The 70,598-nt window shown below is 39.7% G+C and overlaps 5 protein-coding genes across 10 annotated transcripts in view; 4 read left to right on the top strand and 1 right to left on the bottom strand.

The window, feature by feature from the left end:
• vegfba (vascular endothelial growth factor Ba) overlaps positions 1-5,447 on the top strand; it is a 20,286-nt gene extending 14,839 nt beyond the window's left edge. Inside the window, exon 8 of the mRNA XM_085297316.1 lies at positions 250-5,447. Within this exon, the coding sequence (XP_085153442.1) occupies positions 250-271 (22 nt within the window). The 3' untranslated portion in view covers positions 272-5,447. The remainder of the gene's footprint in view (positions 1-249) is intronic.
• Positions 5,448-12,987: 7,540 nt separating this feature from the next.
• On the top strand, positions 12,988-19,945 carry stx5a (syntaxin 5A). Of its 4 annotated transcripts, none has more exons than XM_085297274.1 (12): positions 12,988-13,146; positions 13,574-13,785; positions 14,849-14,919; positions 15,167-15,222; positions 15,322-15,392; positions 15,492-15,608; positions 16,197-16,253; positions 16,350-16,431; positions 17,564-17,650; positions 17,784-17,887; positions 18,017-18,138; positions 18,690-19,945. In XM_085297274.1, exons 2-12 carry the CDS (start codon positions 13,723-13,725, stop codon positions 18,847-18,849), a joined length of 990 nt encoding a protein of 329 aa, XP_085153400.1. In that variant the 5' UTR covers positions 12,988-13,146; positions 13,574-13,722; the 3' UTR covers positions 18,850-19,945. The 4 variants fall into 4 exon arrangements, with proteins under 4 accessions (XP_085153400.1, XP_085153392.1, XP_085153416.1 ...); XM_085297266.1 differs by having other exon boundaries at positions 14,846-14,919; XM_085297290.1 differs by lacking the exon at positions 17,564-17,650.
• Positions 19,382-23,568, bottom strand: LOC146582454 (protein RD3). Its single transcript, XM_085297303.1, has 3 exons — positions 23,328-23,568; positions 22,740-23,047; positions 19,382-21,939 (listed from the first exon to the last, which is right to left on the bottom strand). The coding sequence occupies exons 1-3, from the start codon at positions 23,331-23,333 to the stop codon at positions 21,564-21,566; spliced, it is 690 nt and encodes a 229-aa protein (XP_085153429.1). The 5' UTR covers positions 23,334-23,568; the 3' UTR covers positions 19,382-21,563.
• A 2,543-nt stretch (positions 23,569-26,111) lies between these two features.
• On the top strand, positions 26,112-53,553 carry LOC146582453 (uncharacterized). Of its 3 annotated transcripts, none has more exons than XM_085297248.1 (18): positions 26,112-26,405; positions 30,273-30,450; positions 31,234-31,430; positions 32,976-33,079; positions 33,394-33,458; positions 35,773-36,028; positions 39,452-39,642; positions 40,754-40,879; positions 40,985-41,113; positions 42,781-42,903; positions 43,782-43,917; positions 44,360-45,774; positions 46,824-47,684; positions 48,201-48,538; positions 48,676-48,775; positions 49,240-49,747; positions 50,024-50,152; positions 50,876-53,553. In XM_085297248.1, the coding sequence occupies exons 2-17, from the start codon at positions 30,289-30,291 to the stop codon at positions 50,137-50,139; spliced, it is 4,827 nt and encodes a 1,608-aa protein (XP_085153374.1). In that variant the 5' UTR covers positions 26,112-26,405; positions 30,273-30,288; the 3' UTR covers positions 50,140-50,152; positions 50,876-53,553. The 3 variants fall into 3 exon arrangements, with proteins under 3 accessions (XP_085153374.1, XP_085153365.1, XP_085153382.1); XM_085297239.1 differs by having other exon boundaries at positions 35,770-36,028; XM_085297256.1 differs by lacking the exons at positions 26,112-26,405; positions 30,273-30,450; positions 31,234-31,430; positions 35,773-36,028 and having other exon boundaries at positions 33,037-33,079.
• A 2,737-nt stretch (positions 53,554-56,290) lies between these two features.
• Positions 56,291-69,820, top strand: kcnk4a (potassium channel, subfamily K, member 4a). Its single transcript, XM_085297228.1, has 7 exons — positions 56,291-57,360; positions 58,584-58,861; positions 64,541-64,658; positions 65,088-65,248; positions 66,111-66,297; positions 67,090-67,226; positions 67,320-69,820. Exons 2-7 carry the CDS (start codon positions 58,673-58,675, stop codon positions 68,391-68,393), a joined length of 1,866 nt encoding a protein of 621 aa, XP_085153354.1. The 5' UTR covers positions 56,291-57,360; positions 58,584-58,672; the 3' UTR covers positions 68,394-69,820.
• Positions 69,821-70,598: the final 778 nt, after the last annotated feature.

Here is a 70,598-nt window from a genome sequence, read left to right as displayed (position 1 = left end):
GTATCAAAGCTTATCTCAGAGCAGCTGAAATTTGAGTGCATACAGATGTTTAAATGACTTTGAAAAAGACTCTTAATCCCAGATAGCTCCTTATGTGGGTATATTTGACAGAGAAGTTGTTTTAAACAAACAAAATATTTAAAAAAAATGTACATGCTGCCTTTATAACCACACTCAAATGTCAGACTGAATCCTGTCAGGGACGTTTTTGCGCTGAAACCTTCCTCTTTTAATTGTTTACTGCTCTAGGTGTGAAGCCATGAGGACTTGATGTGTCCGCCCACATTCTTTTTTCGCCTCCATCTCTCTACCAAATCCCTGTCGTTTCATCGCCCACCCTCAGCATCAGTGCCATAGACCATACAGACACTTGGAAAGGCGGCGTCTCAAACTGAGGGGAAGCACACAGAAGAACCTGTAGCAGAGCTCCAGTAAAGCAACAAGTTCATCATCACTGCATACATCTGCTGTGTGCAAACATCTTTCCGCCTCCGTTCTTCTGTGGGAAAGATTCTATCAGTCTGCATGTACATGGCGTGTGCTGACACGTAGCGTCGCAAAACACATCCAATCAGTGGAGGATGAAAGTGGCAACTTTGAGAGGCATGGGAATAGACAGAGAAAATCTTTCTCGGTGTACACAAGCCTGCAGGGGAACGCGCTGCGCTGTTATTTCGGAGGCTGGACTCCGGGAAGTTCCTTTCACCTGCGATTAAACTTGTAAACACAAGAGAATAGTGGAAACGAGAGCTATTATACTCCATGAGAACAACGCGGATGCAGAGGAGTCTTACACAGGTGTCCTCGCAAGGAAGCTGCACATGACAGATTCCAGGGTTAAGTCGAGGCCAGTATTTTGCAGAGGATTAAGGAAACAACAGCAACAGATTACTGATGGACACATACTCACATACAACAGACATACAAGAGTGACATAGGACATGCACATGAACTGGCACCCCAGTGTGCGTGGACCTATAGTTTAGCTGAATGCCCGGATGAAGTATATCTGTGTGGTCTCCCCAGTGAAAGACCCAGATGGGTTAACCGTGCAGCCGCTCTCCCTTTTATTCAAAGCTGGCTCTCCAAGCCGCTTTCCAGCATTTGTTTAATTTCGGCCTTTTGTCTCCGTCTTTCCTCGGTTCCTCGATTGAAAGGAGCCGCATCGCCTCGCTTTGCCTCTCTTTGAGGCAGTGAGGAGAATGACAATAATGAGGCCTGGCGGCTGTCCACTGCTTCGCACACACACACAGATTCACACTTATAATACCAGGAACACAGATGACACACACACACACACACACACTCACATACAGACACAGCTTCAGCACACACATGCAATGTGAATTGAATGCAGGTAGTCATAAGCTTTTGTTTGTGCAACACCAAGTGTGCAAATATATGTGAGTTGTTTATTTGCAATTTACTGCAAAATCTTCACTGAGTATTGTATTACTTGCCTCTGTTTTATATGTTATTATAATTCTGTTGAGTTGATTTGAAAGATATTCTATATTGCAGAAGTTTTCTTTGTTTTTTGTTTTTTTGTTGGGTTTTTTTCCGTGTTCATCTTTAATCTGCGTCTGTCACACTGGGTGGCCAGCTAATACCCAAATGTATTGAATTGAAACAGAGAAAACTCACACGGGCCACAAATGTGTGAGTCTCACACACACAAAACTCACACAGAAGAGATGGGTGCAGAGACGATACATCATAATGTGTAATTCAGACAGTCAGTGGGGCAATGTTGTCGGCAACACAGAGAAACCAAGCAAATATCCGTCCCCAGTGCAGTGAAAGAAAAACACGGCTGTTGTTGTTGCGTGTTAGAGCCAGGATGGAAAGAGTGTTATTCAGCTGGAACATAACTTGTTTATATTCTGACTGAATCTCTCGGTCTAACTCCATGTTGGTTCATTGCTGCTGGGTGGGAACAGGGATTTGAACCATGCCTGCTTCAGAAAGGACGAGGTCTTGAGCAGCTTGTCAGTCATTGTGAAGAGCTAAAGCCCTGAGCTCTGATGGCCTAAAGTGGCAGGTCATTGAGTTTAAAACCCTGTTTGACACCCATTCACAGCCTGTGTGCTGTGTTAAATTCTACTGAGAGCTAGTGAGCTCTCAGCGCCATGGGAAACGGTAGCTTTGAACTCCTCGATTCATGTCTTTACTCTGTCCCATGATTCATACAATCCTGCCAGTTGAGGAATAGTCACCCTGAAACAGCGTGCAGTCCAGAGTGTGAATTATTTATGTGTCAGCCTTGATGCAACTTGCATCAGTGGCTGCTGTGATAAGCTTTGTATTTATACTCTCCTTGGATGAGATTACTTTTTTTTGCGCTCGAGTTCATTGTTCAGTGTTTATTACTGTCAATCAATGCTTAAATCACTACCTCTATATCATAACATATTAATGACCAAGTATTAGAGCATTATTGTTACTTTCTCTGTGATATTTCAGACCTCGTCTTAAGATGATGATAGTTTTAGCAATAAACATTGTCTCAGCTGAGACTTGGAGCTGCAGCAGATCTGCAGTGGTCATCACTGGTTTAGAGGGACCTATAGGAGTTTTTATGAAAGGAGAGTTGGACTGGTCCTTTGAGTGCAGACCAGACACTGTGTGATGATGTGCAAACAGGACATGGTTTCCCAAAGCTTTTGTTACCTCAAACTGCTACTGAAATTATAGGAATATTTTGACATTTTGGGAAATACACGAGTTGGATGAGACGATTGTTCCTGCTCTCTGTGCAATCAAAATAAATACAGAGGGGAATAGCCTGTGTCCAGAGGTAAATCGACCTCACTATGGTCTTTGTACAGTTTTACTACACAACATGCTTGAAAGGGTCCGCACTACTAGATTATTTTTTACTTCTGGACCTGTTCAAACCATCTGTTTATGTCACTTTTTAATCTTTAATCAAAACTACTTTGTTTTTGCTATTGGATGGAGATGGTGAAATATCTTATTATCTCCACGTAGACAAAAAAGCACAATTTTTTATTTAAAAAAAAAAAGGTCATTCCCAACAAGACACTTCCACAGGGGCTTGGAGTATGTGGATTGATAAACTTAAGTAATCTGGAAATAAATGAGCAAATGTAACAGTAATTTTAATTTAATTTAACAAAACCACGAGTGAACCATGACTGAAGTTACCAGTTAACCTAAAAGTAATGGATGAGCAGTAGAAAGAGAATTCATAACATATTAAAAGAGATAAGTTACTTGTTAAAACATGAAAACATGGTTGGAAAAAGTGACGTAAAATTGTAAGGTGATAGTGTGGAGAAATGTGAAGTATTAAATTGGACATTAGCTAAATAAAAATATGGTTACCCATTAAAACGTGAGCTACTGGTATAGATTAACATAACACAAATATCTAATCAGCCAATCACATGGTAGCAGGTCGAAGCTTTTAGGCATGCATTTGAAGTTAACACTGGAAATCATTCTTCTTTTTAATAATGGTGTGAAAAAAAGAAAATATCCAGTGAGCTGCAGTTCTCTGTGTGAAAATGCCTTGTTGATGACGGTGTCAGAGGAGAATGACCAAACCAGTTCTAGCAGAAGGTAACAGCAACTTAATTAACCACTAATTATGACCAAGGGTATGCAGAAGAGCATCTCGGTAGCAGAAGACCACAGGATGCCATTTCTGTCAACTAAAACAGGAAGCTAAGGCTTTATTTTGAACAGGTGTAGTGAAATCAAGCAATTGAAGACTGGAAAAATGTTGCCTGGACTGATGAGTCTTGATTTCTCCTGCCACGTTCTAATGGGAGGGTCAGAATTTGGTGTAAACAACATGAAACCATAGAGCCTGCCTACCTTGTATCATGACTCAGGCTGATGGTAGTGATTTAATTGTGTGGGCATTATTTTCTTGGCAAACTCTGGTTCCATTAGTCCCAACTGAGTATTATTTAAGCCTTATTATTCAGCCTGCCCGAGTATTATTGCTGTCCATGTCCATCCCTTTGTGACCACAGTGTACCCATCTACTAATACCTGCTTCCAGCAGGAAAACATGCCATTTAACAAAGTTCAGATCGCCTCAATCTGGTATCCTGAAGCAGGCAATGAGTTCACTGGACTCAGATGGCATCCGGTCATCAGATCTCAATCCAATAGAGCACCTTTGGGATGGGCATCCAATTCTATCATGTCAATATGGAGCAAAATCTCTGAGAAATGTTTCCAGCATATTTTTTGATTCTGTGCTATGAAGACAATTCTGAAGACAAAAGGGAGTCAAATTCAGTACTAGTGAGATGAATGCCAGTGAATGTTGCTAGTAGCTAAAAGTAGTGGTTGAAATAAACTAATACTGCATATACTAGCAAGTAACCACAAAAGATAAATCATGAGGTGAATGTAATTCCTCAGACGTAGTCCATATCCAGTTTATTACAGAAGTGCTTAATACAGGAGATACAGTAAAGGTTCGGAAGCAGTGTTTCAAAGTATTCTTCTAAACTCATCCGTGGCTATTTCTGTCCATCCATTTTTTATTTGCAAGCACTGATACTTCTTCTCCGGTCTTCATTTATTAATAATAGGGAACAAAATGTGCCTGGTGACTGAGGAGACAAATGTTTTGGGAAACCTAAGAGTCCAGGAACCTCAGTACAGATTACATATACTGTAGATTAGTCCAGTGGTGAAAACAATGAGCAAATGGACTCCAATCATGCAGACATGTGTGACTATTTAACATCATTCCACCCACGGGAGTTGTGGTGCTGAGATATCTTTTTGGGTGCCACTCGGGCTCCAAATGTTATTTCTTGTGACCAAATTTTCCTTTGTCAAAATATTAATTCTGAACAATAAAAGCAACAACAACTCCCGCATGTACTTGCTGCTGTTATTTCAGCATTACAACTCTTTAACCTGTAACACCTGGAAATATTAATATCGTGTTCAGATGTCCTGTGTGAGCATTAAACATCAGTGTGCTTTGTATCTGCACAGTCTACATCGTACTGTTAGCCCTGTTCTAGCCTCCGGTGTCTTAGTGGCCTATAGATACCCCCTACTAACTATATAACTTTTATAATCTCTAATATCCTGCCATAACTATGTGTATGACGTAGTGCATACTCTAGAAATGTATTTGTTACTTCATTTGTATTGCTGTACCTTGCAACGAATCTCTTCTCTGCAAATACATTGTAATACTGTAGCCTACGTATAGAAAATGAAACTACACTCTTTTTTTTGCTGCTACACCATTTGTGCCCTTTTAATATGTCTTTGTAGAAAACAATGCAGTTTTATGTTTCATGTATTAGCATATAAATGCCAATTAATCGATTTTAATGTCCACATTAAAGTGTATACTACATCATCAAATATATTCAACATGATACCAGGATACAGCCGTGATGTTACAGATGTGATTAAAGGAAATGTCTTATTTTTCATAAAAACCTCCGCTTTCCTTGTCTAACCGATGTCCCCGCGCTTTGACCTCATCCCCCGCTGCCTCTCCTCTCCTCCAACCGCCCCATGTTTTTCTTTTGTTTTAATCCCTCAGTTGACGGTAATGAAAGATAAACAGGCATTTTTCATTACAGTGCCACCCAGGGAGTTGGTTGCAAAGACAAAACTGCGTATGTGATGTGACGCGGTGTTGTGAGACATAATATTGTTCTCTCACCTCCTCTCATCTGTGCTGCTGAGTCAGAAGCTGGGGAAGTACAAAGGTGTGCACAGTCCCACACTGTCTGAGTGGAAAATTACACAGGAGGTACTTGCACCTACTTGAGCAGTTTGATTTTATGATGTTTTACTGATTTGTCAGTGAGTCTGTTTAGTTGTGGCCCCAGCAAAGATACTCCAGGAGTTTTTGCTTGCAAGTGTGTAAGAGGCTCTGAGGGGAGATTTTGTGTGTGCATTCTGTGCACATGCCTGTCTGCAGCCCTGCTGGTGGTTACTGTGCCTTTCGCCCCCTGACATTTGTGATAAAGATGATGAAATATGCTGGGAATGTTATGTTCAGTGCCTCATTAGAATATTTCATCATACAGAGCAGACTTCAGACCTGAGGCTGGGGATAATGTTAATATAGCTTGTCCGTATCTCATTCTGTACATTTATAGTCACGTCTAAGAGACTTAGTTTTGTTGATTGATGCAGTGCGTGTGTTAAACTTTCACATCTCTTTGTGAACTGCAGATGGATCTCACAGGATCTGCTTTGAGGAAGAGGGAAGGAAAGGAGAGGAAAGACTGGAGAAGAGATGATCTACGTACTGCTGCCAACCTATCTGTCGAAGGGCATAATGCCAAGACTAAATATAGCAGCAAGATTAGTGAGACGGAGAGGGAAAGAGAAAAAGGATAGAGTGAGTCATGAATTTCGATGCACAAAATCCTCAAAAGCGTTTTTTAAAAAGCCACTTGCTCATCAAAACCTGCAAAAACGTTATGAAATGTGCAGTGAGTGCATGTACAATTTATATATTAACTTGACTTCTTGCGTGTTTTCAGCCAGTAGCTACGTGTCTCTCGCTCCATCACTCTGCAGCCGTCACTTTGTCCCTGCCAGTCTTTTCTCCTGTATCAGGCCTTCCTGTATTTTTCCACCTTGCTTTTCTCTGCATTTGGCGTCATTGTTTTTCTAATAACACCAGCCATGGTTTCCTCCCTGCTTTTGTAGCAGCAGCTGTGTTCAAGCAGGTACTGGACGCTATCTGGCCTGTGAGTATTGTGTGTGTTGTTAGATGGTATCAGTTCTCCTGTGTATGTGAGAGAAACATAGATCAAAAAAAAAGAGTGAGATTTAGCTCAGTATGTGCAGGGTAAAGAAGATTCCTGTGTGCTTCTGTCGCTCTGATGATCTGACAGGAAAGTGAGTGATTTTTTTAAAGTCTCTTGTGAACACAAATAACTTTTTTCATTTTACAGAATAAACAAACTCTGTTATCTTCAACAGAAACATGGATCCACAGACCTTGTCTTTCTCACTCCAGTGAAGGACATCATGCTTGATAAAAGATTTACGGCTCTTGTAACTACATGGGAAACAGTTTGCATGCAGCTAGGCTGGGAATATAGCAGAAGGATGGTTGTGTTATGAGGAAGTTTAAGTCCTCTTGACTTTGAAAATATACTTTGGTGTCCCTGTGACCAAAGTAATGTGTTATCATGCTAACATGTCCCAGTTATCACTAAAAACTATGTGTAGCAAAAGCTGTTGGGAATGTTTTTAGCTTAAGTACTGGACAAATAAATATAGATTAATGAGTTATTGCAAATAAACTTAAGGGGAATGACAGGATTTCACCACAGAAATTGAAAGACTGCTTGCATGTTCATTCAGGACCATCAAAAAGTATATAAAAATACAAACAATATAACAAAATGTATGATACAATTAAATGTAGCTTAGCAGTGAATGCAATACATACAAAAAAGAAAAAGAAATCACAAAGAGAAGGGAGTGTTTTTTCAGGAGAAACTGTTCTGTCCTGATAAGGGGCTGCTCCCTCCATCAAAGGAGATTAAAACACATAATACAGTCATATTTCAAAGTGGGAGGAAGCAATCCATTTGGTGATTAAAACCGAGGTATAAAAGGTGAACGAGGTCTTGCTGTAGTAGCTGGAGGGTCGCAGGTTGGGGTTTGCGGTTGGGGGTCTAACAGGTAAATGGGAGAGAACATAGTTGTGGTCTGGGCATGCTTGATCCCGTTAGGCGGAGGATGCGGGTACCAGTAGGCATGAGAGGAGATCAGAGAGCCTGCTGGATGTTATCTCGTTCTTTCCATACCATACCTGCAGGCCGGTCGAATCACCTGAGGCAGCAGCCAATCATCTTCCGTGTCTCTCTGTCTGCTCTGTCAATCTCCACTCGCAGAAACTTCAGGATTTAATTTTTCCTTCAGCATTTAAGCGTAACCGCGCCATGTCTTCTTTGACTCTTAAGTTAAAGAAAATCATTGTATCTCTATAATTGTGTGAATTTGTCTCAGGACCTCTTAAAAAAACATCTGGTTGTTAACACGTCTAAAATTTAGGTAAACACAACCTCAAATGAACAACAGAAGTAACATATTACACTGTGTCGTTATGCAGAATCAATGCATGAAAAAATAAATCAAGGGTGTGCTGCTAATCATATGACCTTGGTTAAGGTATCATCAGTTCTGGAGCATTCAGGTGTTTGTTAGCACAACACAATAAGGGCAGGCATCAGCAATTGGCTTAAAGAAGCATTTGGTGCCAGTAATAAGGCCATTTCCAAACAATTTGAAGTCCAAAATTCTCCAGCAAGAAAATTTTTTCATCCACAAGTGGAAAAAAAAATCAAAACGGCTGCAAGTCTTCTCAGGAGTGGACATCCCAGTGAACAAGCCCCAAGGTCAGACTGTGCAATACTCAGAAACTGCAAAAAAGCCAAGAGCTACATCTGAGATTCTACTGGCCCCAGTTAGCAAGTTTAATGTTAAAGTTCATGACAGCACAATTAGAAAAAGGCTGAATAAATGTGGCTTGTTTGGAAGGCTTGCCAACAGAAAGGCTCTTGTCTTTGAAAAGAACATGGCAGCACAGCTTAACTATAAAAGAAAGTTGGCTTAAAGTGGGAGGAGCTAAAACAGCTCGTTTCAGAAAGAAGAGGAACTGGGGAGCTGCACAAAGGCCCAGTAGAAGATAAATAAGGATTACTTGGAACGCTGACTCATGTAAAGGTATTCTAGTCCAAGAATAAAACTACCATCATTTATATGATGTGGGGTTTTTTTATTTAACCTTTATTTATACAGGTAGTCCACTGGGGCTCAATGTCTCATTTACAAGAGAGACCTGTTTCAGAAAACCATATTAAAATATATAGTGCTTTCTGGACCCAAAAGCAGTCACTGAAAGAAACAGGAACAAAGGGGAAATATTTATTCTGACTGATATGAGCCAATAAGTAAAACTACCAAAGACCCCACAAGGAACAGGCAGGGAACTCCAGTAACAAACAGAAATAATATCAGACAAAAAGAAACACACGCGTGAGCTAATTAAGGAGTGAGAATACAGCTGGGGAAACAATGCACAGGTGAATAGAATCCATATAACGAGACAAGGGGGTAAGTAAAAATTAAATACAGAGGACAAGAGACAAAAGATCAGTAGTAGGTCTTTGTTTGCTGATGATGGTGTGTTATGGAAAAAAGGAAGGCAAATAAATATGGTGGTTGAGTGGGGATTTGACTGGGGATTCAGGTTTTTGGTGGAAAAGACAAAAATGATGTTCTTTACAAAAAGAAAAGAAAAGTGAGTGAGACTTTGACATTGAAACTGTATGACGAGGTAATTGGGAAAGTGAGCTCTTTTAAGTACTTAGGTGTTGTGTTTGATTCAAGACTGACATGGAGGGAGCATATTGACCAGATTGAAACCAAATGCAAAAAAGTTATTAATGTTATGAGGTGTGTAGCTGGGAGGGGTTGGGGAGTGAGCTCTTATGCTTTGAAAAGACTTTACCAGGCATTAATTAGATCGGTCTTCGATTATGGGTGTGTGGCATATGGTTCAGCAGCTCCTTCTGTGTTGAGACGTTTGGATGTTCTTCAATCGGAAGCCCTTAGAGCAGGGCTGCCCAATCCCAGTCCTCGAGAGCTACTATCCTGCAGCTTTTAGATGCATCCCTACTCCAACACAGCTGAATCAAATGGTTTGATTACCTCTTCAGCTTGCCATCATGTTTGGCAAAGGCCTGATAACAAGCCATTCATTTGATTCGGGTTCACCCGAAAGACAAAACGCCAAAACACAAACTTAACAATGTGGTGTATGCTGTACAGTGCAGCGAGGAATGCTCAGACCTCTACATTGGAGAGACCAAACAGCCACTTCACAAGCGCATGGCACAACACAGAAGAGCCACCTCCACAGGACAAGACTCAGCAGTCCATCTGCATCTGAAGGATAAAGGACACTCTTTCGAGGATGCCAATGTTCACATTTTGGACAGAGAGGACAGATGGTTTGTAAGAGGAGTGAAAGAAGCCATCTATGTCCACTGTGAGCGACCATCTTTGAACAGAGGCGGGGGTTTACGACACCAACTCTCTGCCATCTATAATCCAGTTTTGAGATCCTTTCCCAGACGCCTTAACGCCCACTCACATCCTGGGCCATCTGATCTCAGGAATTCGCATGATAAGGTGGGGCCAGGTTTCACAATGAACACACCCGAAACTCTGGCTGATTGGGACCCACGCCCAGTTTCACACCTTGGCTCAGGCGATTAGAGGATCATCAGGGGTCCTTTTGTCCCTCTGTGGGGGGACACTCCCACTAGGTTTATATCTGGGACTCTCCACCATTTGACCTTAGAACTGAAGAAGCTTCTCGGATGAGAGGTGAAACGTCTTCAAGCAACTTAAAGAAGTCCAGACGCTTTTCTTTCCAAGCTCCTTTGACTACGATGACCTGGATGACTGAGAACCTTCACAGACAAGAAGTCAGAAGGATCATTTTGGAAAGGTGGGGAATCAGTGGGCTAAGGAGTGTCAAGTGTATGAACTTAAAATATGTCCTGCAGTAGTGTTCCCTGTGGTTCCTTCATGGTTATTCGCGACCCCTCCTGTGGACTGGTACTTGCTGGATCTGAAGAGAAAATTGAAAGGAAGAGTCTATCTTGTTTCAGCATTTCATTTTCACAGCTTGAATGAATACCCTGAGTGTATTCATGTGTTCACGGATGGTGCTAAAAGTCCAGATACTGGAATTACAGGGTTTGGAATAGCAGTTCCGTCAAAAAATATTGAAATAAACAGACGCCCTTCGGATGGACTGGCAGTGTACACGGTTGAAATGGTGGCAATTTTGGTAGCATTGAAATGGGTAGAGTGTTCAAAAATCAGGCAGGTGGTAGTATGTTCTGACTCGGCAGCTGTTCTTTAAAGTCTACAATCATTTTGTTCGAAGACAAGGCAGGGTATGCTGTATACTATTCTGGAGACTATAAGCAGAATTAAGTGTTGTGGTAGCAATATTGGCTTTCTTTGGGTGCGAGATCATGTAGGAATGAGTGGAAATGAAAAGGTGGATAGGTTGGCAAAAGGAGCGTTGACTAAAAATAGGACTGAGATGGAAATTAAAAGCAGCGGATCTGAAGCAAAAGGTATTGTTTGGAGGCAAGTTGTTCAGGAATGGCAGAAGCGGTGGTATTCAGGGAGTAAGGGCAGGCAATTGTATCATAAGGAGGTGGCAAGGTGTCGGTTGTATAGGGGTAATAGGAGAGAAGAGGTGGTCATTACCAGGCTTAGACTGGGACATTGTGCATTAAATAAAACACTACAGATGATAGGAGAACATGAGACGGGGCTTTGTGGAGTGTGCCAGGAGGAGGAGATGGTAGAGCATGTAATACTGCGGTGCAAGGGTTATGATGTGGAGAGGAAAGTTCTGCAGAATAGATTGAAGGAGCGGGGAATTGGGAATTTAATCTGAAGAGTGTGTTGGAGGGTAGTAGGGCACAGGTGAGGGAACTGGTAGGGTTTCTGAAGGATATAGGTGTTTATGAAAGAGTGTAGGGTCTTTTTTTTTCTTTTTTCTTTTTTTTTTTTTTGTATTGTTTTTTTGGAAACAGATTTTAAGCTCACTGTCTGACCCATACTCCGGAACAGTAGGAGGCGGTAATGCTCCTTTACGTTGGTTGCCAACCGCCGTTAAACACGAAGAAGAAAAGCTCAGTAGTGAAAAACAAAAATTGATGAATGGTGACATTACGTTTGCTGCAGTAAGGTATTACCATTGTAGTTGTAATATTTCAGTTTCTGAGGGATAAGTGTTATTGATAGTAGGAATACTGAAAACAAGATTCCTCATATGTTGTGTTTATTTGATTAACAATTCGCCCACCCTCTTTTTTTTCTTTTCTTTTTTTTTTTTACTTTGAGTGCCACAATCAGGTAAATCTTTTGCAAATTAAAAAAAGAAAAAGGTTGTGGCTAAAGGGATACAGGACTGACATTGGAGGGTTTTTATTTTGAATGTAAACTCTCTGGCCAATGCATTGGGTATACCTGTTTAACCGCTTGTTAACAAAAGTATCTAATCAGAAAATGACATGGCAGCAGCTGCTTTTATGCAGACATGGTCAAGAAGAGCTGCTGAAGTTCAAACTGAGCATCACAGTGGGGAAGAAAGATGACTTAAGTGACTTTGAACTTGGCATGGTAATTGCTGTCAGACATACTGGTCTGAATATTCCAGAAACTGCTATCCAGGGTTTTCAGAGAATGCTTCAAAAAGAAAAAAAATCGAAGAATAGCCAAACTATTTGGAGCTGATAAGAAGGCAATGGTAATTCAAATAATTACTTGTTACAACCAAGGTATGCAGGAAAACATCTCTGAACGCACAATATGTTGAACTCCTCAGCAGCTGGGATACAGCAGCGGAAGACCACGCCTGGTGCCACTCCTGTCAGCTAAAAACAGGAAACTGCGGCTTCTTGATGTACACTCACACACCACGTCATTAATTACTCCGTACTAGTACTGGGTTATATTGTTTCTATCTAAATCAGTTGTTTTATTTCTATTCTGGATTATTATTATTTTTTAGTTGTATAAATCATTTTAATATAAGTATTTCAGTGGAACAAAAATTGTTTGGGGAAAAGGTATGACAATACAAACACAAAATGTATTGAAAACGGAAGATTCAGACATGTAGACATTATATTCTAAACATCATATCAATACCTGGTGTGACCAAGTTTGTTTGTTTTTTTAAAAAGTGTCCTTTCTATTTATATTCTTTTTTTTTTTTTGAGTTGATTTTCTAAGTGGATAATCTTACTTTAGTTGCTTTAGTCTTAGTTTTAATTTGAATTCTAAATAATAGCTTTATTTGTCATTTGCTGACTTCGTTTTCAACTAAATGTCCGCATTTCTTTCTGAACTGAAGCGTCGATTCCTTTGTGCCGCTCACATCAGTAGATTTGTCGACCCCTGGTGGTAGTAACTCGGTACTGCAGACATTTTTCCATGCTCGGTAAAGTAGACGTGGCAATGACGTCAGTACCGGAAATGACCCGGATCGGAACTTTAACTCCTGGGTATACTAGTCTTCACCAGAAACACCGACGGGTCTGATAATATTTTGCGATACCGATTCAGGTGAGTTGAACCCCATCTAGCTTTGTTTATTAAATAAATTTAAAACTCGCACCGTCAATTTTAGTTGGCTTTCACCGAGGTGAGATTGGAGGGACCGTTCGAAAACTCCCGTTAGCTCTCTGGAGCTAACGTTAGCCCGCGGTTAGCCGGTCAGGCCATGATCAGCTGTGTGTCGTGATGGGCGGCCTTCACACAAACAGACCCAGTCCAGGCTCCAAATAATCATCGTTACCTAATGATATATATATTTAACTTGCCTGTTTATTTATATGAGCTTTAGCACAGTTATTTGGGCCTTATTTCCACGCTGTCGCGGTCTTTGTGACTAGCTTTTGGCTACCGAATCTCCTGAATTTGTGTTTTATCTGTTGAATTTGAAGCTGTCGGCCCGGAAAGCTAACAAGTGACTTTTTTTTTTAAATTTCAGACATGAATGATAACCACCTTTCGATGTGAATTTGTCCGTACACCGCGAGGTCTTAGTATTTATCAATCAGACAGACCCCAGGAGGAGGAACCGGCTGCCCGGGTGGTGTTTGATCTATAGCGGGCAGGTGACCCACTATCAGCGGCAGCATGACGTGCCGTGACCGGACACTCGAGTTCCAGTCAGCGTGTAAATCTCTCCAGGGCAGACAGGTATGTTGTGTCTTTAAAAAAAAAACAAAAAAAAAAAAAACAGCCACGTCCCTACACTCAGATTTATTCTAATTTATTTATTTTTTTGTAGTTATTGGGGTTTTTTTTTTTCTCAGTTCAATCTATTTACATAGTGGTTTTGCTCGTTTTTGCTTAGTTTTTTATTATATTCCATGATAGGTTTACTTGAAGTTGTGCACGATTTGATAAGAGTTACCAGAATCTTTTTAACACATACAGCTAAAATGCAGTGATGCAGATCGGTTTTGGTAGCACTGTATAATTTTGGGCTTGGCTTTTAGTTTTGCTTTTTGTTCCTTGTTTACTCCTCTCGGTAAATCCCCCAAATAACAGTGTCAAAATGTTTTTTACTTTCTTTAAAAAAAGAAGGTAAATAACTATCAGTCAGTGTGTCTGGTAATGCAAACATAATTATGTCAGTGTTTATGTGAGATGATGCAAAAACACATTTGGAAGTGATTTTTGTTTACTGAGAGGTAGAGCTTTTTTCTCTACCTCTCAGTAGTTTTTCCTCTCTCAAAATGGGCCTTTTAGGTGTGACTTCTCAAACTTTGGCTACTTAATATAGAAACATCTATCCCAAAAACACATTTTAAGTGTGTTTTCACATTTAACTTGTGCTGGTTACTAGTTAGAAATATTTCTGTCACAGTCCTGATTATTTTTCTTTGGAGGAAGGTTGATGATTTAAAAAAAAAAATGCCAAATTCAAATGATCTTGTGTATCTTATATTTTTAAGTGACCACATTCTCTTTTTTTATTATATTAACACTCCAAATATTATGCCATTAGACATTTTACTTTTTGGCATGTTTAAGTTTTTATTTTAAAAACAAAAAGTCAGAACAGACTGGATTATTATTTTATCATGATAAAAAAAAAATCCAAATTCTTTGACTTCTTGATTCATTTAAAATCAATTCTCAAAGTCCTGCTTATCATAATTTATGTCTTACCCCCCCCCCCCCCCCCCCTTTTTTTTTTTTTTTTTTTTAAATGTTTCTGGCCATCTCATCTGCTTCTTTGTACCTCCTGTAGCAGAATGGAGTCCAGCCCAGTAAACCGGCACTCAGTGCCCTCAGGCAGCGCAGTGACTTTACAGTTATGGCCAAGTAAGTTCCACAAAGTCTGTTTTCGCATATGTTTCCTCATTTTATGTTTATTTGCGGTTCCTTTATTTTCATATTCACTGTTGAATTAGCTATAATATTCATATAATGAATTTAGCATATAAATGGTTTAATACCCGTTTCTCTTACCTTTAGTTAAAGAGTTGTACTAAAGAGATTTGAAGCAAATATAATTATTGGTTCTGTGACTAGTAGAGAAAGTTTAACCTCTGTTTTTGTCTCCTTGTAGGAGAATTGGGAAAGACTTGAGCAATACATTTGCCAAACTGGAAAAGCTCACAATTTGTAAGTGTTAATTTTAATGTAATTTCAGCTTCATTTCAAATTTCTGAGTGTGATATCATCCAAAGTGCTGACCTAGATGATGTTATTTTCATGTTTTAGTGGCAAAAAGAAAATCTCTGTTTGATGACAAGGCGATAGAAATCGAGGAGCTGACATACATCATTAAGCAGGTGAGTTGAGCTGTCACTCTTCAGTAAAGCATGTCAGTCCTTTTTTATATCTAATGAAACTTTATATTATAACTTTCCCTTCTTTTATTTGTCTTTTAGGACATTAACAGTCTAAACAAACAGATAGCACAGCTGCAGGACTTGGTGAGGTCCCGTGGAGCTCCAGGTGGCCGACACATTCAGACCCACTCAAACACTATAGTGGTGTCATTACAGGTATATTTTTGTACTGTATTTGTGCAAATCCTGCTGCTTTTTGTTGTTGTTTGCGTTTTGTTTTTGCTTATTTGGATCAGAATGAGTGCAAGATGACTGCAGATGAGAGCTCTATCTATATTTTGCACCCTGTCCCCTTCCTGGTCATAACCTTTAGATATGACTTAATTTCTCAGTATCTCATCTCTCATATCTGTAGGTAGTTGGTATATATTCCTAAATATATGTATATATTATATACACTGTATATAGCATATATTCTGTTTTTTATTTCTGTACCAACGTTTTGTTTTGGGGTTTTTTGTTTGTTTTTTTTGCATCAAGACCCCAAGATAAATTAATCATTTGTTTAAAAAATTGACAAAAATTGTGATTCTGATTCTGAATTTGAAGTTGATCTAAAAGGAAACAACTTTGAACCTTTCTGTAAAACTTTGTGTACAATTTTAAAATCAAGAAAAGATGTAGTTATTGACTGAGAGAATGCGAATTTTCTGTAGTTTTGGGTTTTGTTTTTCCTTTTCTTTTTTTAAATGGTAACAAAAGTGAATCGGCACCTCCTTTAACTCTGTCATTCTTTGTCTGTAGTCCAAGCTGGCATCGATGTCCAATGACTTCAAATCAGTCCTAGAAGTCAGAACAGAGGTGAGAGCTGCGTCAGCACACAAAAGCAAACAATGCTAATACCTAAAGCTCTGGATAAGGTGAAGGTTTCTTCTCTCTTTGACTCTTGTTCTTCAGAACCTGAAGCAGCAGCGCAGCAGGAGAGAGCAGTTCTCCCAGCCTCCGGCGTCGTCTTCTCCTCTCATGGCCAACAACTTCAGTAAGTCTCTCCACATCTCAGCTTCACGCTTCAAGTTGCTCATTCAGATTTTTAACAAGGGTCTCATATGAAAGTAAATGGCTACAGCAGGTTAACAAAGCATGTTTTGTAGTTTAATTAAGGCGTGTTCACTCTATCCTGAATATTGTTTGTGTGAAAAGTTCTGTCTTAATCGTTTTGTGGACCTTTAATGTTGCACATGTATAAACTGACGTGCAGCGCTAGTAATACAGACAAGGGTAAAAGAGGACCGTGAACATGGGTGGCTTCACACTGCCTGCTGTAATGTCACATTTATATCACCTGTATTCTCTGAAAGTGTGAACTTCCCACTAGTAATGAGAATAATCATTGCTCAAAGCATACAAAGTGTGTATTAGAGTGAACACACCGTGAGTATTTCTTTGTTGTGTCGTGGAGGAAAATACTCGACGTCTGGCTCCTGCTCAGTTCATCATTCTGCTAAAATGAATGATTAAACGTTTTGCCGAGCAGGCTTCTTAACAGAGACCCTTTAATGAACGCACCGAGCTCCAGTGCTTCCTGTACGTGCATTTACACAGTTGGTAAAATGTTCATAAATTCACTTTATTTTAGCATTTTTGGCCAAATATCAAGCAAAATGCTCATTGTGAATGCCTAGAGATTTTACAAAGAAAAAAAGATGGATATTAAGACTGGTTTCATTATTTTAAATATATAATTGGCTCGATTCTAATCTCTGAAATGATGCACTCAGCATTTAGTTATCTTGATGGATGATGGTATAAATATTTACATTTCTCTACTTGTTTGTGTTATTACCTGCTAAAAGGTACATGGGTATAAACCCTACGGTAGAAAACCATAAGCATAATAAATCACATATTAACAGAATATATAGTTTTTCTGTGCTTGTGCACACATTCCCTTATTTCTGTTTTTGGCGTACTTGCACTGAGCATGTTGTTTGATGGTTAGGTGTTTTGTTTTTTCCTTCATTTTCAAAAACGGCACTGGTTGTGGATAAGTTTTAAATACCAGTGTACTTTTCAAAACAGCAGCTGTTGTGATAGGGAACTGCTGGCAGTCCTTGTGAATGATTATTACTGTATTTGGTCATCTGTAATGCAAGAATTACAAAATATTTTAGGGAGCCGCAAAAAAGGGGCCCAGGAGCCGCATGCAGCTCGTGAGCCGCGCAATGACTACCAGGGCTATACAACCGCAAATTACAAAGGTATTTCCCGGGAACGTCTCGACTCTCCAAGCGGGTATAACTAGCTACTGTATGTGCCCGCTGTTCTTTCTGCTTTCCGCCCGTACCATAGAGGATTTCTGTGATCACGTGTGTGTGTTTTGTGTCTCTGCAGATGGCTCGGTCCTGATGCAGGAAGAGTCCCGGAGCCGGGGGGATGTTGCTATCGATATGGACTCTCCAAGTAATCCTTTGCAGCTTCAGCTTATTGATGAGCAGGTAGGGTGTTGGTGTTTGTTTGCTGAAGTCAGACAGGTGGCTCAAAAAATTTATTCTGTTGTCAAACTTGACTGACTTTTATCCAAGATTAGCTAAATATTAGACTAAAATGCTGTGTTGTGGCAACAGGACTCGTACATCCAGAGCCGTGCAGATACCATGCAAAACATCGAGAGCACCATCGTGGAACTGGGTTCCATATTTCAGCAGCTGGCGCACATGGTCAAGGAGCAAGAGGAGACCATCCAGAGGTGAGGAAGAGATTGAGACAGATGAGGTTCAGTAGGATAAAAGAACGTGTCACACAACTGAAAGAAAGGACTGGAAAAACAATCTTGCTGGAAAAAAAAGCCTGAAACATAAAAGCACTTTTTTTTTCTTTTTCTTTTTTTTGGTCCTGTGTTGGGATAAAATTATATAACAAATGTATTCTTGGAACAATTCAGCAAGTAAAACAGATCAGCACGTATTGACTACAAGTCTTCATCAGGGTCTGACAAATACTCATCAGTCAGGATTCATTAATAGCCCTGGAAGGCAATCAACCTGCACCAATTTTAACCGCTAGAGGGTGTTAAAATTTAAAAGACAGAAGCCCATATATATCAAAGCAATAACAAATCTTAGCAATTTTCTATTTAAAATAAACAAATAACAAACTAAAGCAGAACTGAAAAAAATTGATTTTATTTATTTTTTTGCATTAATGGTGTAAGTATTGGTGTAATATCTTAGTCTTTGAAATAAAACAAGACTGATTAGAGATAAAAACTCTTCTCACTGCTCCGTTTCCTTCTCACAGGATCGATGCTAACGTGGAGGACACCCAGCTGAACGTGGAGGCTGCCCACACAGAGATCCTCAAATACTTCCAGTCGGTCTCCTCCAACCGCTGGCTGATGATCAAGATCTTTCTGGTCCTCGTGGTCTTCTTCATCATCTTTGTCGTCTTCTTTGCTTAAAGGAATGAGGAACGGGGAAACGGTATCGAATGAGGGAGAATAAAATTAAAGCTAGACTAAGAGGATGTATTTCGAGACTCTTCTATCACGATTTCATGGAGGCTTTTGGGATCCACTCGAATACGGACCTGTCGTTTTGTCCCAAGCCACAAACTTTTCAGTCTTAATTTGACTCTTCAATGGAAAATGAAGATGTTGAACTCTCGAATAAAACAAATAAATGATCTTTGAATCCCCACTTTAAGAGCAGAAAGCTGCTCTGTATCCTACATTGACCAACTATTCATAAGCATTTAATCAAAATGGCTCTAATTTAATGGTTTGATTCTGCAAACTGTCTTATGGTTGTTTTGTTTAACCTCTTTTACCACACGTCATCCTTTATAGTAAGTATTACAAAGCCAAACTTTACAACTGGACTTGCTCCTCAGATTATGTTGCTTCATATTTTACCTGCTTTTTACTGGAACCACATGACTGTCTCTCATTTATCAGCAATTCCTAACCTTCTACCATCCAAAACTGATGTGGATTTTTTTTTTTTTTTAAATCTTTATTTGCTGTTTTGTTTCATTTGCCAAATTGGTACCGTTGTTGAACTGTGACACAATACAAGGAAACTCGCTGTGGCACAAGTAGGCAGTCATAGCCAGATGAAGGGAGGTTTGCAGTGTAACTGAAGAGTGAGCTGTGAGAAATGTTATATAACGGCACTGTTTTAAATGAAGCTGTGTGGTGAGCAGCCTTCGCAGAGGTTTAATGGAAGAAAAGGTTTAAACCTCACTCACTGAGTGCTGCAGGAGGATCAGTGCGTATGAAGGGGTAAGCGCTGGTTGTAAAGTCACACGATCAGCCACGTTCCCTGGAAGTGTCTGGTTGGATGCCTGTGCGCATCCATTATCTACCTAATGTACAGGATGTTATTTAAATGACCACAACTTTTTAAAAGAAACATTTTTTCCCTTTTTTTTTTTCTTTTGCTCTTTCTTTTTTTTTTTTTTTTTCTTTTAGCCAAATGCCTTGACTTCAGTGTATAAAGTTGAAATAGTTATGAAGATGTATTGATAAAGTGTGCATTAATAAAACAGTAATGGGGTGCTGGCATTCACGTGTGGGATTTTCTTGGGATAAGAGGATTAGTCAGCAGAGCTTTAATTAGCTGTAACAAATGCTGCAGTTTATATTTGGCCTTTTATTCTTTATTTTCATTTATAACAATGCAGACAGATATGCATTTAAACATTAGCCTCAAATGTTAGCTAAACATCTATTTAAAACAAAAAAAGAAGACATTTTTGTGTAAAAGAAGTGTTTTAATTGCACAGACAAGATCAGAAAATTGGTTATTTATTACCTTAAGTACATGTTGTATTACAGTAAAATCATACGTGAGTCTAATTATTTTCTGCTTTACTTGACGGGAGAGCATCTGTTAACTGAGCTGGTGATCTGGAGCCAAACTGTGGCTGCTGAGTCTGCAGAAGAAAGCTGTCCTGTCTGTTATGTAACAAGTTTTAGTTCATGTGATGTGTTTATGATTCATCAGAGAGCCCTTACAGTATGGGTTTGAGTTTATAGATGCCATAAGCTTGAGCAAAGTTTAACTCAACATACTAAATAGGCTGTCATGGACATATCCTTATTTTCTTAGGTTTCTTGTACAGTACAGTTATACTGGTTGATGCTCAGACATGGTCTGAGTTTCAAAATATTAAGTTGGTAGCCAGCAATTCAGGATTCAGACTGCTTTAAATGTTCTTTTTTCCACTTCCATATTCTTTAGTCTGTTTCGTGTCAACCCAGCTTGTGGTGGTGTACAACCCAGTGTACTCCTAATGCCAGTCCCAAGTCCAGATAAATGGGAAGGTTTCATCAGGAAGAGAAGGAAGGGTAGAGGTGGTAGTCAAGGGAGTGATAGTGGATTTATCAAAAAGGTGTTGAAGATGGAGCTGCCAGGTAGGAGGAAGAGAGGAAGACCACAGAGATGGTCTCTGTGGTCATGAAGAAGGGCATGCAGAGCGTTACTGTGACAGAGGAGCATGGTAGGGATAGGATGAGATGGAGGCAGATGATCTGCTGTGGCAAGGGTCCCGTTAAAAGGAGGAGGATCTGTATTTACCACTTCAGATACAGAAACCTCACCCATCCGTTACCAGACAAAAGTGGTTTTAAAGGGAGATGAGCTAACATAAAAACTGGTTCCAGGCCCAGAATGAGACAAAGCAGGATTATTTTGAAATGGAAATCAGGAAAGGGTACTTGAAATATGGAAATGAGCATAACAGGTCGTGTCAGATTTGGAACAGCTATTTATTCCCTTTAGTATTTTTGGTCTTATGTAGGTAAAACCGTATCAGCAGTTTCTAATTTACCCACCAGGACCACAAAAGGCTGCTGACATCTTAAAGCCAGAACCATAATTCTTTTAGATTTACCTAAAGCTGCCAGTGAGCAAATCTACTTAAGTCCTTTCTCTTGAATTTTTTTCTTCATCTTTTGAAATAAGGAAGAAAATAATTTTTTTAAGTTTTCCAGATTTTTATTTGACCCATTTTTTAATGGCAGCTACTTCCACTTCTCCCTTTCTTCCTCATTAATGCTTGTCTTGTACAATCTGGGCTCACCTAGTCTTCTCTGTGACTCTCCTAGTTTCTCCTCCCCTCCCTTGCACATGTCCCTCTGCTTTATTTCTCCCCTGACTCCCCTCACTTCTCTCACCCATGAGCACTCTGCTCTATAGGGGTGATCTCTGGCATGCTCTTACTCCTTCCCTTCCTCGCCCTGGCTTTGATTGCTTCCTCCTCCTCCCCTTCTCCATCCTCCTCCTCATCAGACCATTCCACTTGCTGCTGCAGGTTCCCCCTGGAGCCTCTCAAGTTGCTGCCCTTTGGGAAATACCCCGTGCGGAATTTTGTGCGGAAAGTGACAAAGGAGAGGCTTTTGCTGCGCTGCTGCTTCTCAAACACCACTTCCTGGGTCGGAACCTCATCGTTTCTGTTCGCCTCATCCACACAGTCACGCAGCACTGAGCGAAAGAGCCGAGGAACCTCGTGAACCTCGGGCTCCATCTGTGACACCAGCCTCCTGAACCTACAGCAAGAGGGATAGAGTAAGTGTAATATGAGCTGACTTTGATTCACACCCCTTTACAGCCAAGGCAAAACAAAAAGGACACAGCCAACAAAGAGTGTAAGGGTGGAGAATGAAGAATAAATTGGAATGTCACTGTAAGAAAAACACTGGTGGTGTTTGAGGGTGGATAGCCTGCATGAAACTTTTTTTTCTAACAGAGGACGTGTTTGCAGAAGTGACTATTAATGATGGAGTCTCATTGATGACTCTTGCTTTTTTGTCAACTTGTTCATATTTTTGAATCCCACAGATTAATAAAACTGAATATTAGATTTTAAAGCCCTTATATTTACTGATCGCTTTGTCTAAACAACTCTGTTCAGTGATAACACCAATAAAAAAAGTCACATTTGCTTTATTTTAACTGAAAATTCATTCATCATTATGTTGAATTAATTATGGGCATTTACCAGTGAGGGGTAGGGTTAGTGCTGGGTCTTATTTACACCACACCAAAGCAAGCATAGTCGCAGAAACTAGAAAATTGTACATGCATCTTGACCCTCCAGTTTTTCTATTCTCAGATTTACATAAGGGGTTGATATGAACCTCACACAGACATTTAAAAGTCAACTTTTATAAGTATGGCTCTGACAGTATCAGCGAGTTATTGCTTAGTGTGTAAAATGGATTAGACTGAAACCCTGCAGCTCTCTGCTATTTGAAAATGATCTGTAGGTCTTTTAGTTATAGTAACAGTTTCACCGTTATCCTGCCAGATCTCTAGCTCTGTCTCTACCTCTGCCTGTTTTTCTTACCTGACAATCACAGGCCCACACTGTGCAGGAGGGATTTTGGCACAGAGGTCTTGCAGCTCCAGCAGGTCATTGGGAGTGAGCTCATAGGGCTGTGGGGTCGGGGTGGTTGCCAGCCAGCTGTAGTCTGCTGTAGAGGAAGAGCTGCGACGGCGGCGACGACCCTCCGTCGCCCTCTCCAAACGGATGCGTTCAGTGCGCTTCACCATGGCCCCAAGCTCCAGCATCAGGGTGTTGGTTACCAGCTCCTCAGTTGTTCGCTGGCCGGGCACTTTAGGCTCAAGGGAGAAAACAGCGGACCAAGGAAACATCTGGAAAAGACACAAAGAGTTGATGAAGAAGAGACTAAAAAGTATCTGTCATACGATGATATGACCTTCACCATGTTTGAAGCTATAGTGTTTAAAGCAAAAGCATTAAAATCACCTCAGCACACAGTCTGTAGAGCTGTTTTACACTGGAGTTATCTAAAATCCTCTGAAATCTTGATTGTCTATTTAAGTAAAATGTGGTGCATATGTGAATGCAAACACATTGCATACTGTTCTAACTTCTCTCCTTGTTATCAGATATATATAAATCTTTTCTTACCTTCATGAAACAAGGGTTACAAAGCTGTAGTATCTTCTCTTCTGATGACTATCCAACACTTGTCTGGTAAAACCTCTGTCAGCAGTAAAGTGAGCAGCGGGCCTGCACAGGCTTGCGACATTCAAAGTGGATGAAACTCCTGAGACTCCAGCTGGTGGCTCACAGATACCTGACTGCTTTGCTACCGGTGAAGGTCCCCAGCAGACAGTGCGTGTATTTCTGTGAGGGGTGCGTATTGTGTGTGTGCGAGTTTGGGATTGAGAATACAAGTAATCCTGTATTAATAATGAGTGAGTGACAAGAGGAGATTACCTCGTGACATGAGTGTACGCCTGTGAGAGCCGTGTGCGTTTGTGCTTCTGTGTGTGATGGCCAGAATTCAGGTGGGGTATTTATATAACATTTATATAATATTATATATATTTATATAATATTTATATAACAGCATGGGGACTTAATTTTGTTTTGCCACCTTTCTTTTGCATGTTTTTCATGATTTTATATCTTATCTGACGTTAAAGATGTAGTGAAGGTTGCAGGTCACAAACACCTTTCTCTAAGATATTTCAAACCACTTTCAGAGTCTGACAGACTAATTTCTGGACAGTCATGAAACTTAAACCAGCAGAATTTCTGGTTTCAGGCTGATAGGCATACTATTATACCCAGCACAGTCTTTAAAATAGCATCCAGTGGACAGACAATAATCTTTCAAACACACCTGCAATTACCAGACTGTTGTTGGGCTAATGTTACATAACAACCAACCTAATCTCACTTTCTCACACACTCAGGTGTTAGCAGTCTTTCCCGTCGACTTGTACATGGCATTGTATTGGTAACATAAGGTACAGTCTAGTGCCTGGGTTTCCACACCACTCAGCAATGAGCCACCAAATCCCAGATTACATTCAAATCCATAGCCTACCTGGAAGAATGAGTGGTTGTAATAGCTGACATAATCTAATTACAGCTGCTACACTCAGTGACTGAAGGGAAAACAGTTCTTACTGTTATCAACAAGTGTTGCTTGTTTCAATTTATCTAATGCCAGAAAATGCTGCAGCTAAACACAAGATGAGAGCCTAAAGGGTTACATATATTGTCCTGCCTAACATCTGATAAACAAAGTAAAACCATTCAAATACACATTCAGACAGCAGTGGTGGAAGCTGGCAATTTTCATAGGAGTGGCCAAGCTGGGGCCATTACTTACACTGGGCAGGGAAAGAAACTGACATGTCCTTTTTTTCTTCTTTTTGTTTTTTGGTTGCTGCGTGGCATGTTGCTGTGGGATAAATACTCTGCTAAAACATTAAGGCCACATCAGCTGCCTTGGTGCAAATAAAAGTGACAACAGGTCCACTGGAGAGGCAACAACAGGACAACCCTCCAACCCTTTAATAACTGAGTGTGAGCAGTAGTAGACTTTTTGACTTCTCACTGGTTTCATTTGCATACTGAGGCCTGGCTGCCATGTAGAATTATTCCATGTAGACTCATAGATTAATATCCTTTTTGTTGCTGTGTTTATACATCCCCAACCAAATGATAGGCAAACACTCAAGTTTTATTCTCTTTTAATTGTTCAGTACAATTTCAATGGTTTGTTGGACTGTTACATAAATTGAACAACAGCAGAAAGAAAGAAAGAAAGAAAGAAAGAAAGAAAGAAAGAAAGAAAGAAAGAAAGAAAGAAGGGATAAAAGTCTGTGCATATCCTGTTAACTTGAGTTGGGTGGAGTGGCCAAACTTCAGGGGTGGATCCTTGCTTTGCTCCTGCCAGACAGTGGCAGTATGAGAAGATAAGATTTTAAGCTTTCACTCTTAAGAAACCTTTATCATTGGGCTATTTTGCTTATTTACTTGTAAGCATCCCAAAATGTATCCACCAAATATTTTTTTATCAATACCATTTTAATCTCTTAAAGTACATATTGTACAACTGTTCAACAATTATACTTAAGGATGTTGTATATTCTTTCATAAATCAGGCAAACTTTGCACTTTATTCACCTACATTTATAATATTTCTTTGCTAATACCATATTTTCTAATGGTGTTTTTGTTTGTGGTTGTTTTTGGTTGGTCAGTGAATATGTGCGCCTCTGCGTGTGTGTTTCTGCTGAGGTTTAATATTGAAAGTGTTATATACCTAATTCCTAATTCATTTACTACAGTTTCAAATATTATTATATAGCGTAATATACTTTGTTATTATTTATTATAATAGTCATGTAATAAAAATTATTATTATTATACACAGTTAAACTAAATATGAGACAAGCAAACGCTAAATTGTGGAAAAAGGTCACTTGATCATCATTTAAATAGACATTAAGAAGAAAAATGCCCTGAAACACAACCACAAGGAAACCCACACTCAATAGCTCTTCACTAATCTCCTGTTAACATCAAACAAAAATAATTTTAAACCTGCAGATTGTTTTTTTTTTTTAGATTCTATGTATAGTTCAGGTGTGGTGGGTTATGTGCGTTCCTTGGGCTGAAAACTAACTTAAACAATAATGTGCAATCAACAACTTGTTGGAGGTGAAGGGAGGAAGACAGGACAGAAAAAAACTGTCCTAATATAGCATAAAATAAATAATTTTTACTAGTTTTATTTATTTATCATATTAGTATTAAACATAAAAATAAAATATATAAAGAATGTATAAAATTAAAATACAGAGCAGTTTGTTAGCAACAGTTAAATTAGCAGCATCATGTTTCCACTGGCAATGGACGTCGCTAGGGGTCATCAGAGGTTCACACCCCCGCGAGGACTTTTCCCAAAACATTCCGCCTCTACGTCACCAGCTCCCGCCCCGCTCCGCCTCGTGCCACAACGACTCCGGCTTGTCAGCTGCACGAGACGTGCGGCATCTCGTCTCAACCTATGAAAACTGTCAGTCAACGCTAACGTCTAGCTCCTCTCGCTTTAAACTTAAACGTATCTTGGCCGAATAGTGAAGAGCCGGAGCCTGGTTCTAACAGCGTGAACAGAGCCCTGTCACGCCTGCGTGTGTGCGCCTCCCCGGCGGCTGGCGCCCTTTGTAACTGAAGTAGTGAATGGTAAGTAGCTTTACTGCGTGGCTAGCTGGTAGCATCATCGCTACAGTTGTGTGTCATTCAGCGCTCAACAAACACTAATAGGCGGTAGAAAAGTTAGTTTCGGCTGGTCTTACTGCGGCTGTTACTCACTCGCTACCTCCGTGGCTGTTAAAGTGAGATTTAGTTTGAAGTTGTCATTTCTCTCGTTGAGTTTTGAACCTCGTGATCAGGCCAGGGTCCAGCTTCTGGCTCCCTGCCACCACCACCACCACCTCCTCCTCCTCCTCCTCATTATCATTATTGTGCTACATCTGCACATGTCCACCTCATTAAGAGACTGCCTGAGACGACGTGCGTTTGTCCCTAATTAGAAATTAATGGTTATATTTCCAAAGTGTGTGTGGATAACATTCATCTTTGAGATTTTTGTTTTATCCTACCTTTATGGGGCTGTTTTGTTTTTGTAATCGTGTATTTTATTTGAGGTATTCTGTTGTAGGTTGTGTTTACGATGAGATCTACGTTATTCCAAAAGCTTGACGTTTTTAGTTGCTATAACGTTGAATTCCAAACGCCTACTTATAAACTTAAATAAGTATGGTGTGACTCGGTGAAATAAAACAGAATACAACAAACGAAATATTCCCGTTATATACAGATTAAAGTCAGATAAGTATAAACAGAAGAAAAATAAAACAGAAATAAAATTGCTTTCTAAATGTAGTGCAAAGATAACAAATATCAGATGACATTATAATGGATCAGTACGACCGAATGTAGTATTCATATTTTATCTGCTGTAATGTACTAATTGTATATCTCATCTCTTTTTTGTGTACTGACATTCAATACTTTATTTATTAAGGTGTCTTGAGCAATAGCATAAAATGATCACATTCTTTAACATCACATGTTTGATCATGGTCTTTTAATCCCCTGATGTTTGTTTTTTAAAGAGTTGCTTTCTTTTGTCATGCCATTACTTTTTGTATAAGGCCTTCTGTTTTCTCTGCCTGTTTTAAAGTGGAAAGAAAAAAATAATTTGTTGTATTAATTATTAGTTTGAAGTTGGTGCCTGTTTTCTAACTTGTGGTAGATGAAATATTGAATGGCTTTCTCCATCTTGAAAGAAGAGGAAATAGATATGAGCAGGGGAAAGACAACATATGATGTTTTACTATCATGTGAAAAAGAAAGTATAGTGGTACATAGAGCAGGGCGATATGACCAAAAATATTTATCACGATATACATTTGAAAATTTGTGATAACGATATAACTGACACTAGACAAAATACTTTACAACTCCACAACTTTATTAGTGAAAAAAAATAAATCTATGTATTTTCACTTAAACAAGCAGCTGTTTTTTTTATGTGCATGAAAGTTATATAAAAATTTAACAGTGCAAATCCAAATTCCTTACTGAAAGTTTAACCAAAAGGCATTTCCAGTGGAAATTGGCCGACATATCCTCAGCATAACCATGTATAATATCCACAAAACTTAAAAAGAGGTTATACACACACAATACGGTAACATTATGTTGAAGCTCAGTACGTATCACTTCGCCAGGCTCCTGACTACGATAGCCGTAATGCTCCGACAATCCATCAAGCGGTGCGGGTTCGTAGCTTAGCAAAGTCGTACTAAAACATTTGACAGATTTTTCGAGCGCCGTGTACATAAAATCGTTTCGAGGTCAGTAAACACAACCAGAATTCATACATGAGGCCCATTGGATTATAAGGGGCACTGTCGATTTTCAGAAAAATCAAAGGATTGATTTTAAGTGTGCCGTATTTTCCAAAAAACACGATAATAATGACAGCCCACTAGCATGCTCTACCAAAAATAGTGCTTTGTTGTGTATCTGACGGACGAAAGCCAAACCAGTTCCGCACTGAAGCTGCAGCATTTTTACAAACCAATTCTGGTTCATCCGTTTCATTCAACGATTTGCTTTTTCCGACATGTGCGTATGAAAACAAAGGCACTGCGCATGCGCGTTTTACCCATATTCTAACGCGATATTTCATCTTGCTATCGTTGCCCAAAATTATACCGGTATTACCGTGAACGGTATGATATGGCCCAGCCCTAGTGGTACATAAAGTCCTATGACAATTTTGTCACAGGACTGTATGTGCCTGAGACCACTTGTCCACTATTGACTCTTTCTTGACTTTAGGTTGTCTGTGGAACAAAAACACTAAAAAGTTCTGTAATTTCACCCTGACAGTCATGTGCTGTATTGTGAAACGAGCACTGCATGAAAAACCAGATTTTCAACCTCAAGATCACCTGCAGATCTAACCCAATCCTGGCAGTTAACAACTGGTCATGGTCTTTGATTAGAACCTGTAATTAGTAATATGAACGATGTTGAACTATCAAACAGAAAAGTTGCCTAACCCTCCCAGGTCGAGGCTTCTCAAACTCTACTTTTCTTTTATGTTATATTTTTATCGATTAGAAATGTTAATTTACTTTTATGGGGACACTTACACTCTGAGTAATTTAAAATATTAACTATAGCTTAATAGTGATTAATCAGATGAATCCTTACTTAAAGTAATTGATAGTTGCTGCCTTTAACACTACTCAGCTTGTGCACCAGTATACTGTTTTTAGTAATGCTCAGATTGGCATGTCATCCTAATGAAACTGAAAAGACACTTAAGTCCCCTGTACAAAAGTGTTATTGTCCAGTCTTTGTAGTCACTCTGGGTGTTATGTGACTGGCTCCTCTCAGTCATAGTCGGGTATTTCTGCCAGGAAGCAGGTAATTAGTGACGTGACACGTATGCTATGACAGAAACTATGTGAGTTTGGTGTTGACAGCCTTGAGGCTGTAATCCAAGTCCAAACTGAGCTTTTAATAAACCTCTGTGAGTTTGTTTCAGGCCATTTCAGTCAGGCTTTTCTTCATTCCAATGCTCTCATCTTTAATTCTGCTTATCCGTGTCCAGGTGATGTTGTTGTTGTTTTTTGTCTGTATTAACAAAGTGCTTGCAAATGCAATGTTTTGAACAAGAGCCTTTAAAACAGCCATCAGATGTGGCATTGTCTGAGGAAGAACCTTGACGTAAACCTGAAATTTGAGAGAGATTATATTTACTTTCAGCTTTCAGTGATGCATGAGCGTAGCAAGAAGGCTGTGTTGGGAAACACTGAGTCACAGCTGCCCAACAGTGACAACCAGTTTCTTCCTGAGGGTTCAAAGCCTTAGCAACATTCAACACAGGACGGAGTCAAAGGCAGACATGATTGAAGCTTGTTTAGATATACATGCTATCAATTGAATCCTCTGTACCAACACATGCATACGCACTTAACCTTCAAGTTACTACATTTATTTTAGCAGCAGAGTTGATTTAGGTATGACTCGTAATAAATTATACTGTAGTACTATTTGCATTTGATTTACCTACATTGTTTTGTTTATATATGAAAGATTGAAACTTAATCATGCATGGATTTCACAACCTTCCTTTATTCTTGCCACACTAATAGGCCAGTTCATGTTAAATAAAAAATATAAAAAATTGTAGAAGTAGATTGACAAATTAGTGGTAGGAAGCATTTTTATGACTAATTATAACACAGGCCACATATAAGTATATGACTGGGATTATAAATGGCCTATACTTCCTCTTTGTTCTGGTAAATCCCATGTCTTTAGAAGCTGTCTTATTCTGGATCAGCCAACTATGAATAGGAAAGGTTAGGTAGTACCATGCCTTGTGAAGCCATGCACAGTCTGTCACCCCGAGTGCTTAGAAACCAAGTGACCTTTCAGTTTAAAAAGGAAATGTTTTCTTCTGAGGGAATAAAATAAAAATGAACTTTGATTCAAGCTCTTGATATAATTTTCCCACCCTTTCAGGCCAAGGCAGAAAGAAATGAGCTGGGCTGAGGAGGACTGGACAGTAGGGCTGTCTGGACGGGTCCTGCAAAAGGTGAAGGAGCTGCAAATCCATCATGAACGGCTGTCCAGGGAAAACAAGCAGAAACAGCTGCAGCTGGACAACATCCATACAAGCCTTGAGAAGCAAACTGTGAAAGTATGAACACTTATACTGTTCCTCACACAATTTACATGACAAATAACTGAAACACAAGTATTAGTAACTTTGTGATTTGGTACTGTTGACTTTCCAAGTTTAGTTAAGGCTGTAAGAAATCATCTAACTTTGTCATGCTTCTGAACTGGACTGGATTTTTGGAGTCAGCCAGCAGGTTCAACCCAAGAACCTTGCTGCTGTGAGACAGTAGTACTAACTACTGCACCACCTAGTACCTATTATGGTTGATGTAATGCTGCCTTTTCCAAAAACAATATGCTAAATCTAGATTAACATTAGGAAATCTTCTTATTGGAAGCTCAATTTGGAAGTTATCTAAAATTTAACAAGTAGTATCTCTGTGATCAGTGAGAGCTCAGTCTCTCACTGACTGCTGACCATGGATCCACTGGCACTGGCTTAGGAAGCTGCTCCTGCCACCTGCTGTGGCATTGAGCGCTTAGGCAGACCACAGAAAAATTACATAATCTGTAGGAAATTAGTATTTTTTTATGAGTGCTTCTTTAAATGCACACTTTTTCATCGGAATTACACAAAAGAATAAAATCATGCATTAGCTTTTCAAGAAATTTTATGTAGAGAAAAAGTTGACCTACATGTTGCTCTTCAAGGAAATGCAGTTCCTGTAATTTTAATCTTCTCTAAATAACATTGTGCAAATATTGTCATGAAGGGTGAGTCATCTGTAGCAGGATTTCCTTAAATAATCATTAAATATATACTTCTCCCTCTCTCTCCTTTTTCCTCCTTTTTTCTGCCAAGTATGAGGAGGTACGTGTGGAGCTGCAGTCGGTGCAGCGAGAGCTCCAAAACGTTCGGGATGAGGCCACAACAGCGGTGACGAGCAGGGACCGTCTTACGCAGGAGCTTCAGACTAAGCAGGCCCAAGTTTGCTCTTTGGAGGGCCAGCTAGATGCTGCTCGTACCCTCAACAACAAACTCACCCAGGAAATCAAAAGGTCAGCATGAGCTAAAAACCACAGAGGCAAGAAGCTTCTCTCAATTTTAAATTCATCTGGTTTTGGTATTATGTATTGTTTTCACTGAATGTTTGAAATATAGTGACGTTTGGTATTCTTAGGATAACTTAGTTTGAATTAAACTTGATAGTTAAATACAATCTGTCTTAAGGGGGCGGGGGGGGGGGGGGGGAGGGGGGATTTGGAAGGTAAAACTAAAACTGATTGTTGGAACTACATGCAGCACTAAAAATCAGACAATAGACATTACATTTTGATAGTATAGGAAGCTGTCTTAAATGGAGATGTCCCAGTCAGCTTTTTGGATGTTGATTGGGTACAGTCCCTATATTATTCAATCTGATACTTGCATTAGCCAAAGTAATTGTTAGATATGTTTTCTTCTGCTCTGTTCCAGTAATTTGCATACAAGTGGCTTTATTTATTTATTTATTTATTAATTGGCGTATTGTACACTAACTGTTTATGGTTACCATACCACTTTGTTTATAATTCACTTTTGAAAAACAACAACAGGTCTGACCAAAGTGCTGTACAATAAAACTAAACATAAAAGATGAACAGAGGCCAGAGGGTAAAAAAAAAAAAACCTGACACGAATAAGACCTGTAGAAGTTAAACAATAAAGGACTACATAAAAAGCAACTTAAAAACACAGTAAGCATATCACACTGGGTCAAAGGCCAGGGAATAAAAGTATGTAAACAAGATTTTAAAATGACAAGTTAAGGAGCCTGCTTGGCATGCGGTGGCATATTGTTCCACAGTCTTGGAGCTGCAACTGTGAAAGCTCTATCCCCTCTGATTTTTCATTATATTACCAGGTTATTGTATAAAACAGAAAAGTACTATTGATTACCATATACATGTAAATAAAAACAGAATGCAATGATTTGCAAATCTCATAAGCCCATTTTTATTGACAGTAGAACATAGAAAATGTCATATTTTTCAACTTTAACATTTTACTATTTAGCTTATATTAGCTTATATTGAATTTGATTATCAAAAAGGTTAAGAAGGGTGGTTCTAAATAGCAACAGCTGGAGGAACATTTTGAACTAATTAGGTGAATTGACAGTTTCTCGGAAGTAAAAATGAGCAGAGGTTCACCAGTCAGTAAAAAAACTGCTTATATGTTCCTCAACCGAAAATTCTGAAGGCTCTCTCATCATCTACAGTACATGATGAGTTATGTTAATATTTTTTTTTAAATGATTGTTGGATGGCACATATTGCTATGAATTGTGGGAGGGCATACTTTTCTTTCATAAGTGATAGCTTAGTGTAACCTTGACTAAAAGAGTTAAACCACATTTTGAAGGAACAGCTTTTCTCAGTTTGTAGAGAATTCAGCCAGCTGTTATCATTGTTTTTGCATATACTACTGGATCTCGTCCTTCAGCTAGGATGTTTACTAAGCAAATCTGACTTTTTGACCTCAGCCCTCATTTCCTGTAAGAAATATCTCCATTTCTCTTCCCACTCTAAACTCTTTCACTCTGTGTCTTCTTTCTGTGGCAGGCTGGAAGCCGAGCTAGAGAAGCTGCAGAACAGCATCAGGTCACCAGATACCTCTCTGTTTTCTACTCCCTGCTGGAATACAGGCTTGCCCTGGGAACACAATGGTACAGTTTTCTAAACTGTAAAATTATTAATTGGTTTAATCTCTATGGCAGTTTATTTCTAATATTTTATTAAAACTCTTTACAGTTAAGAGAATTAAATAGTTAAACCACCAGAGTCCCAAATGAGCAGTGGATATAAATAAACCCCCTTGAGCTACATTGCTTTCCCAGCCCTCTACTCTCTAAGGACAGTTTGTTTGTCTTTCCTCTCGTCACTAAACCACTTGGTAATTTACAGCTGTTGTTCCTGTTCAGTTTTTGTGATCGGTTGTAGGTACTAAGTTCAGTCCATATGCTTTGTTTTTGCCCTGTAGGGAGCCGACAGGAAGAGAAACAGGGGCACAGAGATGAAGGGCAGAGCCGGGCTCCTCACATCCGAGTAAGTCTGAACATGTTCTCACACTGAGCTATGTGTAAGCTAATCCAAGACTGCTGTGGATTGTAGCTGAAAGCTGATGTTCTCTACTTGGAGGATTTAACTGTCTTATTAGCAAAGCAAAACATCCCTCCTTATTTGATTAGTTTTCCTTTTAGTCTTAAGTAATTAAGTCTTTCCAAATAAGTGGCCCAGATGGCTGTAACTGTTTCTTAAATGTGAACTACTGCAGCACATGGTGCTTTTAAAAAAAAAAAAACAGATGAAACAACATTGTACTTTATTTCTCTATTTTTAAACATGACAATGTAGTTAAGAGTTTTTATAGTAGGTTAAAGAGCATCAGTGTCTGTTATCAGGGTGTTATTGTATTTTTCAAATTTCATTCTGGCCTTGTGATAAGGACAGGAAGAATTCGTATTTTAAAGTTGTTCTGTCCTTATAATGGAGTTTTTTTCTGGTTAAATTTAGATGTTAAAAACAACACCTTGGCTCACAGCTCTTTGTTTAACAGCAAGGTTCTTTCTTCTAGTAGTCAGCTGAAAGGATAAGATTGGCAGTGTTATCAAAAATTTTAAAGGATGACCAAATCTAACTTTATATACACATTTTTAACTGAAGACCAAAAACTTTAAAAGGTGAGAAATTTATAAGTTTATTCCTAAAAAATGAGACCAGTATTTTTTTAAGAAGTATGACTTTATTTATGGGTTTAATACAAATTACGTTGTCCCAGGTTCATCAATAATAATATGTACTTCAGTGCACCTTCTGTGGAATGTTTTTTTTTTAACTTTGTACAGAGGAATATGCTGTGTCGAGGAGGGAAATTATTTTACTGCTATTGTTAAATAATTGTCATTGCATTAATAATATAATCTGCAGCATGGATATTGCATTCCAAGGTTTAAACAGTGTCTCTTTCAGAAAGACTGAGTTGCAGGCTGACAGGAAGTTGTATGCAGAAAGAAGCAGGAAGTTATTTTGAGCCGCAGGCTAAGACGAGGCTTTAACAACGTAACAGATAGCTTTAAGAAGGCCTTAAGCAGCTATGACTATTTTATACACAATGCATATCTGTGCTTATTAAAGAGTTGGAGCTCGGTCAATTAATTGGGGGTCGGAAGCTTTGTTCGGCGCGATGTTCGGACAATCTATTGTGCAAGTGACTTGGAGCCATAGAAGGAATTGCAATACATGCTTACAAAACACTTATATATCAGATCATTTTATATTAAGGTTTTAGTAGAGGTTCTTGATTAAAACATTTATTTAGTAGAAGACATACACATAGTCTCAGTGAGCTTCTGGTCTGGTAAAAGGTCAGAAGTGCAACAGGTGAATTGAGAAAGAGCATTTGAGGACGAGACACAGACAGTAGGTGAAGAGGTGACACAAAGAGCATGTGAGGTCAACACACACACACACACACACACACTTTAAATTAGATTTATTTAGAGGAGAGGTTAGTTATGTTTGGCTGTAACTGCAAAATTGTCTTGGTAAAAGAGGAACCGTTTCTTGGTGTCTCGGCAAGAAAGAGGAACAAGACAAGAACTGAAAGGTAGACAGGAAGGGCTAGTCATGAAAATAGAAGATGATTTTCTAGGTGAAAAGTCATGATGATGTTGATCTGATCTATGTATAAAATGTATCTGTGACGCATGAAGGGGCGTCAGTAAACAAACCCTGATGCTATAAAATATCTGTTCATGCTTTGATTAAGTCGAAGACTACTTCCTGTCTGCGTACAGAGTTGTCTTCCCACGCGTGTATTCATTAAAATCATCGTTTGACTTCACCCGGCCGGATCGGTGTGGTTATTCTTCGATCACCTCTTGTACCCTTCCTCAATATTGAATCTTAACAGCTGTTACAGGCTTTCACTACTCAGACAAGCTACTAAGTTATTGCTGGTTTGAGTGTTTCAGTAAAATTATGCCCTGCTTCACCTGCTTGTATTATTTCCCAACGTTCATCATAGTGTGCTGCTGCATTTGTTTGTACAGGTCTGGCAGGCAAAAGAAAAGTTTTAGGAAAATGTAACAGCAAGTCTGTGCTCTTACATCTGAACATTGACTTTTCTTTTACAATCTCTCATCCTGAAGCAGCATTTGAAATATACTAAAGGTGCTGTGCACGCTGAAGCAATTTCTCTTGAGTTATGAATAAAACAGCAGTTAGTAATTCTTAGTTGCATTAGTCTGATTGTAAAACCTTGAGTCCTTGAGCCTTGTTTTTGTCGAGCCTCTTCCTGCTCATGCTGCTCCTCTTTCTTTTTTGTCTTTGATTAAACCCTCTCTCATCCTTTCAGCAGCGGCTTCAGTTCTCTGAGATACCCACACCTTCATTGCCACAACAACAACACAAGAGCACACGCCACAGCCACTCACCCGTCCAATCGGACACCTTCTCCACTCCCTTGGGTGTGTTTCCATGGGAACGGGATGACACAAAACCTGCAGCAAGGAGGCGACCTCCGCCCTCTCCCTCTTTGATGCCGTCCTCTGATGTCACAAATCATCTGTCAGAGCAGGGGGGTTATGGGAAGGACCGCAGGACAGAGACAGACAGTGAGTGGGGATGGAATTACTCTGTGTTATCCATTTGCAAATTACAAATATATACGCACGCAACTCAGGCCAGCAGCATTTATCCTAAAACAAGATTAAAAACCTAGCTGGATTACCATAACAACAGGAGCCAGTATGGATATGCTATTATCTACTTAACTCAGTACCCCTGCTGTGAAACCACCCTCTGATTTCAAAGTTTAGATTTTCATTTGGATGTTCTGCAGTCTTCAGCAACAAAGCACACACAGCAACTTAATAAGGAGCAGATTTGACTTTTTGTTCTTCTTCTTTTTTTAAATATTACCCAGGCTTTTTTACATTAGCAAAATTAACAAAATCTAAAACTACAATCAGAGTTTGCTTTGGTAATCACAATTTTTCCTTTCCCAATAAAGGCAAAACTTGGTTACCTTGTTTTAGAGAAACCTATGCATTGTCCTGTTATGTCTATAAATTCAATTTAAAAAATGTCTTTTATGCTTCAGTGAATGAAGACTCAGTTAACATAACTGTTTAGTTATGAGATTTTTTTATGGTTCTAAAACCTATTTGGAGAGTGCTAAAAATGTATGTATTTATATAATCCCCTCTACGATAACAGTGGTTACCAACTGTCTTTGTTAATCTAGGCTTGGTTCCTTAGGCTTCGTTCGTGCTTGCATAAAAGGGGTCAGTTGACTCTTTAATTTTTTTTTCTTTTCTTTCTTTCTTTCTTTCTTTTTTTTTTTTTTTTTTTTTTACAGCTGAACATTAGAGCTCTTAAATTTAAACCCTGGTCTGATATCGTTCCATGATGAGCGATGCATAGAAATCACTTCAATTTCTGATTCAATCAAAGAAATGTAAATTGACTGCAGCAAATCGGGATCCATGTAGGTAACATCTAGATTGCACTACTAGACTGCATGGTTTTCTTTGGTGGTAACACTAAAGCAAGCCTCAACAGGTTGCCTGCTTTCAGCTGAGAATATATATCACAGTTAGAGCAAATTGCCAGTGACTCTTGTGTCCAGTTTTAATCTAAAGTCTTTCCAGTCTCAACTGCGTGCAACAGTTGAAACTAGTAATGGGTAGAAACTCTATGTAATACATAAAAGGTTCGTGTTTTGTATTTTATTTGTTAAACTGTGTCACCCTTATAAAATCTATTTAAAGTAAAATAAAATCATCCTAACCTACCGTACATTAAGGCATGTTATGTTGATATAGCCACAGTGATGTCACACTGTTTAAATCACTCAAACTGAATATTTTCACTTTTCCTATCTTGGATGCGAACTCTTACTCTTACGTTATTGATAAGTGGTCAGTCAATGTGCAAACTGGATAATACTAATAATACTAGTACATGCCCATGCAGCAATATTGTTTGGTCTGTTTGTTTTTACAAACTTATATACTTAGTCACAATAAGTCAAGTAAAAGAAATAGGGGTGTTGGTTCTTGCTTGTAAATAACTAAATTGAAGATAAAAAAAAATTCTGAGTAGGAAAAATTCCTCGTGTGTGTGCGCGCGTGCGCGCCAGGGTGTTCCTGTGCTGCTCTACTTTATTAATGTAATTTTAGCCTGTTGTTTTGAGGTTTCTCGACAACATCATGACCTGATCTTATCCATGATCCTATATAGATAAGATTCTTCAGAGGCCTGAAATGTACCTGTCTGTCAAGTTTGGTTGCTCCACTCCTATCTTGTAGGAGGAGTTCATGGATTTTATGTCTAATAGTAAGATGATCTGAAACAAGTTATTGAGCCTGTAAAGTCGTCAGGAAAGTTTTTACTGAGGTCACCCAAAGGAGTCACCCTCCTGCTGGACATTTGAAAAAATGCAGCTTTAAGGCACCACTGCATTTGCTTCATTTTTCACTGATGTGCATGCTGCATGCATTATTTGATTTTATCTATGATTATCCAGAAAGTGTTACCACTGTGATCTTTTCATACTTTGTTAGTTTGTTATTTTCAAAACTCCTTTCTAATAGCCAGTCTACCATAATTATACCATTATTCTCTCTTTATAGTACAACCTCTGGTGCTGACATTGCTAACCAACCTTGTGTCTATAGACAGGCTATTCCAGGGCCTGGGTTTATTACAGCAAACACTTAAAGCGAATGGTCAGTTTATACTGAAGGGTTTAATTCTAAGCCAAATAAAGATTTAAATAAAGGACAGATGTACAGCAAACTGAGGTCAGATGAACTCTTATTGTTTAATTTACATAATAACAACAATAGATAAAATTGCTGGCAGGTGCCATAATTAACACTGTGAGGTCTCTCTGTTTGAAATGTGTTGCCCACTTCACTCAAAATATTATTATAAGCTTTGTCTAAATGACGAAATTCTGTCAGTTTTGGTTTACCTCAGAGTGACAGCAACATCAGTAAAAGTGAACAGTGTTGTCACCATGAATCTCATGCACATGTGTAACCTCAGCTGCACTCGTTACATAAGCGGTTGTGTAGAAATGACTGGCCAGAGATTCCTCTGCCTGCTCCCAGGCCGGCTTCATGATGTAGAGTGACTCTTACTGCAGTTTGTAGTTGTGATGTAACACTGTCGCTCTCACCGGGTGTTTTTGTGTTTGTTCAGGGGAGGAAGGAGACAGGTCAATATGAAACAATAAAAGCTGCTGGGACACTGGCATGAGGGGTGGGGGTGGGGTTATAATGTTTACTTTAGGTGTGCCTTTTTGCAGCCATGTTTCTCCTGATAACAGAACATACAGTTTAGGATTTATTCTGGCTACTGGGTAGGATTTATACTTGGGGTTGTATGTAGCAAAAAAACATTGTTCCTTTTTAGATTAGCAATGGAAAAAAAATGTGATTATATTTATGTCTTTGGTAGGTAAATGTATGCCTGGAGAGATTGTAAAATGGGACAGTTAAAATATTGACAATGCATCACAAGCACACAATTGATTTTTATCCTTATTATCAGTCTCCTCCCCAGGCTGGATCTAAGTGCATCATATAGAGTTATAACTTTGATTCATTGCATCAGTGTGTATAGATTGTGACCCTAAGTGTTGTTGACTGTCAGCCATCAGTTTTGTTTTTTTTTTGTTTTGTTTTATCAGAAATCAAGATATTCTTAATGGTCATGGAAATGGATTTGTTTGTTTTTGCAATTATTCATTCACCTGTATTCTCTTGCTCACTCTCCACTCACTCAGCCACCATTCTGCCATTCTATGATCCCAGCTCACTGATTGTGAGCACTATTTTTTAATTAAAGGTGCTCTTTAAATTCGGAAAAAAACGTATAAATATTAGTTAACAAATGCTTATAAATTTTCTCCTATCTCTATGAGACTAACGCAGAATTTAATAAACATTCTCTGGTAACAGGATGATAAGTGGACGAAAATGGATGGTTGAAATTATTAACCATACTTCTTTCTGTCCATCTGTCAGTGTCGCCTCAAAGTCAAAGCCGTATGTCTTCTCTGGAAGAGGAGTTGCTGGTGAAGGACAGGACGTTGAAGTCCATACAGAACGAAATGACGCAAACCAAGAAGGAGCTTGCCGCCAAGGAGCTCAGCCTGCAGAAAGTCTCCAATGAGCTTAGCCTGGCACAGACACGTATGGCCCAGGACAGTGAACGGGTAAACACATGCACATATACTGCTGCTACAGGTAGTGGTGCTTCTAGTACTACTGCTGAAAACAAACATCTCATTTCAGTGATAATGTTCCATATTTTCCTGATGCTCTGGTGTTTTTTTTGACATGGCAGAGGTGTTGATCTTATTTAACAAAACATTTGTCTTCCCTGAAATATTAACATGCTCTTTGAAAAAAACTGGAAAAATGGTGGTCCTTTTTCCTGTTGTGCTGTAAAGCAGCCTAAAACCATCTGGTACGAATAAGTTGTGAGGTTGTGCTTCCCCGATTTAATTAATACCATCTCAGTGTGAGGTCGTTCTGAATCACAGTTGAAAGACTGAAATAAACTAAGCAAGTCAACCAAAGAAAAAAAATGTAACAGATGTGTTAAAAGATATAAATGCAATCCTGGAAGTCACTCATAATTATGTTTTACAAAATGTAAACACAAACATTTGGCCATTTTAAACAGTTTAGTTACTGTGTGACTGCAGTATCTTTCACAAGCACACACATTTAAAACCCACGAAGTTATCTTACTGCTACAGTGTTGTGATTTGGGAGGAGTTCTTTTGTAGGCTTTGTTTTCACGAGGAAAAACCTCAGTAATTTTTCCATTAACAGTGCTAAATGATTAGAGCTGTTCTCACAAATGAATAATAACAGTAATGTTTATTTGTATAGCTAAACCAGCATTATGAAGTGTTTTATGCCCTCCATCTATTCATCCATCCAGCTTTTTTAGTGCTTCTCAATTTCAAGGTAGTGGGTGGCTTGAGCCTATCCTAGCTATCATTGGGCAAGACCCGTGTCTAACAGAGGGCCCAGAGAGAGACATACAGCAATTTATGCTCATATTCACACATGGAGTGTATGTGTTAAAACTGCCTATAAGTTGGAACTTTGGTTTGCATCAGGACAAAATTCTCAGAGATTTAATCATCTCAAGTCATAAGCAAATTAAATGCAAAAGATTTGGTTTGGTGATAAGAAGTCAAACACATCAGTTTTCACTGACATTGAACAGTATGTACCTGATGTTAAGTAATATCAGATGTATCATATAGAGCAAAACTCGGGTAAACAGCTGCATATGTTTTCCCATGACAGGCGTCGGGAGCTGAGCAAAGACTGAAGCAACTACAAGAGGAGCTTAAGTGTCAGAGGCAAAATGCAGAAAGCAGCAGACTGCAACACCAACAGCGTACCAAAGAGCTGGAGAAACAACATCAGAGGGTGAGATGAACATCAAAGCAAGGGAAAATCATTTTTCATTTGATTTCCTTTTTTCCATAGATTGATGGATTCTTTTGGGGGGGGGGTTTTTTGGTGTGTTTCTAGGATTTGACAGAGCTTCAGAAGGAGAGGCAGTGTCTGGAGAAGCAGCATCAACAGGAAGTGAATAAGCTCAACCAGGAGCTTCAACAAGCTAGAACGCTCCACAATGCCCTGCAGGCACAGGCTGACAAGGTACATGCGCACACATGTACAAGTATACGCTCAAAATATTACACATTAACCAGACCAACAAGTCCTCTAACATGCATACAAATGCATTTATCAAGATAAAGTTGCTATCAGCACTGGAAACCAAGGACCAAAAAGATATGACATACTGTTTTTGTTTATGCTATTATTTATAATTATACTATTATACATTCATTACCTTTCCTGTTTTTAGTATTTCCTTTCTCTGTCCTTCTCCCATCTTACCTTTTGCTTGTCCTGGGACTGTTTTTATTATATGGACCCAAGGTCAATGAATTTATCGCACTTTTTCTCCCACACTTTCTGCGTGCCTGTGATGTTTTCTCTCTCTCTCTCTCTTTTTCACTGTCTTCGACTCTGTGTTTCTGATTTCTCTCCCCTCCACCTGCTCTCCTCTCCGCTTCGTCCTCCTCTCCTCTCGGTTTCTCCCCCAGTGGAAAGGTTGAGCAGAGAAGGTAATGACAGTGTGACCGCTCAGTTTTTCTTTGTTTATGGAAGCTTGAACCACTCGGAAACTTGGAACTTGTGTGTGAGAAATGGAGTGCTCAGCAAAAGAAGGCGTGAAACAGTGGCTGTGGGATGACGGTGAAAGATTTGTATGAAGCGTTTTAAGGCATGTTGCATGAATGCAGAGTGCAAATTTTGTTTGTGGTTAAAAACCTTTTTTAAAAATTATACTTTGGAAGTCTTTAACATAAAGGAATGATGTGGCACTAATTTTTTTATTAGATTAAAAAAAATCTCTAAGAAAATAAATTTAGTCCATAACCTTCTGTGTATATATAAATACCGTCTTAACAATAGCTATTCAGTTTTACTAGTGTCCTTTAAACGTTACTGTAAGCTCTTTGTGAACCACACAGGTGTTATCTTGTATCTGATAAAGCTATACTGTGTAAATTAACAATAGAAGCACAGTTTCACATACAAGGTCAGCAACATTCAGCTGCAGGTAATGAGCACTTTATACAGGCCTTTGTGGAATTTGCGTCGTACTATTTGTTTTTTGTTTTTTGTGCATGCATGAAGTTTCAGTTATGAGAATCCAATACCTGATTAATGTGTTTTATAGTTTCTCTTTAATTCTTTTTACATATATTGAAATTCACTAAGTGAGCTGATAAAATCAGTATCAGATATTTTCAGATTTGATTGGTTGTTAAACTACATGTGACATTTCATTGACTGAGAATTACTGGGTCACTCAATATTGTAACAAAACCAAGTGACTAATTAGTGACCAATACAAAAAAGTTTGTCTTTAAAGAGCTACACTGAAGTTAAAAATAATTAATTAGCAAATAATTTACTCAGTACATTACAATATTGCTACATATATACAGTTATATGAGTATAACGTGTAGAATTTTTAGATGAGAACTGGTGGGAAGCTAATCTACTTGAGTCTTTGCTGATAACCCTGAGAGAGGCAGAGGATATGTTAGACACATCGATATCTGTCCTGCTTCCTGTTCCCTTCACTGGCTATGATTCCTGCACCTGAAACAAGGCAAACAAGTCATTCCCTTTTTTTCAGTTCTCCTATTGTTTTTGCTTTTTCTTCCCCCTACTTTAATTTCTTTTTTTAAATACCTTCTCTGTTGTGTTGTTTGGATTCATTCTCACTATTTCGCTATTCCCTCTGTCAGCTTTCTCTACAGAAGCAGGCGCTGGAGAAAGAGTTGGAGACTCTGAAAGAGAAACTGAAATGGACGGAGGGACAGCTGAAGGAGAGCCAGAAGAAAGAAGCACAGACACAAGCCAAACTGACGGTAACACATAGTGATCATCAACTGATACATGCAGACGTTGTTAGGAGTCAGGGCCTGCATTAATTATTCATTAGATGAGCAATGGGTAATGACCATCTTATGTGCCATATGTTAGTCAATAAGTGTGGATCCAGCTCCATCATTATGTTTTATTAAAGATATCGGATTAGCGTTATCCTCACTGTTATTTAGTTGTGTCTTGTAATACTTGTAATACTACACACATCAACACTGACACAAATACAAGAAAACAGCCTTTGAATGGCTGTCTGTTGTAGTGCCCACTGACTTACCTTGGCCAACAGGCCCTGGAATGAACTTTACATGATTAAAAGTCTTAGTAAAGCCTTTCTGATGCGCAAGGACATTTGCTATTGTTGTGCAGGTTCCAAATTAACATTTACTATTGTATTGCACCCCGCTAAGCTGAGAGTGCAGAAGATGTAAAACGCCCACATTTTTAGAATTTGTAGCAGTTCTTTACATGTTCATAAGCTTGCAACATAGTTCGTACTAATACTGCCTTCATCTGTAGCTTGTTTGTGGTTTCTAGCTGTTGAGACACTGTGTTTGGGTTGCTCTTAATCCATTTATATTACACACAGCATGTCCTCATCTGGCAGTCTTCTTGCACAATTGATAACATTTATAGTCCAAATATCACAAGGTCGAAAATATAGACTGACATTAAAGATGTCATGGCAGACATATTTTGGAAATCAATCAAATTTTCTGACAGATATTTGAAAAAGAGGCCTTAAAAGTCCATCGTTGGTCATGAAGATTCCCTCCAGCTAAGCTGAACACTTAAAAATCAGTAAGTTTGATTTGACTGGATTCATCCCACCTCATTTGACTATTTTTGCTCTTTGCATTAGGAAGCTGTGCGTGAGGCAGAGGGCGTGGCTGTGACTCTGGAGCAGAGCAGGAAGCGAGAGCGAGCTCTGGAAGAGGAGGGGAGGAGACTTGCAGATGAGCGAGCTGACACCCTGTGTCTCCTGAAAGAACTACAGGGTGAGGCATAAACTGTGGGGATGAAGCCAAATCTGTTTATTAGTCATGGTAGATTGGAGTATCTTGTCTTTCCTCCCTCCACAAGAGTCAGGGTTTTGGAGTCTCACATGCTTAACATGAGCTTGTTGTACTGGTGTCCTTTAGTGGGCTTATTGTGATAATGCTGCCCTGTAGTAATTTATTATTTTGTGCAGCAAAAAAGGGAGATTGATTACTGAAGAGGGTGAATCCTAGATTGTGCATGACAGTTATATACTCAATGTCTTTCACGCATAAGTCTTATCCCAGTGCTGCTCCCTGCTGGTTAGTGATAGATGAATGTTATCCTTTTAAAAATACACTTAACTTTTCCACTACTGCACATGTTTATTAGAAAGAGAGCACATGTTTATTAAGTTTTTTTGTTTGTACATATTAAAAATGTTTTTCCTTTTAATTCTAGAGCAAAAGTCAGCACCTCCTCCACAATCTGTGCAGTTTTGCCCTGTTGGACAGAGTTTTTCATCTCAGTCTTCCTCATCTCATTATCCTCGACCGTCAGCCCAAACCAAGAGGCCTTCTTCAAACCGAGCTGAGCAGAGGAGGGAAGAAGAGGATGCACAGGAGAGAAGGACAGATATCAGAGCATCTTATCCTTCTGACAGAGAGCCAGGAGAAGGAATTGACTCGGAACACATCAGTGCCCTAATCTCCCCAGACTCCTCAGAGTGTTTAAAGAGAGCAGGAGACAAAGGGAAAATTAATGAAGAGGAGAACAAAGTTATAAATGAGGCAATAGAATGTGACGTCTCTCATACTCCCATCAACAACCCTAACGCTAAAGATCTTGATAGAATGATCAGTCTTGAGCACTCACCTAAGACACAAAATTTGACCCTTTCTGCAGAAAAGACACCTGCTCTCAAGTCTGAGCAGACCGTTCCCTCTGAAGACCTCAAAAAGGAGAATGCAATGCTCCGTTCAGAGCTTCAAGATGTACGAGAAGAACTGCAGAAACGACTAGAGGACCTGGAAGCCCAACGAAGAGCTGAGACAGAAGCCAGGACCCGCCTTAAACAGCTTAGCCGCAAACACACCAGCCAGGCTGCAGAGAAAGAGGAGAAAGAAAAAGAATGGAAGACACAACTGGAGACTGAAAGAGCTGAGACAGAGAGGCTGAGGAGGGCGATGACTGCTTTGGAGGCAGACATAGAGTGTGTAAAGGAGAGGGGAAGCGAGCAGGAGGAAGAGAAAAACAAAGAACAACAAGATAGGGAGAGTGAAATGGTAGAGCTTAATATTCAGCTTAAAAAACAGCTGGCGGAGGTGAAAGCTCAGCTGGCTTTAGAGCGAGAAGAAAAAAAGAGAGAGGAAGAGGAGAGAAGCCAAATAATAAACACAGATGCTAATGTAAAGGAACAGCTGAGCATGATGGTGGCAGAACTTAAAGCTCAAGTGGAAGAACTGAAGCAAAAAAGAAAACACACACAAGAAGAGAAGCACACAGATGCAAACACTCCCCTGACGTATTTGACTCTTCGTGATGACAAGCTCAACTCCAACATCAATAGCTGTGGCCACGCACTCCTGCCTTCACCAGAGCAGCACCTCCTTTTCTGCCAGTCCACCAACGAACACAACATGCTTGTTTCTCAGACAGCAGCAGGCATCATCCAAGAAAAGAGCAATGTGATAGATGCCGAGCACTCTCCTCTGTCAGATGATGTTCAGATGGGCCAAATAGCCTCAGACCCCCAGAAGGCTGACCCTACAGCCTCTAATTTGGTGAAAGAGGTGGAGCGACTGAAGAATGAGAATTCAAAGGAGACAGAGCGTGCTAATCAGTGTCAGATTAAACTGGAGGCCCTGCAGAGCCAGGTAAATGATGCTGGATATAGAGATTAGTGCACTAAATTTCTCAAACCTAAGTATTTCTGTATTAAACAGTCACTCTCGAATGTTCTGCACTTCTGAACAGCTTAATTCATGTCTCATCACTGTACTTTCGTTTATCGCTAAATCTTGAATTCATACTCTGCTCAAAAAAATTATGGGACACTTTGAAAACATCAGTTGGCACACTGTAGGTCATTTTGTAGCACTCTAACAGTGCACATGCTCTTCCTCATTGCACAAAGGAGCAGATTCTGGTGCTGATGGGTTACAACCTTCTATGGCTCTGTCCAGCACTCCTAGCGTAACTGCACGTCTCCCTCTCTGCTACTTAACCGACCAAATTAATAGTCCTGAAGGTTTAAAAAAAAAAAAGAATAAAGTGTTCCTTTATTTTTTGAGCAGTGTATGAATCGTGTTATTGTAAAGCACAATATTAAAATTAGGATATCACTGATCTCACTGAAGTAAAAAAAAAAAAAAAAAAAAAAATCAAACGTTACTTCCTTCTGTAAGTTATTTAAGAAATAAGATGGCCACTAAAGGTTACGAAAGAGTTAATTAAGATTTGCCAGTCAAAGACAAACAAAAAGCAGGCAGTAAAAAAGAAAAAGAAAATACAGAAAAGTATAGGAGTCAATAAAACAGTTGCAAACTGTTTAAATGCAACCCGAGCAGATAGATAAGAAGACTTCAGGTATCAGTTCAGTGCTAATCTGAGAAGGTAAACATCAGTTCTGATAGAAGCAAAGTAAACTCTGCATATCCAGTAAGGTGACCTGAGTCTCTGTGTGGCCCTGATTTACAAGTGGTCATAATGATTTAAATTTACAACAGCAAATTCACTGCATTTATACACATTTTTCCTCAAGGAAGTAAGATTGGTTAAGAAAAAGGCCTTTGGTTTGCTTTTTTAAAATGTGTTTTGTGCTGTGAGCTGTGACCAGTGAAGTGCAGACCCCAGTGGTATTTTTACTTTCTCTAGTCATCATTTCTTCTTCTTTTTTTTTTTTTCAACCTTCTCTTCTTGTCAGGTGACACGTCAGACGCAGCAGCTGACCATGGCCTTTGAGAAGCAGAGTCAGCACATTGCAGGCCTTCTAACTGAGCTACAAGAGAAGGAGAGCGCCCTCCAAAGCCAAAAACAGGAACTACTACAATGCAAGCAAGAGCTGGATGAACTAAAGAATGATAAAAAGGATGAGGTGAAGATGATGGTCAAAGAGGTGGAGGAACAGATACAAAGTGAAGAACAGGGAGATGAGAAGCCGGTGGAGAATTCAGAGCTCTCACTAAAACAGGAAATGGAGAGTAGAGTCACCTGTCTAATTGCAGAGTCACTGCCTGAGAGTGACTTGAAAGCACAGTGTGAGGCAAGTCAGCCAGAGACATGTGATACTCAAACGGCAACACCTGATAGCAGTGAAGAAGCTAATAAAACAGGGGACCAGCATCCTGAATCTATAGACTCGAACAAAACTCAGAGTAACCCTGACTCTGCTTGTGTGATGGTAGAGACTCAGTGCGGTCAAAGCGGTAAAGAAGCAGATATCCTTACTGAACTGCTCACTCTCAGACGGGAGAATCAGCTGTTGAAACAAAGAATTGAGGGCCTGACCATCTCTGACGCACAAAACCCGACATTACAGACTGACGCTGAAAATCAAGAGGATCCAACACAAAGCCAAAACACACCAAACGCTGCACTGTCCTGCTTGGCAGAAGACGGGACACTGAGTCTGCTGAATGACGTCATGACTGAGGGACTGGAGTCAAGTATGAATGAGGAAGAAGATGAAGGACAAGATTTAAAAAAGGAAGACCAAATAAACACAAGAACTGAAGAAGACCTGGAGGAAATGTCTGAGGTGCATGTAACTCAACTACAACAACGGGTAACGGCAGTGATTTTTCTCCTTCAGTTATGTGAAAAGATGAAAAGTGACAAAAATATAATAGGTTAGTTGTATAGGACTTAAAATTATACAGGTGGGCTAATGGAGAACGAGACGCTAGATGGTAGTCTTAACTAGTGGATATATTTGGGTAATGGCACGATTTTCATCATTTTGGCTCTGTACGCTGCCAGAGTAGATTTTATATAAAGCAGTTAAAATCCAGTTGAAGTAGAGTCTTTCTACTCAAGGGCTTAAACAAAAATATAATTTAGAAATTGCAAATATTTATAGATACCCTCCCCTATTTTTAGGGGCTTAAATTGTAATTGGACAAATTAATACGACTCTTTCGCAGTACTGAGTATCAAATGATTTACGACATTAAAATATTCAATAAGATCTGTATTGCTGAATATAGAATTACTTTTTTAATAATATTGTGGATTTTATTTGTTTTATATTTAAGTTTTATGTCCGATTGATTCAGTCTACTGTCATTCTCCTTCTGTCCAGGTGGAGGCACTGCAGATAAGGGTACGAGCTCTCTCTGAGGAGACCCAGCAGCAGGCAGAGGAGCTTGCTGTATGGAGACTGGCCTCCCAAACAGCACCAACATTTGAGGAATGTGAAACCCATGAACTGACCTCTGCTGTGACACAGTCCCAGTCAAACCAGGAGCAAACAGATGAGATGACCCAGTGCTCGCCTCAAACTCTACCTGTTCAGGATTCGGTTCAGACACCCACACTGGATAGACAGAAGAGCCAGGAAACCATCACAGTCATCAGAGAAGACGAGTTACTCGTTTCCTGCTCCTCCAACAGACTTCAGGGCCGCATGTTGTTCTCCAGGTAACACACAACACTCTGTAATCACAGAGATAACTTGTAACTGATCACACCTCTGTGTCTGTGTGTGTTAAACGCATATATTAAGTATATTTGTACAGGTATCAGCTGGGATTAACTTTTGCTTGTTTTACCACAAGACTGCAGAACAGCAACCTTGAGGAACCAAAGAGCCTCCATCCCTTTAAAACTGCTGAAAATTTTCAAGAATACAGACAGGACACTGCCACGGCTGACCAGGTGATTTTTATAAATTGTCACTCACTTATGTACCAGACGGCTAATTGTCATTATGTAATTTAGTGTAAATTACAATGAAAAAAAAGAGTCCTTTAAATTAAATAATTCCAGATAATTGCTAGTGGGATCTAGGAAGTCTTTTAGCCAGTGCACATAAAGGCATTTCTGTAGAGAAGTAAGCCTACATATTTGGGGAAATTTATTTTTAATAATAAATGGGCCAGAACTGAGCTGCTCCTGTTGTAAATAGCAATTCTTATCATATTAGAGAAATTTAAAATAGATGTTTTGTTTACCTATAAAATAAAGCATTTGTACTTTTACACCTGAACTTAAAACACCTGTCTGCCCTCAGTACTGAATAAAATGCAATGGTTTTCAGTTTTATCCTAGGCATATGCGTTTATTTGTTTACCAGATGAATTATTAATTCTTCAGTCACTTTGTTTTGTCTCTTGACTCAGGAATCTGAAAAAGAAAACCAGGAGATTAACTTCACACAATGGTCAGATAATTGTCCAAAAGTAAGAAGAGACAGTCAACTCATCCAAATGACATTGGAGAAAATGGCTCAACATCACTCAGGCGAAGTCTGTGAGCCAGATTCGACCAAAACAGAAGCCAAACTAAACACAACGACTAATTCCTCAGACAGCGTTGTCAAGATAGAAATGAAAAGTGTCAGCAGTCAGACAGAGGAGAGTTTGAATCCTCGTGGCATTTCAACAGTATGTGTTAACACTCAGACTGAGGAGGAGGAAGAACAAGGTTCAGTGGATTCCCCTCCTGTGTCTCCTGTCCAGTTATCTGCGGAGGCGGCGTCAGACAAAATCTTGTTTTCTGGTTCCTTCCCCATCCCGGCTGACCCGGCACGTCTGGCTGAAAGAATTCGCCGCAACAGGACGCAGCTGTCAGCTGCCTTTGACGACACAGAATACGAACCCTACGGCCTGCCGGAAGTCGTCATGAAAGGTAACTTTGTTGTTTGTGGGCCTGTAGAGTGAAATATGGAAAAGTAATTAAAGTTATTTTGGAGGGAGTTGCGTAAAACTTTTTTACCAATTAGTACAAAATTCTTCTCACAGCCGAGTCACCAGTTGATATTCATAAGTACATACAGTCTCTGAGTGTTTGATTCCCTGTGGATTACCTGTTTGTGTTCCTTGTCTCTGTGCTTTCTCGCTCTGATCTATTTTCTACTAACTCTTTTATTTAACCCTCCGTCTTTTTCCCCTCTCCATCCTTTAGGTTTTGCTGACATTCCCAGTGGTCCTGCATGTCCCTATATTGTGAGAAGAGGTTTGTTGGGCACCGCTGTAGTACCTGTCTCCCAGAAAGACGCAGAACAGGACGAGACGGATTAAAACACAGCAAGAGGTAAACTCCAGACACTATTAAAAAAAACAAAAACATTTTCAAATAGATTTAACATCCCAAGATATTAACAAAAAATAAAATAAAAAATCAGGTAGTAAGAATATACCTCCAAGTCCTTGGATCAAGTAGATCCAGATCAACTCTAAAGGTTAATTGGTTCAAACTTCGGTCAACACCCATGTCTGGTCCATAATTGCATATTTTAGTCTCTCTCATTCACTTTATAGGGGGAAGATGAAAATCTGTCATGATAAGTTGGGCAAATGTGATGACTCCCTGTCTCCAGCAGAGGGATCTCACTTACTTTAAGGAAAAAGCTGTTAATACTTGTATTGTCACTACTTTTTGTTGTTTGTTTTGCTTTGTTTGTTTGTTTTTTCAGGTTTGAAGCTAATTTGTTTTACTTAGTGCAAACACACAGGCACCAATAGTTTAGAATTTATGTGAAATACAGAAACCAGAAACAAATGTTGATGCTTATCTGGTTGCTTTTAATTTAACAAGATCACCATGTGAGTCATGCGTCTTTTTGGTGGTTTACACCTTTTTTAAAAATATGCTTCTTATTCTAAACAGGGAAAAAATCATCACAGCCTTTAATATTTATCATAACAAAGGAAAATCAGGAGATATTCCATATAACTTGGTTGAATCGGTTGAAAGGGATGTGAATTTGACCCAGGACTAAAGTACTGCCTTAAATGTTCTTGTTTTTGCATACAGGTTTTTTGCAGACCTGTTGGAAACACCTGACTCACCCTGGCTTTACCATGAACCTGAATAATGGACAACAGCCGCTGCACAACAGACTCAAAGCAATTAAAACATTGAAACAAACACAGGAGCAGTTTAAAAAGCTGCAATCAGCTGTGGACTTCTTTACGTGTGTGTGCAGGTAACTAGACCTGCACTGACAGAATAAACACCTCCCCTGTGGATCCAAAAATGTTTTAATGGCCTCTAGTTTATCCACAAATTACCACATGGAGACTTTGCTGTCCATCACAATGGTGTCACTTTACACCCACCTGTATATTTAGGTACTGAGGTGGTGGTTTAGTGATGCTTGTTGATGTTTCTTGAACCACTTTTCCAAAGGGATTGTTTAGTTTTTCGTAACTCAGAATTAAGTTATGGGCCTAGCCCGTTCTTACTTTGCATGAAACGGTGCCTAGTTGGTGTTTTTCTAAACAAGCACTTGTCAAGATAAGTTTGTTTTTCAAAAGGGTCAAGCCAAGGAAGGCCTGTTGTGGCAAATATGTTTGAATCTTTAAACCATTTCAGGTGGCTTATTTTTGGACACTTGAATGTGTTTTCGTAGAGGGGAGGTGTTAGGAAAAAAATGTGTGAAAACATAGTGTATGAATTATTAGCTGTGAATTTGCACCTTTGTGTCCCTATCTTGGTGTTTCTGTTTGTCTCTGTGTGGGGGGGATAGAGAGAGACTGGGATAAGCTTGTCTATGACTCAGTGTAACCTGGATTGGTTTCCGCTCCATGTATGGTGATACACACTGCATTCCCACTCTCCTCCCTCTCCCGCTCTGCTTCTGTGTCTTACACTAAAGCACTCTCAGTAGTTACACAAAACAAAATTCCCATAAACTAAACATGTGAAGCTTTTCTTTGTTAGAATTAGATGAACTAAGCTGGTGTCTTATAATGAATAGCTTTTAATTTATTTTCTTTTTTCTCTTGCACATTTGTAGATAACATGTAAATCGTTTTGTAGTTGAGTTGGGAGAAATGTCAAGTTTGTTATGTACCCTAAAACAGCAGATTTTCACCATTGTGTTTACAGGATTTGATCTGGTAAAGGATAGGTTCTTAATTCTACTTAAAGTTATACTCACAGGTCCTCACGTACATTGAAGGAGTTGCATGTTGTAGTTAAGTTTGGTAAGGTTGGTACCAAAGGTTGGTATGACCCTTGAACAGACTCTGACTCTGTGGAATATTTACTCTAGACACTTGCAGCCATATTTCCAGAACTAATTCATAAAATTTTCTTTGTGTTGCGATAGCTACTTGCGTGCCAGCTGGCTGTGTGGATGCCAGTCAGTCAGAACAGTTCCTGGAGAGTTTCTGTTTTCTCTCGGCTCTTCTGTTTACCCCCTTGACATTTGGCTTAACAGACAAAATGACACCAACACCCATGCTAACTTGCATATTAGTATATCTTACTTGGCTATGTCACTGTAAACAGTTCAGCCACAATAAGGTTCCCTTCTTGCCTTCAACAAAGCTCTCAGCACAGACGCTGGACCTCTGGGGTGTCCATGGTGTTTGGCACCAGGATGTTGACAGCAGATTATTTGAGTGGGGCTTCCATGGATCTCGATTTTTCTTGCATGTCCTGCGGCTTCTTAATTGGATTTAGATGTGGGAAATTTGGAAACTTTGCCATGCTCCTCGAGCTGTTAGAGAAGTTTTCTCAATGTAATAGGGATGGGCAACCATGTTAAGGGTGGTGTTAATGTGTCAAAGTAACACTCACGTGGCTGACAGGACCCAAAGTTTCCCTGGATAGCATTATAATCAGATAGTCAGGTTTATTCTTTTACCTTAGACCAACACTTTTTTTTCTGAAGATATATTCATACCCTTGACTCTCTGTTTGTATCAACTTTTAAGGAAGTTAGATAAAAGTGAATAATGCAACTTTGATAATAAATGATGATTGTGCCCTCCGTTATAAAATTTGTGGGTCAGAATGTTTGGGCCAAAAATGGACCAAAAATAAAGAAAATGCAGAATTATTATGTTGCAAGTACAGTACCTGCTGCAATCCACTAGAATGAATACATGAATTTTTACATTCTGGTGTGACCCACCACGTGGACATCCAAAGTTCATGTTTATAGGTTAGAAAATGTCCAGAGAAAGGTGAGCTTAAATCAAAAGGAAACAAAAGGAGGGAATTTCATTTACAAGTCCAGCTTCCAATTTTAATTTCAGCTTAGCCATTTATGAAATGCTTTGCTGTTAAGGACAGGAGGAAGTGGCCATTTATTTGGTTATATAGATAACAAGATATGAGTATAATTTTAAAGTAAACTATATTAAAAACAGTGAATCTCTCCTTTAACCCTGGCTGTGCTTTCCTCCAGTGATTTTTAGTTTGCGTCACATTTGTTTAAAATGGAGCGATTTTTGTTTTTATGTTTACATTTTATTTAATGGTAGAGTACTTTTTGTTTGTAAAGTTGTGACACACACACGCAAACACCTCACCTCACTCTCAGCCGCCTTCATAACTCTGGGATCTGTAGTCTTTTGGCGCCGAGGTCTGACCCTGAGTGGGGAAACTTAAATTGTATTTGTTGCCTTGTTTTGGACACTTTTATGTGAATGTATCTGTGTTGTGTTTGTGATTAGAATAAAAGGTTTGCTTTTATTAAACCGCTGTCTCTCTGAGCGCTATGTTGGGCTGTGTGCTTTGTATTTCAAGGTCTGTTTAGTTAGCTGTGTGAGAGAATATTTTTGTTTTTACTGCTTGCCTACAATTAAGTCTAAATGAGTGCCACGGTCCAATGAAGAGAGCCTCAAAGTGTTTTTTAAGTGGAATATCTTGGTTAAATCACATAAGTATTTCCGCAATTACCAAAGTCCTCTCCCTTTGCCTTTCAGTCACGAATGTGTTGTTGACAAGGTGCTGAAAGCATACAAGAAGCAGACTTGAATCAAACACTTGAACTGAAGAGTTATTCTTTTCCAACTTTAGAGCCTGTGTTGTTTAATGATGCAATTCTGCCCCTAGTGAATGAAAAACTGTGTCTGCAGTAACTGACTGTGAAGAAACAAGTGTCTCTTTGCTTCTTAAAAAGACGGAGAATGGCGAGATGAAGGAATCAGAGAGCCGAACCTCCCCGCCCCCACCCAGATCCAGCTCAGGAAACTCCGGGCCCTCTGCTCTTCCTCTGCGCTGACGGCACTTAATCACACTCGTAGCACTGTAATAGACTCCTCATCCACTCTCACGCCTTGCCCCTTTATCTTCCCCTTCTCCTCCTCCTCCTCATACAATCTGCTGTCCTCTGTCAGAGTGATGTAGAGTCACGAGAATGGGGAAACACCTTCCAAGGAGAAAACACACATGCACAAGTGCCTTCTCACAACACACACACATACACACACACACACACACACAGCTCCTTCAGTGCTGAAGTGAAACAACTTGTGCTGCATGAACTTGGACAGCAACATTTCTCCAAACTGAAGGTAAGATGTGCAGCAGTGTCTTTCAGGGGACGAACTGTGAGCTATAATGTTAGTGCTTTTTGAGGAGAGACTGGTCTGTTGATTTTAGGTTTGTCATTTAGTGTGTGGTTTAAAAGTTGGTTTACATGTATAGACTGTCACACTGATTTTAAAAAGAGATGATCAGTCCTCCTGCTCCAGCTTATGTGGTCTAAACGCTGACACTACAGACACAATAGTAATTTAACAGCAAAAGTCACTCTTGAGATTTATGCATCAGTGTTCCTGCATGTGCGTTTACACTGTTTGCTAAGCATTTCATTGGAAATATTCTTTCTTAGATTTGTTGCCTCAAAGCAAAATGTCAGGGAGTTTATCTTTTTTTTAATGCCGCTTCTCTAGCCCCAAACAGTCCTGTCATTATTTCTGTGGATAATTTTTTTCCCAGAGCATGAAACCAGAGTCGTACCCTGTGATCTCCTTCTGACGTCAGTGTTGGCTCACTTTAAAAAAGGGAAATTCTTTAGGGGGGTAATTACATCTAAAGGAGCTTTATATTCTCCTCACACTGTAAATTCTTTAGCAGATACTACAGTCTTACCCACAGACAATCCTATTCATCTCTGGAGGCTGATTCAGGTTTATGGGTGAGAAAACATCTTTGTTTCTCCAGCTGTGGCAGATACTTGTGTTGATAGATTGTCCTTTTTTGTATTAATTTCATGCAGTACAAATAATACAGTCACCAAAGCCCCAGTGTCTTGTTAGCATCATCTTTGCTGTGTCCTTTTTTAGGGTTTTACAGACTCCGCTGCTGTAGTTATTTTAATACAACCCAGTGATCACAAAATCTGGATTTTTTTCCCTTATATATATGTTTTCTTAAAAAAAGCTTTCCAAAGTGGCAACTCTTCTGTGTGACAAACTAAAGCAGTGATAGCATCAGTGAATAAACACTCATATTTTATGTTAAACAAACTATGAATAAACACCCTGAAGTCTTTCAAACAAAGAAATGGATGGCATGTTTTTGTACAGTGTGATGTTATTAATGTTTTGGATCGGTTAAACTCTTGAGAGATACAACTCCTGACCCTGACAAACCGTTACGAATCCTTAAAAAACCAAATAGACTTATTTTAGGACTATTAATACTTAGTCTCAGAAACTCCAGTAAGAGGTTTCTTTATGAACTACTTGATGATGAGAATTTATACTTGAATATTTTTACGGTGCAAAGTGTTGCTCATTTTATAGTGTGACAGAGGTCTCCAGCTTCACTAAAAGTTTCTAGTTTACGTCTTGGATTTGTAAGTTTCATACTGCACCCTGTTTTCTAAACTCTCAAAATCCTTGCTATGTGTTAAACTGAGATTCAGGTGGAGCACACAGAAAAAGATGCACGTAGATTATCCTGCAAACTGGAGCTCAAACCTCCAAAGTTAACTAAATGTGTTTGAGTGGAGAAAGATATAAAGCGAGAATTTGTAGCTGTTAAAAGAGGATCTGCAGGACAAAGCCGAAGTCATGACCAATCACATTCTGTAGTGCCTTGTTTCTTAAAGCTGTGAACCTGTGGGCTCAGTAGTGGGCAAGGTCATGCTATAACAGCATTTTTAAATTGGAAGTATTTGGATTATTTTTATTGTTGGTGAGAGACAGCATTTTTGAGTAGAGTTTGAGGACCAGTACTTTAGTTTAACCCTGTTTGGTTAGACTAGGGGTGTCAAACATAATGTCAAATGGCAATGACTCCAATACTGGACAGCTTAGAAAATGTGGAGTGCATGGATTTTGAACTTTTTAACTATATTTTAAGTTTTACAGCTTTTCCTATTGCTTAAGACCCCGCATTGCCATCCATACAACACCAAAGTACAAGGAAATTAATTCATGAAAACCTTATATTCTAAATTATACTTACAGTACAGCAATTAAGCACTAAAACCTTTTCTATAACTTTACATGTTTACCATGTAGTTTAAGTGGTTCAACCCACTTCACATCAAAGTGAGCTGTATGTGGCCAATGATGTGAAGTAAGTTTGACATTCCTGGGTTGGATTTCTTTTATACACCTGCCTTACATGCAAACCGAAGAACAGCATGTACACATCTTGTTCCAGCTTTGTGCCTCTTTCCAAACAGCTCTGTGTATGATTTATTACCCCACCTGCAGCATTGTTTAACTTGGGATTAGATCACAGTCTGTCAGACGCATGCAGTCTCTTTCTCCGTCGCCCTCCCTTCACATCTTAGCAAAATATAAAAATATGCCTGTGTAGGTTTAGACTGTGATAACTAATAATCTGCCAGTGCTGACGCCACGGACAGAGATTTAGACTGTCCACACAAACCAAAGCCAGCAGTCCATTAGCGCAGAATGCTAACAGTTGGCCAAACTCTGGGAAATCTCAGAACACTGTCAAGGTCCACGTGGAGACGACCGGGGCCAGTCGACCCAAAGCATGAAGCTCCTAAATCCCAGTCCTGTTTTTCTGGGTATCCGACTCAAAGGTAAACACGGTTCAAAGTAGCCAAATGAAGATAAGACCTAACCATGTTTTCGATTAATGTCAAGATGTATGTTTGGAGTTCTGGCAAAGTGTAATCATTTGTGCACCCACTGGCAGGGTGGCCTGGTGTGTGTCAGTTTTTTCCAGATATTATGACAAACACCCTGCAATGAGAACATTTATTTAATGCCACCCATACCCTGCTGAAAAAGAATTGAGGAGATACGCCAGTTTGGAACTACTCTGATAGATTTACACTTTAGATACTTGATTGTTTTTGACCTGAACTAGTCTGTACTTCTGTGCACCTGAAAGTGTTCAAATGGCTTGAAGGGGAAGGAAATGGACACGCAATCATCCGTTCCTGAACCCTGACGTTGGAGGCATCGCAGAGCGAGCAGAAGAGGAAGAAAAAGAAGGAGTTTCGATATTTCTCTATCAGCTGATTTCTAGAGTTTTAACATGGGATGAGCTCCTGACTCCAGTGAGTTAAGGTACTGTCTTCTTTATTTTTCTCAATTATAAAACATTCATTATCATGGAGACTACAGAAAGCATTTTGAATAGCTCCTTTCAATAGGATAGTATCGCTGTTGCTGTATTAGACTATGATCACGCTGGATGCATTTCTTAAAGCGCAGCACCTTTTTTCCATTTCAAAGAACCACATCTCGATTTGGGTTTAAGATATGGTTTGTTTTTACGAGTGTCTCTTGTCACACTCCAAGTTAAACAAGTCCCAACGTCAGTAACATCTCACACTGCGTCAGTGGAAATGATCTTTGTCTAAGCAAAGTTGTCAGTCTACTGATTTTACCTGCCTCTTTCCTCAGTGTAACCTGAGGAAACAGCTGGACAGGCATCTCTGTGACTTGAAATTAGGGCTTATATTTATATTTATCTCATTTACTTTTTACATGTATGCTGAAAAAAAAAATCCAGAATCAATTGGCAAGTAAATGTTGGTCTATGGTGTGTCATTTTCATCAGCTGGCCTTGTAACAGATTGCATGCTATTTCTCAAAGTGCAACATCATGAATGCTCTTTTGTGCCTCACCTTTTAATCTTACCTGAGGGCTTGAGAAACGAGGGCAAAAAAAAACAAAAATCCAGTCTGTTTCATGCAAAAAGCTTTTAAAGAACAATTTTGTGATAAAATCTTGTATAACGTTGGGAAGTACCCACCGACACGAACATCTGAAGTCTTATAACACTGTAAACTTGAAAGAGGACGGCTTGTTTGTCACGTATACCTCTTACAATAGCTATCGCATCAGTGACAGCTCTGCTTTTGGACAAGCTGGACTAGTTGAATGTTAATTAAAAGACCAGCGAGTCGCTCAGTGTACATGCAGTGTGGCTTAAGGACCCACCTTTAATGCAGAAAACGTTTTGTGCAACAGCTCTGAAACATCCACACTGTGTGCCAACTGTAAGAGTAAACACTTTACAACCTGGATTCACTCAATCACCTGTCTAATAACAGTCATACTAATCAAGCCATGAAAGTCTCACTAAATTAAAGTGCTTGTCATTATTTTCCACCATGTTAGTAGTTTGTCACGTTTGGTGTCAGTGACTCTCAGGTTTGGGCCTGATGCACAGATGCCTTCCAAGAACACTTGTGGTGCTTTTTTTTTTATTTTTTTTTATAAAAGATATTTCCGTGCTTGCACATGTAGCACCTCTCTAAAGGAACTTCCTGTTTATGGCCAGTTGTATCCTGACTGAGATCCCAACCAGATCTGGACCTGTGAGCTGAGACCCTTTAACCCTGGAGGGGCAGGGAGAAAGGCGGGGAGAAAATGCGGTGCACTACCCTCACCACCCTGCTGGTGGGAGTCATGTTGTACCTGGTGATGGGAGCGTTTGTTTTTGTCACCCTGGAAAAGCCCACAGAGACCTTGGCACATGAAAAGCTGCTTGAAACCAAGAAAGAATTCCTCATGAAAAACTACTGCGTCACCGAGTCGGACTTTCACGAGCTTGTACAGGTATCAGTGGACACAGTACGTCACTATTATCCCACTCACACTCTGAAGCAGCTTTAAAATATGGTTTATTTACGGTGGCCCTGAGAGGCCAAATGGACTGCAACTTAAGTAAACACCAGCAATAAGAAAAATGCTGCAAAAGCTCACAAAACACAACGGAATTAGGAAAAACGGAAATAGGAAAAAACAAAACAGAAATATCTGGGGTCATATCACCTGTGTGGGATAGGTGGTCAAAGTAAGTAGCACTGAAGTATTTATATTTTTTAGGCTTACTCGATTTGTTTCCATCTAAATGAAGTTATGTCAGCACAGTTGAGCTGTTTTAAAGTGCACACTGTATAACATTAGTGAGTAAATATTTAGAAGTGTGCCGTCAGAAGGCCGAAGCTTCCAGTCTGTATTAGATTAACAGCAAATTAAAGATGCTGAATGTAAATGTAAATAACCAAATTGCTGTAGTAACATTATCGCTCAAACCAGATGGGCTTTTGTAACTTGAATGTTTTAATTTGAAATTGAGCTTCACAAAGTCTGAATTCGAGTGGAACATAATCCTCCAGACTACATGTATTTTTCTTAATCTCACATTAAACAAGGTGTTGAAACACGTCCTTTTAACGATCTTTTTTCTGATTGGCTGTCCCTTGGACAGAAGGGAAACAGAAGGTTTGAACAGCAGGATATATGGGGTGCAACAATACTCTATCGATATTGAACCGTTTGATACAGTGCTTTCGGTTCGGTATGCATATGTATCGAACAATACAAAATTTTTTATTTTATCAACTTTTCTTCTGACGATGCTGTCTGTGTTGAGCGCTCAGTGGATCTGCGTGACTACTCCGCCTAGGCTGCACTGTCGAGCGCAGATCCACTGAGCAGAGCGCAAGCTAGCGAGACAGAACTGCCTCAACGCTACCCGAAATTGAACCTCCACCACCCTCATTCAGATCTGGCGTTTGGAACTAGAGCAGGGCGATATGGCCAAAAATATTTATCACGATATATATTTGAAAATTTGCGATAACGATATAACCGACGATATAATTGATGCGAGACAAAATACAACTCCACAACATTACTAGCGCAAAAAGACAACCTTCCATTTATTTTCACTTAAACAAGAAGCTGGTTTTTATGTACATTAAAGCTTTATAAAAATGTAACAGTGCAAATGCAAATTCCTTGCTGAAAGTTTAACCAAAAGGCATTTCCAGTAGAAATGGGCTGACATATCCTGAGCATAACATGTATAATATCCACTGAAGTTAAAAAGAGGTGCTTTGCAACATTAAACTGCAGTGTGCATTACGCATTTTTCGGACCATAAGGTGCACGGGATTATAAGGCACATTAAGCGAAACAAAGCAGTCAGATAAATCAAACTTTATTAAACTCATTCTTCTTGCTTCCTCCACTTCTGTACCATTGATTCATTAATGTTGAATTCTCTGGCAGCTGCTCTATTCCCATGTTGCTGCAGTATATTAATGACTAACCTCGTATTGTGGATGGATTATCTCAGTTGTTCTCCTGACTGAAGTTTGGTCCGTTTACAGCATCCTGCCATGCGATTGCATTTGTCTCTAACCATGAAGAACCTTCACGTTAACTTTTATAAGTGGAAAAGTGTTAGTGTTCGTCCTCCAGCTTCACTGTTTATGTTATGCTAACATAGCTGTGTCGCTAGCGATCACGTAGCACATCATTATATACCAGCTAGCCCAACTTCAGTAACCCTGCAAACGTCGCTGCTGTTTAGTTTCCTGTCTTCATTTATGTTGGAAGTGATAGCAGAGCTGTACGTTTGATTTTTTTCAGAAATCTCTCAGTCAGAACATGCAATATCATGCTTAGGTAACTAGCGAAACTAGCGAGCTAACTTCCGCTAGCTTCCTGCTAACTTCTAACTCCGTTAAATGTAATAACTTTTGTTTTCATGGATGCCTGGAAGTTAAACTTTATAGTTACACCTGGTAAAGCAGAAATGCTGATCGTTTTATTAAAGATGAAAGAATTTAGACAGTTTTTAACTCTAAGTGATGCTGCAGTGTTGTTTGACCTGAAGAATACGGAGTTTAGGACCCAGATTACTCCCAGATTTAAGAGCATCTTAGTCCGACAAATATGACAATAACAACGGCTGCTTGCATGTTCTGCAAAAAAATGTGCTTTGTTGTGTATCTGATGGACAAACACCAAACCAGTTCCACATCACGGAAGTTGCACCATTTTTACAAACCAATTCTGGATCATCTGTTTCACTCAACAATCGGCCATGTGCGTATGAAAACAAAGGCACTGCGCATGCGCGTTTTACTCCCATTCTATCGCGATATTTCATTTTCCTATCGTTGCCTAACATTATACCGGTATTACCGTGACCGGTATAATATGGCCCAGCCCTATTTGGAACTATCTCGGTTTTCATGTGAAGCATGACCCTGATGGTAAGCGCCTCATGGACAAAAGTAAAACAGTATGTCGGATGTGCCACGCAATCCTCAATTGGTGGGAACTAGTGCGTTAGCCAGTTAGCTCGTTAAGGTGTTGACGCCATCCAGCCCCACGCACGGGGCCATCCGCGGAGATTTGCCTTATTATGGCGTTAATGTCATGTTTTTATATATATATATATATATATATATATATATATATATATATATATATATATATATATATAAATAATATTAGGGGTGCAACGATACACAAAATTCACGGTTCGGTTCGATACTTTGGTGTCACGGTTCGATGTTTTTTCGATACAAAAAAAATGTTCATGCCTTTTTAATTTGTCATTTATTAAAATTATAAATATATATTTTAACTCAAAAGTACAGTTTTTAAATTTAACCCTAACCCTTGTGCGTGTTTTTTATTTTGACAGCGAATGCGCACCTGCGGACCACTTATGTGCAGCCCTGGTTATTTAGTTTGTCATATTGCAGCCACAGAAATTCTTTTGTCCATGAAACCATAAAGCTGCACTTTCTTTTTGCCTTATAGTCTGATTTGTCATAACTTCTCCGTTTTGTGGTAAGCTTTTCTTTGGCTGTCACTTCTTCACCCTGACCTGTCTTATTTGGCTCAGCAGAACTAAAATATATATCTGTCTGTGAAGGTTCTCAGTCATCCAGGTCATCGTAGTCAAATATAAATCCTGCTGCTTTTACACACACACGCACTCACATAAGCTCAGCGATTCTCTGCGCGATCAACCTCTCACATGTTTAAGCTGCGGGAGATTTCACTTGTCATGTTTGCATAGTAAGCTAACGATTAATAAGACGATGTCAGAGGAATTGGTGCACAAATTATCATCACTCACAGATCAGTGCTGTCGCTCTCTATACACAGTTCGCACGATTGCAAAGTGAAAGCAAAAAAACAAGCGCAAATTCAAACGCGATTTCAATATGTCACATATTGACAGTGGCTCACCGATGCCAATGACATAATTACCCAGCTACATTTCTGAAAGAATGCAAAAGCATTGACATATATTTTTCCTTCTTACAATAGCCCGACGGGCAGGGAAGAGATAGATTTTGGTAGCCCGACTGAAAAAATCGCTAGCCCCAGGACGTCAGGCTAGCGATATTGCAAGCCCTGTATCTGATTGAGGAATCATGCATCTTTGGAAAAGAGAGTTTATTACAGAGAAATGTCTCTTTCCAAAATAAAAGCTATACTATCCGCTTCTTCTGGGTTATATTCTCAGCAGCATAAGGAGAATCATGTGCTAACAGCTGTCTAAATGACTCGGCTAAAGTTAGTAGCATGCTTGTTGTTTTGGTCTTTGCACTAGGATGATGTCTGCGTAAATGTGCAGTCATATTCGTTGTGTTCCCACTAGTGCTTTCAGGTTAATCTCGTTGAAATGACCTTAACACCACAACATGGCAAATCTCCGTTAACGAGCTACCGCCGATCGCCCCGTGCATGGAGCTAGACGGCCAACACGTTAACGAGCTAACTGCGCTAACACACTAGTTCCCACCCATGTAATTGAGCATTGCATGGCACATCCAACATACTGTTTTACTTTAGTCCGTGACTCGCTTACCTTCAGGGTCATACGTCACATGAAAACCAAAATAATTCCAAACGCCAGATCTGAATGAGGGTGGGGGAGGTGCCCTGCGCTCTTCCTTCTGACTATGCTGTCTGTGTGGAGCGCTCAGTGGATCTGCGCTCGACAGTGCAGCCTAGGCGGAGTAGTCGAACGCAGATTCACTGAGCGCTCCACACAGACAGCATCGTCTGAAGGAAAGTTGATAAAATAAATTACAAATGTTGTATTGTTCGATACATACGCGTACCGAACCGAAAGCACTGTATCGAACGGTTCAATATCGATACGAATATCGTTGCACCCCTAATATATATATATATATATATATATATATATATATATATATGAATATATATATGAATGAGAGAGAGAGAGAGAGAGATTAGGGGTGCAACGATACACAAAATTCACGGTTCGGTTTGATACTTTGGTGACACTTTGGTGTCACGGTTTTTTCGATACAAAAAAAATGTTCATGCCTTTTTAATTTGTCATTTATTAAAATTATAAATATATATTTTAACTCAAAAGTACAGTTTTTAAATTTAATGTTGCTGAAACAACAAAATAATAAAAAAAAAATCTGATTGAGGAATCACTCATCTTTGGAAAAGAGTTTATTACAGAGAAATGGCTCTTTCCAAAATAAAAGCTATACTATCCGCTTCTTCTGGGCTATATTCTCAGCAGCATATTAAACATATCAGGTCCCCATAAGGAGAATCATGTGCTAACGGCTGTCTAAATGACTCGGGTAAAGTTTGTACCATGCGTGCTTGTTGTTTTTGTCGGCTTCCACTTGTCTTTGCACTAGGATGCTGTCGGAGTAAATGTGCAGTCATATTCGTTGTGTTCCCACTAGTGCTGTCAGCGTTAATCTTGTTGAAATGACGTTAACGCCACAACACGGCAAATCTTCGTTAACGCTCGGATTGCCCTGTGCGTGGGGCTGGACGGCCAACACGTTAACGAGCTAACTGCGCTAACACACTAGTTCCCACCCATGTAATTGAGCATTGCATGGCACATCCAACATACTGTTTTACTTTAGTCCATGACGCGCTTACCTTCAGGGTCATACGTCACATGAAAACCAAAATAGTTCCAAACGCCAGATCTGAATGAGGGTGGGGGAGGTTCAATTTGCTTAACTTCTGTCTCGCTAGCTTGCCCTGCGCTCAACACAGACAGCATTGTCAGAAGGAAAGTTGATAAAATAAATTAAAAAATTTGTATTGTTCGATACATATGCGTACCGAACCGAAAGCACTGTATCGAACGGTTCAATATCGATACGAGTATCGTTGCACCCCTAATAAATAAATAAATAAATAAATAAATAAATATATATATATATATATATATATATATATATACACACACACACACACACACACCTCTCAGGCCAAGGTATTCTGTAGCACAGAGATATTCTCTTTAAGTTCCTACTGTTTACCACGTGCTGCTTTTATTTTCCAGATTTTACTTAATATCGTTCTTTATGTACGCTACGAGGTCCATGCATTATAAATACACCCATAATGTGAGTAAATAAAATGAACAAATAGATAAAACTTGGATGAAAAATTAAATTCCTTCAGGGTTTGATGTCTGCAGTCGAGGCAGGCCTGAATGTGAGCAGAGTTCCTGCCAACTTGACCACTCGCTGGGACATCGCGTCTGCCTGCTTCTTCTGTGGCACCATCATCACCACCATAGGTAAGTGACAGAGCTCACCTGCAGGGGAAACATTGCTCTCTGAGTGACAAAATGATCCACCTGATGCACTGTTGAGATTCTCTTTTCTGAGAAAGTGTTACCTGCATTATTTTCACTGAAGCATTTAAATGTAGTTTGGTATCTAAATTTGCAAGGATTTAGCCTGCAGGTGTTTTTATGGCTTGATAAATGTCACACTAGAGCTTATTTATGTCCTTGTTTCAAAGACACGCTACTTAAAATGTGATCAAACTGTAGCTTTATTTTTCTGGTCAACAAAGTATTCATGAATTGTAGAGTCACAGCTGATGAATATTTTCTAATACGCCCTACTAATTAAAATAATTACACAAGGTCCCTCTTTAAATTGTTTGTGCATGTCAGCTTTTATAACTAGCGTCATGTCTTTTTGATTAATCCTTCAAACAGGCTTTGGGAACCTCTCACCTCGGACGCCTTACGGCCAGTTGTTCTGCGTGTGCTACGCTTTGGTTGGCATCCCCATGTTTGGCATACTTCTCGCTGGAGTGGGCGACCACATGGGCACGGTGCTGCGGAGAGCTGTGGCCAAGATTGAGACCCTCTTCCTGGTGAGAATGGTCTGTCCTGCCCATCAGCCAAAACTTAGGAGTAAACAGCTTTAAACCTACAAGGCACAGACTTCTTATCAGTGCTCTACGCAGTAAACTGTTTGGTTCTCTCTAAGTTGCAAGTTAGAACCATGCAAGAACCAAATGTCTGGACTCAGCCTTACAGATAAAGTGAAGAGCTTGGTCACTTGGTAGAAGCTCAGAATAGAGTCCTTAACATCGAAAGGAGCCAGTTTGGGCATCTGATTTTGGCAGCTCCTAAATGAGCTGCTTTGTACATGTCCGACTAGGCAGGGAACCCAGGCAGAGATTATGTTTGTCAGTTGGGCTGCAGAGTCCTACCAGAAAAGCTGAACTACTAAATAAAGCTGTTCTTGGAACCTTATTTCTCCACAAAAAATAAAATAAAAATCACAAAAACTGTCTTTGTAAGTGAATTTTCATATAAAACCCGCATTAGAGTCAGATCAGCTGAATCAGCACTTTAGCCACAGCTTAGAGCAACCGGACAGCAGCCTTATTCAAGAGTATCATGGTCACCATAGTCAAGTCATGTTGTACTTGTTTATTCTTTCAGGACTTTTCAAACAGATGGGTATTAAAGCTGCCCCACTGTTACATCTTCAGTCCATGACTTTAGTATAAAGAAAGAAAATAATCCTGAGATGCAGACATGTGATGAAGATGCCAGTGTGGACCAATAAAAAGCTGACAAATCTCAACATTCAGCCTGAATCCAGACAATTCTTTTTCCTTTTTGGTTTAATCTAGTTTAATTCTTGCACTTTTTTGTTACATGTATAGCTGTGTTGATCTTGATTTATTCTGCATCTGTATTGGCTTCTATCTTTCTCTCTGATAGAAACGCAAGGTCAGGCCCACGACTGTGCGTGTCACCTCAGCAGTTCTCTCCATCCTAATTGGCTGTCTGATCTTCCTCGCTGTGCCGACAGTCGTGTTTCAGAAAGTGGAAAACTGGAAGTTCTTGGAGTCGCTCTATTTTGTGGTCATCACGCTTACCACTGTTGGCTTTGGAGACTATGTACCAGGTACAGACCAAACACACACACATTTTAATCAATATGGACAACAAGTTGATGGTTGTTCGTTTTTTTACCTGGTGAAGTTGTAGCAACATACGCTGAACATGTAACCTGGTCTAGAGCAGATTATGTTCAGTGTTTCAGTTTAATGGTGGTGTTATGGGCATTTTCACAGATCCTTTTCCAAATGACAGTCTGTAAGTGTGATCCTCTGCTGAGGGAGTGCTTTTTAGCCCTCTGCCTTGAAAGTCTGATGGGGTATTCTCGTCACCTGGGCGGTGTGGACACCCAAGTTTGTGAATGCGATACCTCAAGTTAGATGATGTAGGCATTTCAAATTGATATCATAGTTGTATTGACGGAACAAATTTGAATAACAGGGCAAGTTTTCTGAAAAAAATGTGAATGCAATAACTTCAGAACGCCGCGACCTAGGCACCTCCGTGCCCTTTTATATGAAACCTCTAATTAACACAAATATGAATTGTTTTTCTGCTCTTTTCTTCGTTATTCTCATGATAAACTGCATATATTTGGGTTGTGGTCTGTTTCTGTCAGAGGTCAAACAGCCTGAACATATCACTCACTCACAATTTATATGACATTTATATACAAATAACCCAAAAACGAGGTTTATCTATCCACCCACAAAGTTACAGCTGTAGTCTCCCCCCCGCTGAGGTTTAATTAATGATGAATGGTCAACTTTGTACAGGACTGCCTCTTTCTGTCATTTCTGTTCTGTGAGGTTCACTGGAACATCACATTAAAAATTAAATCAACTTTCTCTGCATGGAGTTGGAGGTACTGAAGACAACAGCTTCTTCAAGCTTCTGGTGTTGTTGTGGATCGTGTTTGGTCTTGCCTACTTTGCCTCCATCCTCACCATGATAGGCAACTGGCTGAGGGTGCTGTCTAAAAGGACTCGTGCTGAGGTGGGAGACTCCAGAAATGTTATCTGAGAGACACCTAAACTTGTGTCAGTTCTTCTATGTTGTAAAGCTAATGTTAACCTGTGTCCCTGTCAGATGGAGGAGCTGAGGGCCCACGCAACAGACTGGACGCAGAGCATGTCCAAGGATTTCCGCATCCCAAATCCTCTGGAATTTAATGACCCCTTCCTCCTGCAGCGGCGGCGCTGGAAACGTAGCGAGCGCCGACGCATCCGCCGGGGAGCCCAGGGTACACTGGGATACTGGGTGCGAGGGGGACCTGAGAATGGACATCTGTCAAGTCACTGGGCTGGCCTGTCGAGCTCCATGAGTGAACTGCAGGACAATTCGTCCGGGGTGAGGGGAACTAACTCAAAGGCACAGGTGAGTGCAGCTGGAGGGGGAACGGTCCCCATATCAGCAGCAGGGTACAGGGCTGACCCTGCTGGGGTTCTGCAAGGGCAGGGCAGGTCATTTCCTCACCACCTGTCCCGCTCATTCTCCGTCCCCGTAACCCGCTCCGGTTCACAGCTGGATGTTGTAGGGGCACGTATGCAGGAAGGGTCACTCTCCGGATCAGAGTCTGCATTCGACTCCAGGTCAGATGGCTCCTCAGTCTCCTTCTCCTACATGGCACCCCACAAGTTCCAGCCGTGCCAAACCATCGGCAGCATGGAGGAGGGATCAGTAAGACTCGCACATATGGACACATCAGAGAGGAAAGATGAACTGATTCCAGCAGAGAACTATGAATCTGCACCAAACAATAGCCACAATCAGGCACCTGACCCTAGTCCTTCTTCTCGCTCTTCCCCTGTGCCCACATCCCTACCCGAAGTCCTCCTTCCCTCCCCTGACATCACCACAGCCCCCTCACCAAGCTGCCAGCTGCTCGACTTCTTCGGCGAGAACTTGGCGTACATTGACGAGTCCTCAGACACCCTGAGCGACCGCCCCCAGTCCACGGGCGAGGAGAAGAGGAGACGGCCCCGAAAGCCTAAGAAGAAGAGCATGAGGAGACAGCTATCACACAGGTGGAGCTCGCTGCAGGTGAGGAGGCCCAGCAGTGACATGCAGCCACCATCCCATCCTCCAACACCACCTCCAGCATCCTCTCTTTCAGACCTGTCTCTACCTGAGAACCAGACAGATGCAGCTCCTGCACTCTGACAAAAACCAGATGTGGCAGCCGACATCACAGCTGTGGTTCTACACTGCTGCTAGCTAGAAGAAACACGCCTCATGAATGCAGCTGTTGTTCTGGGGTTTTTTTCTTTTCTTTTTTTTGGTGTTTATAGTTAGCCTCACAAAACCACCTCACCAATATTGCTTTGTTTCTTTTGTGTGACTAAAACGATATAAGATGGGTTTGAGTTTCCAGGACGCTCTGACAAAGAGATAAATCTGCCTTTCAGTGAGGCTAATCGTGCAACTTTAAGTGGACCGCTCCTCTCATAAACAAGGTTCGGGACTGAGTGAGTCACATCATTACCAAGATGTCATTAAACATAATTATCTGCTTTGTTTTGAGCTGCTGAGCTCAGTGGATTCTCGGCACTGACTTGACATTAAATCTGAGATTTAATCTGGCTTTGTGAGGCTAACTTTTGAGGAGCGACTATAAGCTTTAAATTCAGTGCAGGGTTTACACACAGCAATTTACAGAAGCTGTCAGCTGCCTCGCCTGAAAAAAGACCACTTCCGTTAACATAAGAAAAAAATCTTTTTATGAAATGCAGCCTTAAAAGGGAAAGACATCCGGGGATGTGTTTTGAACAGTAAACGACATGTATTTAAAGTGTGTGAGGTCGTCATGTGCTAACTAAATTGATCAAAAGACAAGATGCGCCAGGATCTGGGTGGCTTACCACCACGAAAATTCCCGGGTGAAAACCCTGCCGTGGGTGGAAAACCAAAACCACAACAACAGCGCATCCGATTCAGAGCACGGCAGGGCCATTACTCTTCATCAGAACTGCACCATTGCACCATGGTGTGCTGTCATTCAGGTCCTTAAGTTGTCAGTCGTTTTAGGGATGATGGAAAGTGACTACTAAAGGATCTTCTGACTATTTTGTGTTTAAAAAGGGTTATAAAAGAAAATCAGATGATTAAACCTGATACAGTCACACCAAAGTTATTTAAGTTAAGTTTGTGCTGCGTACCAACTTTGCAATCAAGTGTCCTTAAATCACTGTTGGTAATATTCTGCTTGTGTCCACTTTTCCACTTAACAGCTACAGTTTTTAGGTTTAATTCTTTTTCTGAACAATAACAAGTTTTATATCCTGTGTAATAACCTTTCATGTCCCATTTTTTTGCCAGTTGATATCTCAGATGTATCTTACAGTGACGCATTAAAGAGACCTTTATTACACACTGTTACCAGACATTAAGTCTTTATCCTGTAACTGTGGAGTTTTCTTTCACTTTTAATGTCACTAAACTTTTTACACTTGGGTCTTCTACTTTATTAATCACAAATATGCAAATTAGAACATGTATTAATAAAACACTTAGTGGTTTAACACTAAAAGCCTCACAGGGACCCAGAGTGTGTTTTGGTGTCTGAAAGCGAAAGAGATAAACTCTACAGATTGCCTTTACATTGTGCAGTGCCTACATTGCTCATACGGTGATATATACCCAGTTTTTCATTCTTATTATCACCGTGGATATTAGAAGTAAATTTTTTCCATCCTGGCTTTTTTAGGTAGTGACAGGATGGTGAGATGATACGCAGCACATGGCTCTAGGCAGAATCACCACCCAGGCTACAGCAGTGAGGACACAGCCTCTGTACATATGTCAGGCAGGTGATCTATGGGCGTGCCGTAAAGTAGAAGTGCAGAAAAAAAAAAGATCCATATTTTTATTCTTGGAATCTGTTAGAAGAGCTTCATATAATTCACAGATTAAAATTATCTTATCGATTTTAAACTGTGCTTTGGTGCAGAACCCTCAGTTCATCCACCGTCTGAAACAAATCAGTTTTAGTTCATCTTCCTTTAAGACGACTTTCTTCTGATTGACCGCAGCTCACAAACAAAAGGTTTGAATATCGGGTGGGTGGGGCTTCCGTGTTCACACCACGAGCTGTGTGCCTGAGATGCTCTCAATGATGTCATACAAAACAGAGAGCAGAAGAAAACTGAGAATGAGGTTTTACAGAGTTAGTTCTACAGTAAATACACTGACCTCATTATTTTAAACTTTGGTCATGATCAATATGAGCGTCCAATTTAATTTACGAAGGACTGTGTTTTTTAAACACTGCATTACATATGGACTGCGCTCTCATTCGCTTACATAATATATGTTAATTTCTTGTCTGTAAATCTCTAAAGGTTCATTATATTATATTCAGCACACGTT

This window comes from Mchenga conophoros, linkage group LG2 (genome assembly GCF_057382185.1).
Source record: "Mchenga conophoros isolate Kocher_MC1m ecotype Shallow Benthic linkage group LG2, M_conophoros_male_GT1.1, whole genome shotgun sequence".
Taxonomy (NCBI): Eukaryota; Metazoa; Chordata; class Actinopteri; order Cichliformes; family Cichlidae; genus Mchenga; species Mchenga conophoros.
Note: the sequence above shows the minus strand (reverse complement) of the source record. Positions and strands in the feature narration are given on the sequence as shown.

Coding starts and splice junctions, on each gene's coding strand:
- LOC146582454 (XM_085297303.1), bottom strand. Junction 21,940..22,739: donor TGTGGGCCTGTGATTGTCAG/GTAAGAAAAACA, acceptor CTCTTGCTGTAG/GTTCAGGAGGCTGGTGTCAC.
- LOC146582453 (XM_085297239.1), top strand. CDS start 30,289: ATGAGCTGGGCTGAGGAGGACTGGACAGTAGGGCTGTCTGGACGGGTC. Junction 31,431..32,975: donor CTCACCCAGGAAATCAAAAG/GTCAGCATGAGC, acceptor TTTCTGTGGCAG/GCTGGAAGCCGAGCTAGAGA. Junction 39,643..40,753: donor TGGCCCAGGACAGTGAACGG/GTAAACACATGC, acceptor TTCCCATGACAG/GCGTCGGGAGCTGAGCAAAG.
- kcnk4a (XM_085297228.1), top strand. CDS start 58,673: ATGCGGTGCACTACCCTCACCACCCTGCTGGTGGGAGTCATGTTGTAC. Junction 64,659..65,087: donor CACCATCATCACCACCATAG/GTAAGTGACAGA, acceptor TCCTTCAAACAG/GCTTTGGGAACCTCTCACCT. Junction 65,249..66,110: donor AGATTGAGACCCTCTTCCTG/GTGAGAATGGTC, acceptor TCTCTCTGATAG/AAACGCAAGGTCAGGCCCAC.
- stx5a (XM_085297266.1), top strand. CDS start 13,723: ATGACGTGCCGTGACCGGACACTCGAGTTCCAGTCAGCGTGTAAATCT. Junction 16,254..16,349: donor TCCTAGAAGTCAGAACAGAG/GTGAGAGCTGCG, acceptor CTTGTTCTTCAG/AACCTGAAGCAGCAGCGCAG. Junction 17,888..18,016: donor TTCAGCTTATTGATGAGCAG/GTAGGGTGTTGG, acceptor TTGTGGCAACAG/GACTCGTACATCCAGAGCCG.